Source organism: Corticium candelabrum, chromosome 3, assembly GCF_963422355.1.
Source record: "Corticium candelabrum chromosome 3, ooCorCand1.1, whole genome shotgun sequence".
NCBI lineage: Eukaryota > Metazoa > Porifera > Homoscleromorpha > Homosclerophorida > Plakinidae > Corticium > Corticium candelabrum.
This window is the reverse complement of record NC_085087.1, coordinates 6000918-6070906: the sequence shown is the minus strand read 5'-3', so window position 1 is coordinate 6070906 and position 69989 is coordinate 6000918. Positions and strand designations below refer to the sequence as shown.

Genomic DNA, 69989 nt, shown 5'->3' with positions numbered 1-69989 from the left:
TGAATATGTTGAAAAGATTGCTGAAAATGCGACACCATTTTTTGAAATTGTGAGCACAATTTAATTAACTTTTCAATTAACTTAATTCTACATTAAATTTAATTAATTAATTATATACTACACAGTCAGTAATTATTATTTATACTCATATTTGTATGTTTCTATATAGGTGAAACCATCATACAATTTACCACAGAATGAGGTTGCTAACCTTAATTAGTTTATATAAGTCTGCATGTTTTAGTGATTTAATTGAATTAGTTGTTGTTGTTTAGCTTATGACACGTATATGTATAGTCAGCTGGTGTGTCATTGTCATACTGACCAATTTTAATATTATTGCCTACATACATTTTGTAATAGGTTGAACAACAACAAACAACACCGCAAGAGCAGGTATCTGTCATCCTTTTCTGCATGCACAGAGTTATTCAAGGATGAGAGGAATTAATTTCTTGTCTAGCAAAAGCAACACTATCGTTCTTTTTAAATGGTGTGTCATATTGTTTGCGCAACTAAACTACGTATTATTTTGCTAATGTTTGACAGATTGGACAGCAGGAGCAGGCAGTCTTACCATTTTCAAGACAGGTTTGCATTTCATATTTTGATTTTAGGATTTTTTTAGGAATTTGCACAATAACTTTGAGCTTTAATTAATTTTCTAGTAATATGATATTTTTAAAAGAGAAATAATTGAAAGAGGGATTATTCAAGAGAGGGAAATATTCAAGAGAGAGGATTTCGAGATGGCGTTAGTTCTAGATATCAAATTATTACAGTCTAGGTGTGCTGTATGTTTGCTACTAAATCTTTTGCTTCTTAATGATACAAGGTGTGCCATGGCACAAAACACTAGCAGCTATAGAAGGTGTTTTAGTAATTTCTAGATAAAACTACAACTCTCCACAAGTCTACTATTGCTGAAACTATTGTTTTTTGCTAGATGGATGCTTCTTGAGCTTCCTTCCAACAGTCGGTCAACACACACACACACACACACACACACACACACACACACACACACACACACACACACACACACACACACACACACACACACACACACACACACACACACACACCACACAGGAGCAGCAGACAGTCATACAGTTTCCCTGACAGGTTTGCATTTCCTACTTATGTTTACTTATGTTTAGTTCAGTGTTGCTTAATCTCTAATTTAATAAGATACTATTCTTTACTTAGGAAATACTACATTTTGATTTACCCAGCCAAGTGGTGAGTTTCTTCCCTCTTTAAAATTATTTATAATGCTGATTGATTGTTTATTGATGATAGTCTGACCAGACAATACCACTGCAGCAGGTTTGGATTGTGGTTGTAATTGCTTTGGTACTGTCCTCACTAGTGAATGATCAATTCTTAACTGTTTATATTTTATTTAAATTATTTTATTTTTATTGTTCACTGCTTGTGCTCTAAAGTTACAGTAGATATCTCTAAAGTTAAGGAAGTAGCTACAATACACACGTATACTTGAACATAGCTTTGAAGTTAAATATATTTCAATTGGTTCTTTATTGCATTTATATATTCAATGTAGAGAAACACCCGGGTTGTACTGGAAGAGCTGGAAATCATACAAAACAGTGTTTCCAAGCTAATTGGGATGTTTAAAGGAGCTAATGTATGGCAATTAATTATTAGCTATGTCTAATCGTGCATCTTGTTTCACAGACAGAAGAAATTCAAGAAAGTCTGGAGAACAAAGGTGTTATTTTATATGTACAGACAACTAACTACCTCTTGAATTTTATATATATTATTTATATCCAGTTTTCCTTGGCGACAAAATTTTTGGAGTAAAAGTTCCATATATCAGCCTTTTGGAGTCTGAGCAAAGTGCCTCAAACAGGCAGGCACTGTCAAGAAATCTTTTAGACTGCCTGTTCAACAAGCAGGAGCAAGCAGCTCAAACAGCTTATGGAAGTGCCACGAAAAAGGCAATCGATAGTAATATGCTTAGAGCTATAAGAAGTACGGTGTAGTGTTTGTGACAGTATGACAAACAAAGTATAAGTTCTATTGCAGGTCATTGTTTCAAGAAGTATCCGTCAGATACCGAGAAGGCTGACTGGGTGATTAAAACCATAACAGATAAATGCCATGATCAAAGCAAATGGTTTAAATGACTATTCATTAATGAAACATATTCTATATATTTATCGATTTCTGTTCTATTTTTACTGTATGTATTTATGGTATTGTATGGTTTGTTTTGGTATAATTATATTCTGGTGCTATGTAACATAAAATGGTTATATTCTGAATCATGAGTGCTGCTATATGTATATAGGCTATCCATATTTCGTACTTTATTTCCATAATGTATATGCTATCCTTTATATATATATATATATATATATATATATATATATATATATATATATATACACTTAATTAATATATGACAACCATTCTTTGCATGTTGTGGACCTGTGTATGTTGAATTATATTAATTAATTTGTATAATCAATTGACTTGACAACTTTGCACAAAGATCTAATTTATCTGTGAATATCAATGGAATTGTTCATAGCTATTATAGGTATATCTACACGTTCTTGTATATAAACTAAAAGGTATGACGCTTGCATCACTTTTCTAGCAACTTAATGATATTGACTGTTTTGATAACAGGGGACAATGACATGGTCTTAGACTCTATGCTGTAATCAAGCTTAGTATGTGTGATGTGGAGTGTCAAAGTGCCAGGTATGTATTTGCTGTGTGTGTGTGTGTGTGTGTGTGTGTGTGTGTGTGTGTGTGTGTGTGTGTGTGTGTGTGTGTGTGTGTGTGTGTGTGTGTGTGTGTGTGTGTGTGTGTGTGTGTGTGTGTGTGTGTGTGTGTCTGTGTGTGTGTCTGTGTGTGTGTGTCTGTGTCTGTGTCTGTGTCTGTGTCTGTGTCTGTGTCTGTGTGTGCACGCGCTTGTGCCTGTGTACCTGTGTGTGTTTGTGTCTGTGTCTGTGTCTGTATGTGTGTCTGTGCATCCGTATGTCTATGTATGTAGCCAACAACAAAGTACTTCCAGAGTGCTTTGTTGTTTGCGACAAGTTAACAACTTCCAAAGTAATGTTCGAACATTCCTGATAGCAATTAAGGATCAAATTCATTTTCATTGTGTATTTCTGACTACTTACTGTATGCTCAGTTGGTTGCATTAGGTCAACAGATACGAAATGAAGTAAGCTGTGTTTAGGAAACCTCTTCTTTTCCCATCTTCTTATGGAGAGAACAGCACTGTCCTTAAATAAGGTTGCTCTGTCACCTAGGTGGGGCACGAATGTTGTTGCGTTGGGTTAACAATAAATGCCAATCATACCTAGGCCACCAGTGTTCAGGCTCATGACTAGAGGCTCCTAGTATTACCCTACTCCTACCTCGTTCGCCACTAATCCAGACAGCAAAACTTATATGACGGCTCTTGTTCTCCAAATCACTAATCGGTTATTGAATATCTGAAGCATTTTCTAAAGATATTGCATCACCAAACACCCAATTTTATCCTGATTTAGAGACCCTCTTATGTTCGTGACCGTATATTCATCGGATTTTTCTGCTTATTTCATGGCTAACCTTCATATCTGAATGTCATTCTCTGGTGCGCCACCTTGGGACGTGCTGGATGGCTGAGAGGACTGCACACCAGAAAGATTAGGTACAAAGGTTATGTACAATTGCGTACGATTGTCTGGTAGAGGCGTACTGATGAGGAAATCAATGTAAATTTGTGATGAAGGGCTCGGATACACAGCAAGTAGTGTACCTTTTTGACTCGGAAAGTAAAACTGTCAGGATCCTTTATTATCGCTCTGATGTAAGACGGATACCACAAATCAACGCAATTGATGCCAGTGATGAGCTTGTAACCCTTTGGCACTTTTCGGTATACCTAGCCTGCAAACAAGATATTTACTTTGATAGTGTATGTATGAGTGTGAGCAATTTGACAGAGTTTGATTGGACTCCAAGTGGTGGAGATATGCTGGAATTACGTTTATACAGACAGATGGACCGTTCTCTTAGACTTTAGTTATAGAGGGGTGGCTAAAGATTAATTTATTAGGCTAAGAACTGTGAATTAAATTTGTAATTATGGTAATCTAGTAGTTACGAAGGTGTCAATGTAATATGTAAAAGCATAGTGATGTTCTTACGTAATTTGCATGTCAATCACAATGATCAAACATCGCTTGAAACAGAAATTTTCTATCTGTATCACACAAAGATCTACTCTGAACATGAAGGATTGTGTGCCGAAAATGAAATTAGTTTTATTGCAAATCAAGAAAGTTGCTTTCATGTGTTCAATTACATATACGATTACAGATAACTAGTACCCTTTTATTACTTAAATTATGGTTAAGAGGCATTATCGAGATAAATTACCAAGGAGTCTGAAGGCTTTTGAGAACTTTTTGCCCTGGCTTTTCCTTGGCTAATTATTGAGGGCAAGTCTAAAGACTCCACAGACTTGAGGTAATTTACCTATAAATGTTGTGATTTGTTGTATGATTACTCGAACTGCTGACCATTGCTTTCAGCTCAAGTAATGTGAAACGTGTAGAATATTATGGGAGTGTTTACTGTTTTGTATCAGTTTTTGCAGCTTGGCATGAAAGCCAGGTAGTATAGAACTTGATAACAACAAGCCTCGGTGGTTATTAATTATCAATTTTTCAGGTGTATTAGACAGTGCAGGTCCAGTTAGTTATGTTAGGTAATGTTGTCGACTAACCCATGATAGTTCCAAGAATTCTGCAATTTGGTGAATTACATAATAAGTCACTAGGTCCACGTATGAAAGGAACTTTCTGTAGCCGTAGCATGCTAAACTAAGAGCTTTAGCTAACTAAAAATGCAAACACTGATACCGTATCACAGCAGTAAATGATTGCTGTAATACAGAATGACCCTTTGGCTATACATACGATGGCTCACAAGGGTCAGAATATTGTCTCAGTATTACAGTGTGAACATTGCCAGCCATGGCAGAGATATAGAGGTGGCCTCCTAAATGGAAAACCTTTTCAGGTCTGCAATAAGACACGCGTATGCCAACTGTGTAATCTTCAAACAAATCTAAAAAAATTTCCAAAAATTTCTTACTGGTGCATTTGTATTACTCTATTCGGTCAGCAACACTCTAAAACTGTTTCCTGTAGACTATAGCCAATGCAAAGTTATGCAACGTTTCAACCAATGCATGTTTAGCAACTTGGAACCTTGCTTGACCATGTCTAACATAAATTGGATGTCTAGGATAGTTTTACAATAGCAGATCTCTACTATATAGCCATGCCTGTCTTTATGAATTACAACCATATTCACGTCTTATTTTCTCAAGTTTCAATTCTAGTTGTCTTATTCTATTCCATGTTACCTCTCCTCCAGCAAGAAAACCTATTTTGTTCCTTGAAATCGCTTAACAGCTGTTCAGTTGCACTTCCATAGAAATTGTCATTTATGAATCGTGAACGGTTTCTGCACAGTAAACTCTATACGCTAAATACGTTTATTGTTCATCATCTGCAAAGTTGACTTGTCATGCAATATTACAGTCTGACTATTGAGGTTGTAATGTACCTTCTTTGTTCTTTAGTTTGGAACTCCTTTTCTTGTTTGTGGATTGATCTTTACAGAGGCGGGACATTATCTTTCTTAGGCAGCTGCTAATTGGCTTCACATGCTGGTGCTCCTTTTGAGTACTCGGCCAGGCTCCAGAGGAATACTTTCGCAGGCTCAGAGTTTAATTGATGTATTGCATGGCGCCCATGCAGCTGCTAACAGTTGGGGCGAGTCTTGACATATTGGGGTGTAACCTGAATGAGGCTGCTTCTGACATTTAGGTTTTATGTTAGGTTACGTTTGTACAGTGTATTTGTGTTTGTTTGTTTGTCTGTTTGTTTGTTTGTTTGTTTGTGTGTGTGTGTGTGTGTGTGTGTGTGTGTGTGTGTGTGTGTGTGTGTGTGTGTGTGTGTGTGTGTGTGTGTGTGTGTGTGTGTGTGTGTGTGTGTGTGTGTGTGTGTGTGTGTGTGTGTGTGTGTGTGTGTGTGTGTGTGTGTGTGTGTGTGTGTGTCTGTGTCTGTGTTTGTGTGTACATGTCCTTGTACTATAAGCGTACTTGTGTTCTGTGTCTTTATATTTATGCCTGTATCTGCAAGTGTGAGTGCTTGTAATATCTGCGTGGATGTTTAAAATTGTCAGTGGTATTTATTGTATGGTTGTTTGGTTTAGGTATCAACCATCACACCAATCGTCAAGACAGTTCAGAAGGCCATAGAAACAACCGTAGAAGACATCGGGTCTAGCTAAACAATTTGTAGCCTGTTGTGCGGTGCATGTTTCAAATAGAGCAGTTTTATGCATGTTGACATTGTTAATTGGTTACGCGATCGATGTAAATCTAAGTATACTTCATTATACTACTGTCCGTATCCCGAGTCAATCCCGCGACCATAGTATTCCGACGTAATTTCGAGGTCATCCCGACGCTCACTTCAATTCCGCGTCGGTCCCGATGCTGAAATCCTGAGGTAATCTCGAACGAATTCCGCGCTAGAGGCCTCGGACTTACCTCTGATCAGACGCTAGTAAATTCCGACGCGGATCCGACGTGAAACCGCCTATTTTTCTCTCTTGGGAATTGTTACTGTCGAACTCTTCAATTCGGGCTACACAGAACCGTACACCTCTGCAAGCAAAAGTATTATCCGATCCTCGTCGCCACTTGTTATGTTTCTGGGTCCTTTAGTTCCTTTAGATACTCTATTCAGTATTTCTACACACAACAACGACAAACTCGCAAGTGTCAAGTAATCAAAACAGTCAAATGCTAAATAGGTATAGGCTACGCCCCTTTACTAACAACCAATAGTAAATAGACGTGCAATACACTACAAAATGTAGATCGACTACAAATACAAGTGCACATTGACCTATCATTTAGTTCTTTTTGGCCTTTCCATCCGAATTGAGTTCCCCAAGCCTAGAAGCCAAACTGACTGCTGCTGTCAGTGAACCGACTGACGCTCCCAGCAGTCTACCCTGACTAAAACCAGCCACAGTTGTTGTAAGAATACGCTGAACCTCGTTCCACACTTGAGTAGAATATCCCTGTCCAGTCTTACAGTACGTAGCAAAGTGCTCGCAGTTATTCGACAGAAGTGAGTATTCTGGCCATTTCTGTGTCGTAAATATCTGCCTTGCGTTGGCAACCACATCGTTCGGTGGGAGATATCCATCTTGTGGGTAGCGGAAAATGAAAGTTGCGGTACGCCCTGCAACGAAATCCATGAAAAAATCTAGAGATATCGTAGCCTGACGTTTGTCGTTTCCGAAGAAATGATAGACTTTGCCATCGCTGTAAATTCCGTGGTGCCAAATGCCTCCTTCCTGGGAATGAACTGCCAAGTGATCTCCTTCACGGAGCTTCCTGAAACATTTTGTATACCATTAGCTATAGAGTCGAACGTGCAGTATTCAGCACAAAATCTGTGACGTAAAACTCATATTGTGTTTAACCACATGGTGAGCTTCTAGCACAGTTTCGAAACTAGCTAGAGTGTATGCATGACTTACGTTGGATCCCCCAACTTCTCGCATTTCACTCCGTGTAGGTAGGTTAGAAGACATTCTGGAGAAGAGGCATCGGAAGACATGATGACTAAACCACTGGGGTCGTAGATCGAGGAGCCTAGTAGAAAGTGCGTTCACGAATTAGAGCGACTGTAGTCTCGCGTAGCCAGACCCCTTTCCGCCGCGTCCTCCCCGGCGAAATATCCAGCTATCTATATATATATAATGCCGTGGCCGAGAAGGATCACGGTTTTTTGCAAGGTCGGTTTTTTGTAAGGTCGGTTTTTGCAAGGTCGGTTTTTTGTAAGGTCGGTTTTTGCAAGGTCGGTTTTTTTGTATGGTGGGTTTTTGCAAGGACGGTTTTTTGCAAGGTCGGTTTATTGCACACACGGTGTTTTGCAAGGTGGGTTTTTTTGCAGTGAGAAGCTCCTGCCGTGATACTGTGGCTGTTTGTATTTACGTTGCTAGTCTAGAAAGAACTGCTCTAGCAGTTGTGGGGTGCCAATACGGTCTCGCCCAAACATTTCTCACGCCCCCTCCCCGCAATGTTTTCTTTCTGACGACACTCACGGAGTGACGTTGCAAAAACCGACCTTGCAAAAAACCGACCTTGCAAAAAACCGACCTTGCAAAAAACCGACCTTGCAAAAAACCGACCTTGCGAAAAACCTTGCGTGCAAAAGACCGTGACCCTTCTCGGCCGCGGCATAAAGGAGAGGTGTCTGTCTGTCTGTCTGTCTGTGTGTCCGTCCGTACGAGCGTTTCTCAAAGACGGCGAGTCCGATCTCGGCCGAATTTGGCTCGCGCACGCCGAATTCACTAATCTCGAAAGTGAGACCGTGATCGTCTTCCTGACTTCTCCCACGACGACGCCATTTCCTGCCGATCGCACTCGCTTCCGCTCGCGCGCGAATATCCTGGAACGCCGAATCGTATCTCCGCCGAATTCATACTGCCCGTTCCCGACGTCGGACAGTACGCGCCGAGCGTGTCGTTTATTGCGGGCGACGCCGGGAAACGAAAGATATTTTTGCTGATATTTCGGCCATCTGCAGTGTGACAAACAATAAGCCAATCGCGTGATGACTTCCATATCAAAAACGCTTCAGGCAGTTTCTCGACTGCCTTACAATGTTCGTCAGGAGTGCTCCTGCTCTCACTCATATTTGTTGCTCATTTCCGCATATGGTCCTCGGAATTTGGTATGATAGTCTGTACATCCAGGATAAGAAAGTGTGCATTTACGTAGGCATGTACGTCATCCCAACAAAAGCAAGGTGAAAGTCAAACGTCATCTTACCTTACTACAGACGTAGGAGATTGCATATGAAGGGTTCCAGTCTATGCGTGTCCCTAACACTGGTAAGTAGGGGTATTCTTGTTGGCATAATGATAAGTTTACAGCCGGACACAGCCGGCACAGATTGACTCCAGCCGGCAAAATGCCGCCAAAGCCGGTGCTAGTTAGAACTATGGGCCACTCACAGCCATAACTGCCATTCTTATCAAATTGGTCATGTCAAATGGCAACCTCTCATTTGGTCAGCCAAAGGCATTGTTTGTGGCCGGCCGTTATTTCATGCTCTGTAATTAAGCTACAGGCACATACATGAGCACATACTGTACACGCATAAAAAGGAAGAGGGTAAGAAAGAGGCCGAAAGAGGAAGAAAGAGAGAGAGAGGGAAAGGGAGAGAACAAAAGCAAAACGAAACAGAACAAGTTGAATGAAGGGAGCAAAAGAGGAAGGATGTTTACAAGGCCAATGATTGTCCTCACCATCTGCATGTCGTTTCAACGCATTCTCTCGCTTCAGGAATAATCGTCTCTTCAGATTGTTACTGTAGAATAGCAGTCAGTCTTGTTAGTAGATGGTTAACTGCAAAACAAACTCAATAATCACAACATCAATCTTCCATTCAAATATCAGACCTTCTGATCTCTGTCTGCTGTTGCTAGACTGCTTGTTACTATTGAGGATTCAAAGAGCTTCAACTGGAGCACGTTGAACACGTATGTAGTCAGCAGTATTAAAGAGACATTTTGACCATGAAATCAATGCTGAAAAATCAGCAACCGTAAGTGATGATGCAAGTAAAAGAGAAATGAGGAAATTCTGACTGCAGATTTGTAGGACTTTATTTTCATTAAGAAAACTGCATCAATGTCAACAGCTTCAAAGAGAAATTTTCTACTTCATTGTTTTTCCCTTCTTCCATAAGGCATTTCTTCCAACCATTGTAAGGCTGCAAAAAATCAAGACAAAATTGATTCACACACATGCTGAGTTGACACATTTAGACATACAATGCTGTTTTAGGATGTTTCTCGAGAAACAAATATCTTTGTAAGTCGAAAGATTCAAATAATTTTACGGCCATCCAAACTTCCTTATTCCATCAAATAATATCTCAGGTTACCAACAGCTGAAAACCACAGCAGCTTATAAACATGTGACAATTATGACGTACCAAGTGGCTACAAATTGTTTAGAGCCCCTAATTTGACTCTCTTCGGAGATGGCAGTGGAACAATAATACAGCAACACACGGCCCATAAGACTGCAAAATTATTTCTGGAGGCACCATGACCCAACAGTTACGGAGTCATCTAATCAGCTGGAAGTGCAACACAGTGGCTGCCAGGTACCTATACTCATCTTAATTGAGCAACTAGAAGTTGTCTAATTTTAATTCTAATTTACAAACAAATAAAATTAAACACAACACAACAAAGTCGTATTTCTAAATACCCAATGCCTATACATTAGATGTGTTGACACGGCAATTGCAATTTGTGCTGTTTGTGTATTTCAAATATTCTAAATTTTTCATAAAATAGTACTGTTTTGAACCAAGAGCAAGTGATATGAGTTCACTGGTGTCATCCTTTAGCAAAGTTCAAATCCTGCTGCTGAATCTCATAGGTATAATATAGACCAGTTGCACTCACGTGAGCTAATCTGACCACCCCACACGTAGAGGACAGCTGGGACATTTTTGATAAGTTAGAGGCCTGTTTTTCTCGTCTATCGCAACAGATTGTTAGATTCCGACAACCGACGTCGCTGCAACGCTAAATTGCAGTACGCTGATGGTCTTGACCTTTACAAAGTTTCCCTCAGCGAGTTGTCCGAGGATGTCGACATGTGGCCGCAACGACAACCTGCATCCACACCGGAAGAATTTTTTCTCTGAAAGCAAACTGCTTTGAAATGGGAATGCCGGATTGTTGCCAGTTCCTCCTTCAGTGAAGACAGTGCAACGGCTTCTTTAGCCTGTCAACGTCTTCACTACTAGGTCTGCATGCATGCTATCACTCCAATGCACTACATTGTCATCAGTTTCAATGTCATCTGTAATTTTGGTTGCACGTGCACTGCAATCAAGTGGAGCAACGGTTTCGTCTTCTTCTTCTAATCGCAGTCTCTTTGCATCCCTTTGCTGTACTTGTTCGTACCATTCTGCCGTCAATGAATGCCTTGACGAATATTACAGTTTTTGACTAGGAACCTAATCCAGATTCGTTTGGTCTTCCATTGTGACGAAGTGATCGGAACAGATGTGTGTGTACTTCAAACTGATCTGTTTCAGGTCTTTTCTGTTGATTGCAGTGATCCAAGCCCCTTGTCGCGGTTCCGTCAGTTTTCAAAAATTCTCGCTTTTGACTGTCACTATCGCTGGCAAACAAACGAAACTAATGTCTCTGTCACGATCGGCACGGTTGCCGCAACCCACAACAGCACAGAAGTATTCATTGCATATTAAAGTCCTAAATGTCCTCCAGCACATGCTCACATGAGTAGATTCATGCCTACTGCAACCGGTTTATATACGAAAATCAAGATAAAATTTCCAATGTTTGCTAACTCTCTCACTCATCAATTTTTCACAGCTAGCTCTCCTATAGTAAATTCCTAAATGTGCAGATATACAGTAAGCTGTTTATCTGACATAAAACCGTTGCAGTCTCAATTTCTTGTCCACTACGAAATAAGTAATATTAACACAAGCATACAAAACAATAAAATATGGAATCAAAACTGCTGTTGATCATGAAACAAGGAGTCCATGCACACAGACCATTCTTGTCACAAACACAAAGACATTCCAACACTTGATCACAACTTGCAGCTACTTATAATTAGTATTCAATGTCTAATAAATATTGAATCTATGTCACCTAACTTGACTTATGAAAGATAAGGCCTGTCCACACTAGACCAGAATGGATCGCGATCCGATCGGGATAGCGAGCGTCCACACTGCACTTTGAAAACGATACCTCCGCCTCATTTCGCTATCACGTGACTGATGACCGATGTGTATGTGTGGTTTCTTTGCTTGTAGAAAGCGTTGATACAGCGACGTAAGGTGAGCGAGAACAAAGACGAGTGAGGAGTGTTAGATGTTCCGACTACACGCGTAGCGTACGTGAAGGTAACGCCCACTATTTCTAATTGGATTCAACCGATCGCGATCGGATCGCGATCGAATCCACCTCGCGATGTGGATCGGACGGATCGCGATCCGATCGCGATCGAGTTGCAAGTGTGGACAGCGTTGCGGTTGGATCGCGATCGGATCGCGATCGGATCGCGATCCAGTTGCCAGTGTGGACAGGCCTATAGTCTATTATAGAGCCAAGCAACCACCAGCAAAACTTACCTATAACAATACATACACCAATCAATGCACATTAAACTTCAATCTTGCAACTCGATCGATTGCCTCCTGGAATCACAGAAAAATAAAATTAGACTAATTTTGTATTGGAAAAGATTCATAACTATCATCTGCATGTCATTTACAGTTACACCTGTCAAAGATAAGTTTCCTATAAGACCAAAAACAGATGGCCGAGTGAGTGTACTATACTTCGTGTATATTGTGCTTATATAAACAATGTAGTTAACAAGATGCCACCAAGTATAGTTTCCTAATCACTCTACTTTCCAGAGAGATAAAAGCTCCACAGTAATTTTAAACAACAAAACCTCAAAATGAACAACAAAATTTACATATTCCAGTGAAAACCACAAGCCTGCACCTTGAAAGATCCGAGATGAGTGAAAACTGGAATAGGTCGTCCACGAGCTCTATGGCTTGTTTGTAAGTTTGAACTCAAATTTGAGGTGGATCATAATCATCATAATCTTCAGTGTCACTTGTGTCAATGCCATGTTGTCCAGCGTCAACGACATTTGCCTGCCACCTGCCTGCTATCTGCCTCGCTGAGATTCCTTTCTCAGACAGCTGAATTATCCTTTACCCGGTCACCTAGACTCAGAACTTTTCGGACATCATGCAAGCAAGAATTGATTTGGGATACAAGTGTACAGCACGTGTCGGCAACACCTCTGAGAGGTGACAGTCATGTTGGAATGTGTAATCAAGATGAAATAGATACATTGTGGTCGCTTAGAAGAGGTGTTGGCAGGTGGTCGCTTAGTACAGTAGCTATTGTATGGGACAACGCTCCACGCCAGGCGGATGCGTCTCTAAAGCCAGGTGGTTGCTGAGAGAAGGTGGTCGCTGGTACAGGTTTCACTGTAACAAGTCAAATCAGTTCTTTGAAAGAGATGTGAGAAACGTCAAATAATTATTAATTAAAAAGGGTGAAAGAATACAAGCACAGAGTCAGTGGCCGAGGCGCTTGTTGCGATCTATAATCGCCTGGCAGAAAGGAACAGGTGAACGCGATCAAGACAAGCTTCATTATGCAGGTAACTGTCCTAGCAGACGTTGCACAAGACAGAACGTTAGGCAGATTACGTTGTTGTGTAATTAAAACATGTTTGATTGACTTCTTTCAATTCTCCTGGACGCTAGTTGCTTGCACGCTATAGCATCACTGATCTCTGTCCTGACCTCATCGAAATAGTCTTAACCCAAAGTTACAAGACAGCATCGATATGTGGAATTGTGTTTTGTGTCATAGTCCATTTTCTCGAGGCTATTTCTAGATAGAGTGCTGATTTGCAATATGAGCCGGATCTAGAGCAGATGCTTGTGCGTGCTTGCTTATCTATTCTACGTCTTTAACACGTTTCTGCCACATATGAAGTCATCGTCAAAACCAGCATACATGATTACCAATTATTTAGGAAACGTGTCTACTGCTGCTAATGTCTAAGCCTACATTCAAGCTAGACACATCAACACTGCCGGAAATGCAAGAGAGGTGCCACGCCCAAAGTAATAATACAATATTAGTAAATTATAACATATCAACATGACTGTTTAGTGCAGCCTTAATTGAATGGTTATTGTTCGTTAAGTCTGTTTGTCTGTTGGGGGTGTGGGTATAATGTTGATTAGAGGTCCCGGATTACTATTGGAGTCATGTACTACTGTATTTGAAACACGTTTGTTCTGTCAATTCTGCACACGAACTGCTTGCTAATGTAGATTGTTTGGAAATTCATTTGCCATACGGATATTCTAATCGAGATCTTCACATAGACATAATTAATTTACCATGGCCATATGGTCTAAGACTCAAACAAAGGCTTCCTGTTAGCATGGAACACGTGTCCTCACTCAAGTTTTCAACTGGAGGTGCATTTCCAACAGCTTTAGTGCAAAATGTAGAGCAATCTCTGCTTGTGTAGATGTGTGAATGATGGATGCATGTGCTTAGCTCTGAATTAGTTACTGACGCAGCTAGGCGTCTCGTGGGTGTAAACAGTCGGGGACCTTGGCAGTTATATTGGCAGTGGCATACCTTATCTATGCTTCTCAAAGGTGAGGAGCTAGAGCCCCTTCTAGCCTCTATTACACGACGCCCCTGACCCAAGCTGTACTGACATGGACGTGTCTATCTACGCAGCTCTCTGGAAGAGAACTATAAAAAATTCTTCACATTAAACCTTTGCGTGTTTCTCTTTCTAGATCAACAGCATGAAGGTTGACGCTAATTACTGAAACATGAAGTCCAGTTTATTGTGCTGGCCTCATCTTTTATGAGAGGAGAGCTAGGGTCAAGTTAGCCGAGAGACTCTAGCATCCTAATTTTGTTACAGAGGGCTTTTCTAAGGTCGTGAACACAAGGTCCCTGCATAGCTACTATTCCCTTTTAGTTTGCATGTAGTTTACTGGCAAGACAACTGACCCAGTTTATTTGTTGTAGGTGGAGCTTAGCATTCATGATGTCACAGCTTAGCTCGTACTCTTTACGTAGCACACATTTCTTCGCTACCAAAGCAATCACATGCCTAACCGTAGTGCAGCGCGACAAAGCCTACATTTGAGTTTCCACTTTAACTCGTTTGACGAGGAATAAGTCTTCATACATCTGTCGTTCCAACTCTTAGTGATGGATCCAGTCTTTGACTAAAGGGGTGGTGCAAAGTCGCTCATGCAGAGGATCAACTATCATCAGTCTTCTAGTAGTCTATGGACCAGCCTAGGAAAAGTGCTGTAAAAGCAGAGTTACATTTCCTCCCTCGTCCAACAAAGGTTTATCGCCTTAGATCAAATGAAAATAAGCATAGAAATAGAATTCCGAATGTTGGAACATGAAAAAACGTCACAAATTGTCCAATTTGATGACAGAAAGTGGCCGGTTGCTACGCCTGCGTAGTAACTTCATGACGACACAACATCCGGGTTTTTCCTAACGCGGAAGAGCTGCTGAAGGCAATGGAGAGTGTTTACAAAGACTTTGAAGATCGAGACTTAGCTAGTTTAGATGCAGAATACCAGCAGTGCACTTTAGATGGTTTTACCTTGCCTATGAAGCGCCCTGCGCTAGATTTCAGTGTATGTCTGTGCAATCTGCCAGGTAAATCATGTCCACAAGACCAAGAGTTGATCGAGGTTTCCCTTGTATCTTGGAGGACATTTCTTCACGCAGCAAGTTTACGCGGTGATTCCAGAATGGCTGGTTTGAATGCGAGCGAGCCACGTGGCGTGTTCCACCGTCGATGTTACCAAACCTATACTTCGAAGTTTCATCTGGCTAGAGTTTCTGAGCGAACATTAGGTCAGTCGGATTTAAGTTCTATGAACCCTGCGTTTTGTAGTAGTATTTACAAGCTCTAACGTAGCAGCATCGTGACGGCAGCAGATCTGTCTAGTGACCAGACCTCTGCATCTTTGCCCGCAGCTCCACCCACAAGCAGTAGAAGTACCGCAGCGGCAGTAGCAAGAGGGTTTACGGGGAAATGTCTCTTCTGTAAGGCTGTTGACAAGAAGGTTAGAGACAATACTGGCAAACGCAGCAAGGTAGAAAAGTTAAGTAGATGCATGACTAAGGAAGCTGCCGAAGCAATACATAGATCTGCAGAAATTTACAACGACGAGGACATGCTGCTTTTGACTCATGTCTCTAAAGACTTTGTTGCTTTGGAATTCAGTACCACCGATCCTGCTACTCAGAATACACCCATAAGAAGAAACTGACTGCAGCACAGAAAGTTGCATCAGGTGTAACAGAACAAGGTGACAAGGGCACCATTTATGCGTTAGCATTCACTAGTCTTGCTGAGGTTGTTGAAGAGCGAATCATCCATCAACATAAAGTAATAAGTCTGTCGGGTGTGAGGTTGATGTATGAGCGTACTTTGATGGATTTGGATTCAGATATCCAACCTGGTCAGTACCGTAGTGAAAGGTTAAAGCGTCGTCTCGAGAACCATTTTGGTGACCGGTTAGAGTTTGGGAAGTCTAGCCATCGCAAAATCAAGTCTGGTGGCTTTCTTGTGTATGCTTCTGACATCTCCCGAGCTCGCCTTATAGAGTTTTACGACACGCGTCTTTCTCAAACAGAGGATGAAGATGATTCTTCAGCTGCAGATATTGATATAGATTGGACTGCGCCAAGAGATTCGCAAACAGATGTTGCGGATGCGTTCCACACAGCCGCCTGTCTGAGGAACGTCATGTTAGATATCCCCTCTAGTCCATGGCCACCAGGACCACAAGATTTCGAAATTTCGGACGTCGTTCGTTTGGTTCATGCCGCCTTGTTCAACTTTCTTGCTTGGCTTGTCGTAGGTAAGCACTGACTCCGTAGGTTGATGCTTTCATCTAAGGTCCATTTGTTGAAATTTTTCTAGGTCCTGAAGAGAGTGAAAATGAATTATTATCTGCTTTCTCTTCTCATCTCACTGTTACTTCACCTTACCATAAATGCCGTATATTGTCCATAGCTCAAGATATTATTTTTTGCTCTACAAATGGAAGAGTTAAGCCACCGAAACACCTGTCTTTGCCAGTCACTGTTCATCATTTGACTGGCAGCACTCAGCTTATATAACTACTAAATCGTTTTGGCCATGCTCTTAGCGTATCTCAGCTTCAGCGGCTGGAAACAGCTATTGCACAAAATCAGTTGTCAAGAAACTCCCAACTCCCTTCAAATATCATCCCAAATGTCCCAGGCATGTTTTGTTGGGACAACAATGATATCATGGAAGAGATGCGTACCGAAGCTGGAACCACCCATTGCACTAATGGAATAGTTATACAATGATCTTCTCGCAATTGCGACATAGCCGTACCGTTGCCAAAAGGGCCATCAAAGCCTACTAGGGAGCGTACACTGCACCCTTTGCCTGTGGAGCTTGATCACTACAATGCGGGTCGAAGAAAAGGTCCTACTTCGACTGAGATAGACATCGCGGCACTGGATAGTGCTCAGTGTTTGTCGACTCACATTGCAGAATCAATGTGCCGTGACATGACTTGGATTCTTTGCCGATTAGTAACAGAGGAAGAGATCGAGACCGCGTTCAGTACATCTCAAGAAAGCCAACTGGTGCCTTTATGGACAGATTTCAATATTGCTGTATCTAGAGATGTCCCTTGTCGTTCAGTAGTAGGATATTGTCCTGTAGTAAATGAAGCCCCTACTAAGCTGGACACGGTCTACACAGTAATTCGCAGGTCACTGGCAATGGCAGATGAGTTTGATCAAAATGACGTGATCATTGTTGCTGATTAAGCGATTTACGCAAAGATGAAAGAGATTTGTTGGAATAAGTCAGAAGAACTGAACAGAGTTGTTTTGCGTTTAGGGGCATTTCATCTGTCTTGCACTTCGTGCGCTGTAATTGGCAGGCGTTTTGCTGACGCAGGGCTTCAAGATCTTGTCGTGGAATCTGGAATTTGTGGTTCAAGTGCAGTCAATGCTGCAATTGAAGATAGACAGTATTACCGTGCAGTGCGAATTCACAAGTTGGTTTGTGAAGCACTCCAACGTGCTCGTTGGAAGGAGTTTGAGCGCACGATTTTGAGAGACGATACCGATCTCCTTGACGTTAGGCAGTCAATTATCAACCTTAGAGCAAACTTAAACTATGAAAGCATTCAGGACGTTGAGAAATCACCTATAATATATACACAGTCCTTTTTTCCAGTCTGGATCTGCCACTGATTCTACCGCACCAGTCAATTAGAAGCCAAATAAAAAATGGGCGTGTCTTGGTGGGGGTAGCATCGTGAAGTTTAGCCCCCCATTTCTAGAGGTCATGCTATGCCCCTGCCTAGAAACTGAGATTAACCAGAAACAAGTGGCTCCCCGTCTTCCAAAATCCAAAATCATACCTTGAACTATCTAATCTTCCTGCTCAGGATCACTTTGGAAATCTTGAATAGCACGAGCAATCCCTTCAGTTAGAACTGTTGCTTCATCATGCAAGTTTGTCTGTGTCCACGCTGCTTAATTTCTCATCAGTCAATGTAGATTAATTCTCTATCGAACTTCAAGTTGAGCTGAAGTTGACTGTCAAGATGTGGGTGGTCTGCTCTTCTCACCTTCACTCCCTGAACCCTTTGCATTAGATCATGCAGTGCAAGGACGACTGCTCTAGGTATGTGTTTGTCTAAACATTTTATCTAAAAATGAAACTGCTGTCTGAGCAAGGATTGTTTAAGAGACGTTTTGCCTGTTCTGTTTCTGCCAACAATGACAATCTTGACTTGACTTACTTCGACTGCTCTGGCCTAGTGATAATGCTTGAACAAACAATTCACCTACATCGACTCCCATGTCTGTCACACCACCTACAACCATACATGTGCCATCATTACAATTTGTATACTATAATGTATTGAATAGAAGATCAACTCACAAGGGCAAAAAACGATACTCGGCATTGTTCCATCAATTGCTCCTGCATCAGCCAATGTCTGCTCATTGTGTAGTTGCTTCTCATTTCAAACCAGTAGTAGATCCCATGATGAAGAATCATCTTTGGTTTGCAATTGACGCTTCAAGGTGGCAACAGTATCAGACGATTTTGCTTTCAATTCAACAGCTTCACCAGTTAGTGATTTAGTTGCTAATTTGAGCCATTCACAGTTGTGAGATGCTATAAGAAACAGTGAACTATACTAAACTATACAAGGTGAGAAAGCACATACACACACAAATACATGCACACACAACTAGACAAATGGAAGAGCCCTACTATTCAATCCTCTGTGAGCTACAATAAGTCTCTGGGTTGGTACATGTATGTACTACTGATCTACCTAAACTAGACCTTGGTTAGAGACATCCATGGCCCCAACTAAAAGCCACTGACTATAGCACAGTTCTAACTTGGACACAATAGACACCAACATACCTGTTTCAAGTAGAACATTATTTTTGCTGAACCCAAAAGGACTGTGTTTCCAGAAATGTAACCATTAAACCTGAGTATCCTGGACAATTTCACCCCAAAATATGACTTTCTTTCATGACTTATTTTACAGACCCTGAAATAGGGAATTCAAATTAATCGGCCACAGTGTTTTAACTAGGAATTTTCACCAGCCGGCAATAGTTATGACGTCACAAACAAACTATAACGTCACAAATAGACTATGGTGTCACTTCCATTCTTCACCTGGACCGTACATGACCATGGTTGTTGACATGAATTTCATGAAAACTAAGAAATAACATGAATGGTACAAACCCTGCTGCTACTTGCACCAAAAGGTCCTATAACGAATGCCACTTTCTTAGTGAAATATCCTCTTTGTCAATCCAGTATAAAGCTTTCAACACACACCACAGCACGAGCACACCTGTCATTCAACAGAAGGTTACGTTTTGTGACAGCAGCACCAAACCCACTCGTTCTCTCCATTTGTCTTCACTTCGAATCAGTCTCGATAGCTTCTCGAGGAGCTGCAGATGCCTCATGATCATCTTTCACAGAGTGAAATTTCACTCTCCTACATCCTGTTATCCACCAGGCAGTAGCAAAACGTCTTACACCACTTGACCGTGGCCGTTGCGTCAAGCAGACAGAATAGAACATACGAATGCCATCTGCAGTGTGACAAACAATAAGCCAATCTCGTGATGACTTCCATATCAAAAACGATTCAGGCAGTTTCTCGACTGCATTACAATGTTCATCAGGAGCGCTCCTGCTCTCATTCATATTTGTTGCTCAATTCCTGCATATGGTCCTCGGAATTCGGTATGATAGCCTGTACATCCAGGATAAGAAAGTGTGCATTTACATAGGCATGTACGTCGTCCCAACAAAAGCAAGGTGAAAGTCAAACGTCATCTTACGTTACTACAGACGTAAGAGATTGCATATGAAGGGTTCCAGTCTATGCGCGTCCCTAACACTGGTAAGCAGGGGTATTCTTGTTGGCATAATGATAAGTTTACAGCCAGCCACAGCCAGCACAGATTGGCTCGGCTGGCAAAATGCTGCCAAAGCAGGTGCTAGTTAGAACTATGGGCCACTCACAGCCATAACTGCCATTCTTATCGAATCGGTCAAGTCAAATGGCAACCTCTCATTTGGTCAGCCAAAGGCATTGTTTGTGGTCGGCCGTTATTTCATGCTCTGTAACTAAGATACAGGCACATACATGAGCACATACTGTACACATATGAAAAAGGAAGAGCGTAAGAAAGAGGCCGGAAGAGGAAGAAAGAGAGGGAGAGAGAGGGAAAGGGAGAGAACAAAAGCAAAACGAAACAGAACAAGAGGAAGGAATGGAGCAAAAGAGGAAGAATGTTTACAAGGCCAATGATTGTCCTTACCATCTGCATGTCTTTTCAACACATTCTCTCCCTTCAGGAATAATCGTCTCTTCAGATTGTTACTGTTGAACAGCAGTCAGTCTTGTTAGTAGATGGTTAACTGCAAAACAAACTTAATAATCACAACATCAATCTTCCATTCAAATATCAGACCCTCTGATCTCTGTCTGCTGTTGCTAGGCTGCTTGTTACTATTGAGGATTCAAAAAGCTTCAACTGGAGCACGTTGAGCACGTATGTAGTCAGCAGTATTAAAGAAACTTTTGACCATGAAATCAATGCTGAAAAATCAGCAACCGTAAGTGATGATGCAAGTAAAAGAGAAATGAGGAAATTCTGACTGCAGATTTGCAGGACTTTATTTTCATTACGAAAGCTGCATCAATGTCAACAGCTTCAAAGAGAAATTTTCTACTTCATCGTTTTTCCCTTCTTCCATAAGGCATTTCTTCCAACCATTGTAAGGCTGCAAAAAATCAAGACAAAGTTGATTCACACACATGCTAATTTGACACATTTAGACATACAATGCTGTTTTAGGATGTTTCTCGAGAAACAAATATCTTTGTAAGTCAAAAGATTCAAATAATTTTACGGCCATCCAAACTTCCTTCTTCCATCAAATAATATCTCAGGTTACCAACAGCTGAAAACCACAGCAGCTTATAAACATGTGACAATTATGACGTACCAAGTGGCTACAAATTGTTTAGAGCCCCTAATTTGACTCTCTTCGGAGATGGCAGTGGAACAATAATACAGCAACACACGGTCCATAAGACTGCAAAATTATTTCTGGAGGCACCATGACCCAACAGTTACGGAGTCATCTAATCAGCTGGAAGTGCAACACAGTGGCTGCCAGGGTACCTATACTCATCTTAATTGAGCAATTAGAAGTTGTCTAATTCTAATTTTAATTTACAAACAAATAAAATTAAACACAACACAACAAAGTCGTATTTCTAAATACCCAATGCCTATACATTAGATGTGTTGACACGGCAATTGCAATTTGTGCTGTTTGTGTATTTCAAATATTCTAAATTTTTCATAAAATAGTACTGTTTTGAACCAAGAGCAAGTGATATGAGTTCACTGGTGTCATCCTTTAGCAAAGTTCAAATCCTGCTGCTGAATCTCATAGGTATAATATAGACCAGTTGCACTCACGTGAGCTAATCTGACCACCCCACACGTAGAGGACAGCTGGGACATTTTTGATAAGTTAGAGGCCTGTTTTTCTCGTCTATCGCAACAGATTGTTAGATTCCGACAACCGACGTCGCTGCAACGCTAAATTGCAGTACGCTGATGGTCTTGACCTTTACAAAGTTTCCCTCAGCGAGTTGTCCGAGGATGTCGACATGTGGCCGCAACGACAACCTGCATCCACACCGGAAGAATTTTTTCTCTGAAAGCAAACTGCTTTGAAATGGGAATGCCGGATTGTTGCCAGTTCCTCCTTCAGTGAAGACAGTGCAACGGCTTCTTTAGCCTGTCAACGTCTTCACTACTAGGTCTGCATGCATGCTATCGCTCCAATGCACTACATTGTCATCAGTTTCAAAGTCGTCTGTAATTTCGGTTGCAAGTGCACAGCAATCAAGTGGAGGAACGGTTTCGTCGTCGTCGTCTTCTTCTAATCGCAGTCTCTTTGCATCCCTTTGCTGTACTTGTTCGTACCATTCTGCCGTCAATGAATGCCTTGACGAATATTACAGTGTTTGACTAGGAACCTAATCCAGATTCGTTTGGTCTTCCATTGCGACGAAGTGATCGGAACAGATGTGTGTGTACTTCAAACTGATCTGTTTCAGGTCTTTTCTGTTGATTGCAGTGATCCAAGCCCCTCGTCGTGGTTCCCTCAGTTTTCAAAATTTCTTGCTTTTAACTGCCACTATCGCTGGCAAACAAACAAAAGTAATGTCTCTGTCACGATCGGCACGGTTGCGCAACCCACAACAGCACAGAAGTTTTCATTGCATGTTAAAGTCCTGAATGTCCTCCAGCACGTGCAAACGTGAGTAGGTTCACGCCTACTGCAACCGGTTTCTATACGAAAATCAAGATAAAATTTCCAATGTTTGCTAACTCTCTCACTCATCAATTTTTCGCAGCTAGCTCTCCTATAGTAAATTCCTAAATGTGCAGATATACAGTAAGCTGTTTATATGACATAAAACCGTTGCAGACTCAATTTCCACAAGCATTATTAACACAAGCATACAAACAGTAAAATATGGAATCAAAACTGCTGTTGATCATGAAACAAGGAGTCCATGTACACAAACCATTCTTGTTACAAACACAAAGACATTCCAACACTTGATCAGAACTTGCAGCTACTTATAATTAGTATTCAATGTCTAATAAATATTGAATCTATGTCACCTAACTTGACTTATGAAAGATAGTCTATTATAGAGCCAAGCAACCAACAGCAAAACTTACCTATAACAATACATACACCAATCAATGCACATTAAACTTCAATCTTGCAACTCGATCGATCGCCTCCTGGAATCACAGAAAAATAAAATTAAACTAACTTTGTATTGGAAAAGATTCATAACTACCATCTGCATGTCATTTACAGTTACACCTGTCAAAGATAAGTTTCCTATATGACCAAAAACAGATGGCCGAGTGAGTGTAATATACTTCATGTATATTGTGTTTATATAGACAATGTAGTTTAACAATATGCCAACAAGTATAGTTTCCTAATCACTCTACTTCCCAGAGAGATAAAAGCTCCACAGCAATTCCAAACAACAAAACCCCAAAACGAACAACTAAAATTTACATATTCCATTGGAAACCCCATGACCACAAGCCAGCAACTGAAAAAGACCTATGGACACTTTGCACAGGGTGTGTGGTTATGGCTAAACTGCTCACTGAACCTATAGAAACACTTTAGATGAGTATTTTTCACCACATTCATGCAGATAGAAAAACTAAAACACAACAAGATGGGATGAGAAAACTATCGGAAAACACTTAGAAAAGCTGTAAGCACACTCAGTGTAAATATCTAGGAAAACACGACAAACCTTGCCATCTCATGCATGTTATTGTCGCAACAGTGGATTTTGTAGTAGATAGTGTGCGCTACATCACGTGACTCCTTAGTTATTGTTATAGTTTGCTTGTACATGTAGTAGTTGCGTCTGTGTTATACTTGAGTAATAAGGTATTATACGTTACCCTAATCCACGGCTATGACAGGTTTCGTCCTGCTCTAGGAGATGTAGGAACTTCCATAGCTCTTTGGAAAATAACTCTAATCTATACTGGGTCATCTGTGGTTCTTCCAGCAGCTGCGTCTTCATGACAGACATCAGTCTGACATCATCGACAACTGACCACTTGAATATCAGAACAGCGATATCACCCATTAGTGCTTGCACAGGTAGTCATTGCTTACTGATATTCTCAAAACAGTTGAAGATGCCAATGAACATTGTTCCTCCCGTGCAATCATACGAGCATGCGTCTACAGTCAGACCTCGTTATTCTGACACCAGGATAATCCAATGCAGTCACTTTCAAAGGTATGTACTCGTGAAAGCGATTTACATGGGTCATAATTCAACAATCGTGTTAGTCGACAGAAACTAGAGACATACGTGGTCAAAATAACGAGGTCTGACTGTAGCAGAGACCCAACGCATCTAAATTTGGTTCCAGCGATTTGTCAATTAGGCCAGCCACACTTCCAATCCATTGACAACCACAACCAGCTCCCACCTAGTAACAAGTGTGACCGCCTGGTCAGTCAAATCAGTTCTTTGAAAGAGATGTGAGAAATGCAAAATGACTACTAAAAAGAGGGAAGAAATACAAGGACGGATCTAAAAACGCCTGGGCATTCCTGGGGGAAGAGATTCTCAGTGATATGGGCAGCCAATTTGTATCAGAGTGCATGGGCAATCCCCCCTACACCCCCCATTTGCTCGAAGTTTGATACTCTACTCTAATTAGATACAATTAACGCGCGTCTTCGATGTCGTTTTAGAACATGTCAAGAACGTATTTGTCTGGAAGGTTCTGCACTCTACGCTTGCACTAGGCCAACGTTTGAGGTGTCACTGAACTTGTCTTTTCAGGTACATTGTCTCGCTCTAAGTCTGTTTGTCTGTTCGGTGTGGGTATAATGTTGATTAGAGGTCCCGGATTACTATTGGAGTCCTGTACTACTGTATTTGAAACACGTTTGTTCTGTCAATTCTGCACACGAACTGCTTGCTAATGTAGATTGTTTGGAAATTCATTTGCCATACGGATATTCTAATCGAGATCTTCACATGGACATAATTACTTTACCATGGCCATATGGTCTAAGACTCAAACAAAGGCTTTCAGTTAGCATGGAACACGTGTCCTCACTCAAGTTTTCAACTGGAGGTGCATTTTCAACAGCTTTAGTCCAAAATGTAGAGCAATCTCTGCTTGTGTAGATGTGTGAATGATGGATGCATGTGCTTATCTCTGAATTAGTTACTGAAGCAGCTAGGCGTCCCTGGGTGTAAACAGTGGGGGACCTTGGCAGTTATATTGGCAGTGGCATACCTTATCTATACTTCTCAAAGGTGAGGGGCTAGAGCCCTTTCTAGCCTCTATTACACGACGCCCCTGACCCAAGCTATACCGACATGGGCGTGTCCATCTACGCAGTTCTCTAGAAGAGAACTATAAAAAATTCTTCACATTAAACCTTTGCGTGTTTCTCTTTCTAGATCAACAGCATGAAGGCTGACGCTAATTACTGTCCAGTTTATTGTGCTGACCTCGTCTTCTATGAGAGGAGAGCTAGGGTCAAGTCGGCCGAGAGACTCTAGCATCCTAACTTTGTTACAGAGGGCTTTTCTAAGGCCGTGAACACAAGGTCCTTGCATAGCTACTATTCCCTTTTAGTTTGCATGTAGTTTACTGGCAAGACAACTGACTCAGTTTATTTGTTGTAGGTGGAGTTTAGCATTCATGATGTCACAGCTTAGATCGCACTCCTTACGTAGCACACATTTCTCCACTACCAAAGCAACCGCGTGCCTAAACATAGTGCAGCGAGACAATGCCTACATTTTAAGTTCCCATGTTAACTTGCCTGACGAGGAATAAGTCTTCACACATCTGTCGTTCCAACTCTTAGTGATGGATACAGTCTTTTGACTAAAAGTGGGGTGCAAAGTCACTCATGCAGAGGATCAACTATCATCATTCTTGTAGGATGTTTCAAGCAAACATGTTTCTACTAGACTTGATACTAGGAAAGCATCCGCCTAGTGTGCCCATACTTAGATGTGCCACAGATATTGCCAAGTACTCATCCGTGACATAGAAAGTAGAGGTTGAGTGAGAGCCATTGGTCAGTGTGAGACCCTTTATTCAATCCTTATCTTGCCTCGTGGTCGAACTTGACCATAACCAATGCCTGTGAGTATACTTCGAGTCGGTTGCAACTTTGTGTTAGTCTTCCGGTAAGTGGTGTATGGCAATACATTAGCACTTGCGTATGGCGTGCCATTTGTGTCAAAATTAGACAATGAGATGAGGCGATGAGACAATGAGATGAGGCGATGAGATCATGAGATGAGGCGATGAGACAATGAGATGAGGCGATGAGACGATGAGATGAGGCGATGAGATCATGAGATGAGACAATGAGATCATGCGATGAGACAATGAGATGAGGCGATGAGACAATGAGATGAGGCAATGAGATCATGCGATGAGACAATGAGATGAGGCAATGAGATCATGAGATGAGGCGATGAGACCATGAGATGAGACAATGAGATGAGGCAATGAGATCATGAGATGAGGCGATGAGACCATGCGATGAGACAATGAGATGAGGCAATGAGATCATGCGATGAGACAATGAGATGAGGCGATGAGACAATGAGATGAGGCAATGAGATCATGAGATGAGGCGATGAGACCATGCGATGAGACAATGAGATGAGGCGATGAGACAATGAGATGAGGCGATGAGACTGTAATATGAGACTGTAATATGAGATTGTAATATGAGATTGCAATATGAGACTGCATGTCTCGATATGAGGTACCTCATGCAGCTACTGTATTGGAGACTGGAGATTCAGAATTTTATTTTATCTGCTGCAGAGAATCTAGTTTTTGAAGGTTGTTTACTCGTGTTCTTATCAAGGCTGCATTTTTGAGCTCCACAAAACCAATTGAAGTGCGTACGCTCCCACGTACGTTTCTAAATCTAGACAACGCATGCAGTGTCGAAAGTCTTTGGTAGAGTTACAACATGTCGTTTAGATCTTGTATGCGCTAAACACTCGCTGCAACTCACTCTATTTCTAATGTTGTCAATGTGCCTGCTATGTCAATCATGTCTACCTAATCTGACAAATCTTTCACTTTGATAATGAAAGCAGCACCAAACGGGTTAAAGTTTATAGCCAAATATTTGCATAGCCTAGGCAAGTCCTTACAAGGACCCTGCCCAAGATCTAAACAAGAATTACCAACACTTGATAATTTCATACGGATACCAACCAATGATTTGCCCTAACAACTCGGGCGTATACAGCTCATCGTCTCTACTGTCATTAGTGCCCATTTGCACTGTGTTTACTTACGTCTTTAGGCATGCTTCTGCAGACGTTAGCTACCGACGTGATTTCTTTTCTGGCATCGCTTGCAGATTTTGCCATATGCTGGACATTAGCAGGGAGGGAGATGCTCTCCACAGTACTCGCAAGGCGCCCACACCGGTAATTAATTTCATTGTCATCTTTGTCAAACTGTCTATAAACCTAACCCTGACTCTAACCCTAGCAGTAGGTGGGCCTGAGTTAATTAAGAGTGTTGTTTAGATAGAGCTTTTAATACACTAGTTTAACTAATGCAAACAAGCTAGAACATGCACACATATCTTTCTTACCTGGATCTAAATTGGCTGTTATGGGCAGTCTTGTACCTTTTGCCTTGACTTGCTATCGTTCTACAAGACCTCACAACATGCAACCACAACAAAAGGACACCCACCCAGTCTACGGATGGTCTGCAGTCAATCAAGGATGAAACATACATGACGACATACATACCTTCAGCATCCAGAAATAGATAAATGAGTATTTGGCGAATACCCAGACGCGATTTGTCGAACCATGTCCCATAACGAATGCTACGTTCTCTTCTGTTCCACATTCTGTTCTTTTCGCATTCGTGCACCCAGACTTGTGGTCGACAGTTGTGGATTGGCAAACGTTATGTTGCAGTAACCACACCTCCTCATCAACGCCACCTGTCACACCCTAACCACTATAACTAATTACGCAGTCTAGAGTACTGTTAATTCCATATTTTTTATTTTATGGGGACATGTATACCGTTAACTCTGACCCTATAGAGATAACGCTAACCCTTTCTAGTAAACCTAGAAGCTGTAAATACTTTCCCCGCTCAATTCTTGTGGAGTACAGGTGGCCACACTTGTGTGTGACGCCTGAGCAGTTGTTTTGACGTGTGTGCTATAGGTAAGCTTTGCTGTTGGTTGCTTGGCTCTATAATAGACTATCTTTCATAACTCAAGTTAGGTGACATAATTCAATATTTATTAGACATTGAATACTACTAATAAGTAGCTGCAGGTTCTGATCAAGTGTTAGAATGTGTTTGTTTGTCACAAGAATGGTTAAGTTTTTGTGTGTGGATGGACTCCTTGTTTCATGATGATCAACAGCGTTTTTGATTCCATATTTTATTGTTTTGTATGCTTGTGTTAATATTAGTTATTTTGTAGTGGACAAGAAATTGAGTCTGCAATGCAGATAGACAGCTTACTGTTATTATCTGCAGATTTATGATAGGAGAGCTAGCTGTGAAAAATTGATGATTGAGCGTTAGCTAACATTGGAAATTCTATCTTATTTTTCTCATTGTATTAATTGTCACCTATGAGACCCAGCAGCAGGATTCGAACTTTGCTAAAGAAGGGCACCATGCAATGAACTCATATCACTTGCTCTTACAATTCTACTTTATGAAAATTTTAGAATATTTGAAATACACAAACATCACAAATCGCAATTGTCATGTCAACACATCTAATGTATAAGCATTGGGTATTTAAGAAATACGGCTTTGTTGTGTTGTGTTTAATTTTATTTGTTTGAAATTAGACAACTTCTGGTCGTTTAAGATGAGTATAGTTACTCTGTCAGCAGTTGTGTCGCACTTCCAGCTGATTAGATGACTCCTTAACTGTTGGGTCATGGTGCCTCTAGGAATAACTTTGCGGTCGTATGGACCTTGTGTCACTGTATTATTGTGTTTCACTGTCATCTTTGAAGAGAGTCAATTAGGGGCTCTAAACATTTCGTAGCCGCTTGGTACGTCATAATTGCCACATGTTGTTTTCAGCTGTTGGTAGACTGGGATCTTATTTGATGGAAGCAGGAAGTTGGGATGGAAGTGAAAATTATTTGAAAGAATATTTTGACTTACAAAGATATTCACTGCATGAGAAACATTCTAAAACAGCATTATATGTCTAAATGTTCTATAATGTCAAATCAGCATTTCTGTGAATCAATTTGTCTTGAATTGTGCAGCATTACAATGGTTGGAAGAAATGCCTTATGTAAGAAGGGAAAAACAATGAAGAAGAACATTTTTCTTTGAAGCTGTTGACATTGATGCAGTTTTCTCAATGAAAAATCAGTCCTACAAATCTGCAGTCAGAATTTCCTCATTTCTCTTTACCTGCTTCTCTTACAGTTGTTGATTTTTTAGCATTGATTTCATGGGCAAAATGTCTCTTTAATACTGCTGACTACACACGTACTCAACGTGCTCCAGTTGAAGCTCTTTGAATCCTCAGTACAAGCAGCCTAGCAACAGCAGACAGAGAGAGAAGGTCTGATATTTGAATGGAAGATTGATGTTGTGATTATTGAGTTTGTTTTGCAGTTAACCATATACTAACGAGACTGAGTGCTGTCCAACAACAACAATCTGAAGAGACAATTATTTCTGAAGGGAAAGAATGAGTTGAAGAGACATGCAGATGGTGAGGACAATCATTGGCCTTGTAAACATTCTTCCTCTTTTGCTCTCTTCATTCCTCTTGTTTTTGTTTCGTTTTGCTTTTGTTCTCTCCATCTTCCTCTCCCTTTTCGTTTGTGTACAGTATGTGCTCATGTGTGTGTCTGTAGCTTAATTAATTACAGACCATGAAATAACGGCCGGCCACAAACAATGCCTTTGGTCGACCAAATGAGAGGTTGCTATTTGACATGACCAATTTGATAAGAATGGCAGTTATGGCTGTGAGTGGCCCATAGTTCTAACTAGCACCGGCTTACAGGCTGGAGCCAATCTGTGCCGGTAAACTTATCATTATGCCAACAAGAATATCCCTACTTACCAGTGTTAGGAACGCGACACACATAGACTGGAACCCTTCATATGCAATCTCTTACGGCTGTAGTAACGTAAGATGACGTTTGACTTTCACCCTGCTTTCGTTGGGACGACGTACATGCTTACATAAAGGCACACTTTCTAATCCGGGATTTACAGGCTATCATACCGAATTCTGAGGACCACATCCGGGAATGACCAACAAATATGAGTGAGAGCAGGAGCGCTCCTGACGAACATTGTAACGCAGTCGAGAAACTGCCTGAAGAATTTTCGAAATGGAAGTTGTCATGCAATTGGCTTATCGTTCCTCACACTGCAGATGGCATTCGTATGTTTTGTTCTGTCTGCTTGATGCAACAGCCAAGGTCAAGTGGTGGAGGAGGTTTTTTCTACTGCCTGGTGGATGACAGGATGTAGGAGAGTGAAGTTGCACTCTGTGGAAGATCATGAGGCATCTGCAGCTCATCGAGAAGCTATTGAGACTGATTTGAAGCAAAGACAAGTGGAAAGAACGAGTGGGTTTGGTGCTTCTGTCACAAAACGTAACCTTCTGTTGAACGACAGGTGCGATCACACTGTGGTGTGTGTGTTGAAAGCTTTATACTGGATCGCCAAAGAGGATATTTTACTAAGAAAGTGGAATTCGTTAAAAGATCTTTTGGTGCAAGTTAGTTTTCATGCAATTAATGTCAACAGCCATGGTCCTGTAAGGTCCAGGTGAAGAATGGAAGTGACACCATAGTCTATTTGTGATGTCATAGTGGGTTTGTGACGCCATAATCTGTTTGTGACATCATAACTATTGCCGGCTGGTGAAAATTCCTAGTTAGAACACTGTGGCCGATTAATTTGAATTCCCTATTTCAGGGTCTGTAAAATATAGCCATGAAAGAAAGAGTTATATTTTGGGGTGAAATTGTCTAGGATACTCAGGTTTAATGGTTACATTTCTGGAAACACAGGCCTTTTGGGCTCAGCAAAAATAATGTTCTACTGGAAACAGGTATGTTGGTGTCTATTGTGTCCAAGTTAGAACTGTGCTATAGTCAGTGGCTATTAGTTGGGGCCATGGATGTCTCTAACCAAGCTCTAGTCTTGGCGCAGTGTGTGAAATAACGGCCGGACATCGGACATTTATCGACCAAACGAGGCATTTGATTTGTCCGGTGGCGTAGCATCAGGTGTCTGTTGGGTGTGGGTGTAACCCTTCCGATACCTGTGGTGCCAACACATAACACTAACGCTATCACCTATTACAAGAATTTACTAATAAAACTAATTACCTAGCGCGCGCGTAACTACAGTCGATTACCTGTATTATTCGCAAGTGTAGCCACCTTATACATGCAAAAATTACAATACGTACACAGTTGAAAAGCCTGTTAATTACGCTTTCGAATGATACAATTCTTGTAGCTATTGATGATTGTTTCGATACGTTCATGTCAACTTCCTGTCTATACGTTACACTAATTGAGTCGCCGCTGTCTTCATCATCGAGAAAGTTTTCTGCTTTCTGGTGCGTCACATCGTCGTCTGGAGAGCCAATAAACATATGGAATATTGTAAAACGGTTTGAATGATTGTTCTAGACTGCATTCTCTAACCAAAACATACGGGTACATAGCCATAGCAACAGAGTACGTGCCGTTACTATGGGCATAACTCAAATTCTCCCCAACGGCTAATGGCCAAACCTGAAAAACAGTTACAGAAACTCTTACTGAAAAGATATCGCGAAAAAACGAAACGTTTAGATATCCAAATGATATACCTACAGTGTCGCGCGTCAGCATCTTTACAAACGAAATATCTCACTCGTTCTCCGTCACATCGGCCTCAAATGATGCGTACGAAGCGAAACACACGTAAGAAACGTCTGAATACGTTGTTTTGCCTCCAAAGTCTTGGAAAAATCACAACGAAGAACAAAGTATGGCCAGAGCGCATGGACCGTGTCGGAAAAATTGTGACGAAGCCGCATGTGCTGCTAAAATTTGGCGGTATCCATAGGCACGGCCAAAGGGTGTGTCTAACGGCTAAAATATTTTGATTGGCTACCGAAGCACAGGAAGATGGCTAGAGTCATGTGGTCAGATATGACCATAATGTGACGTCATCAAAACATGCGATATCTGGCGATTTCGATCACATAGACGGCTCAAAGTAGGCTCATTCGAAAGAGAATTTATTAGCGATTCTTTTGAACTATAGTTTGTCAAGCGAAAGCAGGGCTCCATTTCGGAAAGACGGCAAACAGACACCCGGGTACCAAACGGAGGCGGAGTAAAGGCAATTATTAGTAGCACGTGATCGAACTTGACTAAATGTTAAGTATTGACGGGGACTAGAAGGGCTAATGTTGATTAGAGGTCTCGGATTACTATTGGAGTACTGTACTACTGTATTTGGAACACGTTTGTTCTGTCAATTCTGCACACGAACTGCTTGCTAATGTAGATTGTTTGGAAATTCATTTGCCATACGGACATTCTAATCGAGACCTTCACATAGACGTATTACCATATGGTATATACTCAAACAAAGGCTTCCAGTTAGCATGGGACACGTGTCCTCACTCAAGTTGTCAACTGGAGGTGCATTTCCAACAGCTTTAGTGCAAAATGTAAAGCAATCTCTGCTTGTGTAGATGTGTGAACGATAGATGTACGTGCTTAGCTCTGAATTAGTTACTGAAGCAGCTAGGCGTCGAGTGGGTGTAAACAGTGGGGACCCTGGCAAGGGCATACCTTATCTACACCCCTCAAAAATGAGGGGCTAGAGTTCCTTCTAGCCCTTATTACACGACACTCCTGACTCAAGCTGTACCAACATGGGCGTGTCCTTCTACGCAGCTTTCTGGAAGAGAACTATAAAAAAATTCTTCACATTAAACCTTCTGCCTGTTTCTCTTTCTAGATCAACAGCATGAAGGCTGATGCTAATTACTGTCCAGTGTATTGTGCTGGTCTCATCTTCTAAGAGAGCTAAGAGAGCTAGGGTCAAGTCAGCCAAGAGACTCTAGCATCCTGATTTTGTTACAGATGGCTTTTCTAAGGCCGTAAACACAAGATCCCCACATAGGTACTATTTCCTTTTAGTTTGCGTGTAGTTTATTCGCAAGACAACTGACCCAGTTTATTTGTTGTAGGTGGAGCTTAGCATTCATGATGTCGCAGCTTAGCTCGTACTCCTTTCGTAGCACACATTTCTTTGCTACCAAAGCAACCGCATGCATAAACGTAGTGCAGTGCTACAAAGCCTACGTTTTAAGTTCCCACTTTATCTTGCTTGAAGAGAAATAAGTCTTCACACATCTGTCGTTCCAACTCTTAGTGATGGATCCAGTCTTTGACTAAAGGGGTAGTGCAAAGTCGCTCATGCAGAGGATCAACTATCATCAGTCTTCTAGGAAGTTTCAAGCAAATATGTTTCTACTTGTCTTGACACTAGGAAAGCATGTGCCTAGTGCGCCCATATGTAGATTCGCCACGGGTATTGCCAAGTTCTCATCCATGACATAGGAAGTAGAGGTCGACTGAGAGCCTTTGGTCAGTGTGAGACACTTCATTCAATCTTTATCTTGCCTCGTGGTCGAACTTGACCATAACCAATGCCTATGAGTATACGTCGAGTTGGTCGCAACTTTGTGTTAGTCTTCCGGTAAGTGGTGTATGACAATACATTAGCGCTTGCATCCGTATCCAGCTTGAATGTTGTCAATGTGCCTGCTATGTCAATCATGTCCTGACAAACTTTTCACTTTGATAATGAATAGCAGCACCACTCGGGGTAAAGTTCTTAGCCAAATATTTGCATGGCCTAGGCAAGTCCTTACAAGGACCTGCCCAAGATGTAGACAAAAATTTCCAACACTTGATAATTTCGTACGGATACCAACCAATGACTTGCATAGGCCAACAACTCAGGCATATACAGCTCATCATCTCTACTGTCATTAGTGCCTATTTGCACTGTGTTCACTTACGTCTTTGGGCATGCTTCTGCAGACGTTATCTATCGACATGATTTCTTTTCTGGCATCGCTTGCAGATTTTGCCATATGCTGGACAGTGGCAGGGAGGGAGATGCTCTCCACAGTACTTGCAAGGTGCCCACATCGGCGATTAATTTCATTGTCATCTTTGTCGAACTGTCCCTAAACCTAACCCTGACTCTAACCCTAGAACTGGCTGGGCCTGAGTTAATTAAGAGCATTGTTTAAATAGAGGTTTTAATACACTAATTTAACTAATACAAACAAGCTAGAACATGCACACATATCTTTCTTACTTCGATCTAAAGTGGCTGCTATGGCCATTCTTGTACTTTTTGCCTTGACACGGTAACTTGGAGATCTACGTAGAAACCAACATGTACAAAAAAATTTAAAGATTTAATCAAAACATTGAAGAGACAACTCAAGTAGCAGGAATTAATAGCATTTGGCAAGTACTTTTGTGCCATCTGTAGTCTAGTATGTATTTTACAAAATTACAAGACGTGTCTGATGGGCTTTGATCTCTCTACCTGCTTTTTAGTCTCTTCTAGAGTTACAAGGAAGGGTGTTTGATTGGTTCACTTTCTTCCAAAACCTTTTTCTAGCGTCAGCATCTTTGCTTCTGGAAGATTCTGGAAGAGCTAGGGGAGTGTGAGCAGACTTGTGTGATCTATTGAAAAGCTGAGTGTGTGAAACACCTGAATAGTAGTGACCTTTGACCTTGCAAATAATACTGTTTGGTCTGTTTAAACATACTTATTCTCCAAAGAGAGCCACAAAGGTAACAACTCATGCACAATTGGGGCCTCGGAGACTCAGATCTTGTACATTACTATCTACTGTATGTACTTCATCAATACGTGTGCTCTACCACAATATTGCACATGTCATATTATGTGCACAATGTGTACAGTTCGCATCAAAAGTATATTGAAACTTTTTCGGTTTATTTGTACTATTTTTGGAAAGTCTTCTTGTCTTGCTAATTATTAAGAAACCTTGCCAAATTATTCTCAAACAGCTGAAAAGCAGTCACAGAAGCTATTCCATAGTCTGCGCATCCACTTGTAGAACTTTTCCATCATCGAGGAGTCGTGATATTCTGTTACTATATTATACCGCTCCAAGAATAGAACATGAAATAACTCCCGGCCATCATCCCATACTCAATCAAACAGCACCATTGGCCGACGAAATGAGAAGATTGCAAGGCCATTGGACATGACAAAATTTGACTTAATTAATTAAGCTCTAAGTGGCCGATCAATTTGAAATCATTATTTTAGGGTCTGCAAGAAGCCATCTAAGATCTACTAACTTTACATGTTTCTCGCTCTACTGTTTACTGAACTGTCAAGAGACTAACACTGGGCATAAGAAGGAGTTGTCATCAGTTCTTCCACCATGAGAAGAAAACTTCATGACACAGGCAATCGCTACACTTTGCCTACGGAAATTCTGCTGCTAACCGAAGCTCAGAACAACAGACGTGTAGACTGGTATGCTGACAATGCAGCTGATGACTGGAGCAAAAAATCTTGACAGATGCATGAGACCACTAGCTGTACCGCAATACCGTCCATGGGGTGGCGTAAGCTCGCTCGAAACGACTGTTTTGAAACATTCAAGACCAACATTACAACTGTAATTTTCATCGACATTCTGGAAGATAGCCTTCTTGAATTGGCAGATACTCTTTACCTAGACGGCTGGGCGTCTTCAGCTTGACAATGCTCCTACGCATACAGTTTGTCAAACTCAGCGGTGGCTGCAAGACTGCAGCGTCACAGTTCTCGATTGGTCCGCTAAATCACTAGATCTTGCACCAATAGAAAATCTGTAGGCAGTCATCAAGCGACATAGTGAGCTTCATAGGCCTCAACTTGAACACTCAATTCAGGCAGAGTGGCAGTTGCTTACGCATTGTGATCTGTTGCTGTACATCAAACACATGTCTAATATCCGAATCTGCCTTTGTTTAGCTAGCAGAGGGGGGATGCTATGAAAAAATGAAAAGATGACACAAGCTACTGATGCGCACTTGTGTGTTTCCGAAACTCTAGCAAACTTACGAGCATACACAATAGTTCTCTTCTATCTAGAAAATGTAGATGCCAAACACGATGCATTTCTGTTCATGCTACCCATGGCCACGCCTCCAAGTGTAAATAGTCTCAACAGTTTCAATGCAGACTGTAAATACACATGATGCAGGTTACAGTTCTGGAGCGGCAGAAAACTCCTTTGGATTAGGGGTGTGTGTGAAAAATTTGAAACAGACTGCCGTCATTTGATTCTATCTGAATATGGTTGGTTTTTCATTGATATATATATATATATATATATATATATATATATATATATATATATATATATATATATCAAGCAAGTCAATAGCAACACCATCCAATATTATTTCTACTTGCAAGCAACAGGACTTCTAAGGTATTTTCTTTGATCATCATCCAGTATTGGAGGGGCGATGCTTCCCCAATCCTGATATTGGAGGGACAGCCTGCCCATCGTGCCCTCCCAGGTTCTGCCACCACTGCAGTTTATACCTCCGACAATAAAGAAGCACTAGAAGTGCAAACCCTCAGCTGGTATGCAGCTTGAATGTAATTAGCCGCGTCATGACAGAATCCTATGACCTGCATAATAAATAAGTTGCATTATTGATTTGGTTACGTGCTACGCAGTTGCCTCGCAGGTCGTCAAGCTGGTCGTACGTCACATTACTGGCCTCTACTACACTATTCTAGGTGTTTGCCTCGAGTAGCAATTAATAGTTATAACATGGGTTGTAGGGATGTTAGGTGCGCTCATTGGCCCATTGCAGGTGTTATAATAATAATAGTCACCGCCGTGGCTTAGTGGTTAGCGACAATGGCTACCACTCCATGGTTTGGGGTTCAAACCCCAGTGACAACAGTAAATTATGAAACTTGTCTGTCTTTCTCATGTTTCTCTAGCTTTATCCATGAGACTATGACTCGTTTCAGTCGTTGGGGAGTTTCTGTGGTCTGGCGAACAGTCCGTTGACAATGACGTTCGGTGCTTTCCTGGTGGTCATTTATATCGACTAGGCGTGCTGTATCAGGTTCGTGGTCACCGTAATGCCTGTAATCTATATCGAATTGGCTAGTCATTGATCACCATGTGGACTACACAGAAACATGTACCCTGCTGGGCTCATCTACCGTGTTGGTGGGCGCCCAGATGGGGTAAAGACCTCGCTTGCCCATCATGGAGGGGCATAGCGACACATACTTGTGAAGCAGGGTTTGCTTCCGGTATTTGTAATAGACTTTACAAACCAGACTGATCTGGTTGAATACAACAATAATATACTGTAAAACCAGAAAATCATGTGGTACATTATATCGTGCGTTTTGTGCGGTCGAACTGACATTGCACGAATTGCATCCGCATAACATATATCTATTGCGCATGTGTAATTCTTTAGCACCTGGTACCGAACAACATCCATTTCTTCCATGTCGATCTGCGATTTCTTTCAGCGTATTATTCCAAAAGACGAAAAGGGCATATTTGTCCCTATTCCGTGTAATGCAGAGGAAGAAGCCCGCCAATGATGCCGTTGGAGATAAAGATAACGACCTAATTTCTACGGTCAAACAAAGAAAGACAACAAGCCAGCACACGTACAGTGAGGAAGTGAGGCAGCTATTGGAAAGTATACAGCCCACCACGGGCCTGCTGCAGCAGTCAGATACTTCACTAGGCAACTGCGCTGGAACCTGCCTGAGTCGACAGTCTGCAAGTTCCGTGATTTGTACAACATGGAACTGCAACGCCATGAGTGTAGATGGCTGCCAATCGCACAATGTAAAACCATACAATAGAGTTGAAGGAGTGATTTTGGACAAAATCGCACAATATTATGCACTCACGATTATCTGGTTTTACGGTATTTTGTTTCATACCACTACAGGTACAGTGCTCTAGGCCAGACAAGATACATACACTAACAAGTAAAATAGATACAGTCAGACCTCATTATTCCCACACTCGATAATCCGAAACCTGTACTTTCTGACACAGATGTACGTGAAACCAATTTACATGCATCACTTTGTATTGCATTTGGTCTCATTTGTCCGACACTCAGAGTCCGACTGATACAAAAATATCGCTAGCTAATCCTACATACGCATGCGCAATGTCATATTTGCATTGCACATGTCGCACGCATGACTGCCAAGCGGAGACCTGTGGATCTCCCTGGAGACTAGATGCGCCAAATCTGTATTTACAAGCAAGAAAATCGGAAGTCTACCCAAGAAATGATTGTCAAGCATTTCAACTCAAAGTGGGACGTGTCTCTCAGGAGGTCAACAATCAGCAAAGTTTTGAAATCGAAGGAGAAATGGTTGACAATATGAAAGGAGATTAGTTACATGAAACGGGACAGGCAAGGCAACCACTCCGACCTAGAGAGAGCTCTATTTTGTGGTTTGGCGATATGCAAGCCAAGAATGCGATATTCTTTGACGCAATCCTCATAGAGAAACATATTAGTGTTGTATGCGCACAGCAACGTAGAATTGATTTGTATTTTAATTAAGTAACCACATGTCATTATGAGTTTTATCAGCAGATTAAGAGCTTCATTCTTACCTTTCCTTTATTAGTCTGACAACTTAGATAATGAGGTTTGATGTCGGATTATCCGATAATCTGATACCACACCTAAGGTCACAATATAACACGTGAGGTTAACGGTATAACAGACTTCCCAGGATTAACGAACAATAACCATTCAATTAAGGCTGCACTAAACAGTCATGTTGATATGTTATAATTTACTGATATTGTATTATTACTTTGGGCGTGGCACCTCTCTTGCATTTCTGGCAAAGTGTTGATGTGTCTAGCTTGAATGTAGGCTTACAAATTTGGCAGCAGTAGACACGTTTCCTAAATAATTGGTAATCATGTATGCTGGTTTTGACGATGACTACATGTGTGGCAGAAACGTGTAATAGACGTAGAATAGATGAGCAAGCACGCACAAGCGTCTGCTCTATAACAATCTACCACAGTAGACACACTTATAGCCAGTTCACACTAGCGTGTGTAACTGTGCCAGCACGGTGCGCCACAGTTTGGTTTGGCTTCACTTCGCAGTGTGAATGCCGGCTGAACCGAACCAAACCAAACCAAACCAAACCAAACTGTGTTGAGCTGGCTCACCTCAAGCTACCGTGCCACGAAGGTTTGGTTTGGTAATCCAGTGGAAAATCGTCTCTGAGACCTCGATGTTGTACATCTCACTGCGATGGACTGCTGTGATGCCAATTAAAACAGGACAATCGCATCTTGCCTACGATCCATCACAAGAACTATCTGGATGTGCACAGTTAGCTGAATACATGCCCACTTTCTTTGACTACGCACTCTCAGCCTTTGGCAGTGTGAACGCAGGCCAACACAGTTAATTAATAGTTGTTTGACATTTCTCACATCTCTTTCAAAGAACTGATTTGACTTGTTACTAGGTGGGAGGTGGTTGTGGTTGTCAACGGATTGGAAGTGTGGCTGGGTAATTGACAAATTGCTAGAACCAAATTTATATGCATTGGATCTCTGCTAGTCAAACCTCATTATTTGACCACGTATTCCGCTAGTTTCTGTCGACTAACACGATTGTTGAATTAAGACCCATGTAACTGATACAATAGAAATACCCCATCCCCCTTACAGAAATGCCCTCTACTCCACACAGTACCATGTGACACACGGACACACAATCTCATACACACATACAGTAGAAATATCAGTACGCCTGTTTCAGACTCAAACATCTCGAGATGTTGACTTCACTTAGTCTTCGCTGGTGGCTGCAACTCATTCATTTCTGAATAAGTAACAGTTTGATCGGGTCTTTGAATAGTCGACCGTTTGAATGAAGTTTGGTCAAGGTCTGCATAGGTAAGCGGCTGGTTCTATACCAATTCCCATTTTATTATCTCACAAAAATTATTAGCTAATTTTTACAAACCAATTTTTTATTCTGTTTTTCAACTTGAGAATATTCCTCGTCTGAAGTGTCTGCTTTCTGATTTTTCGTTTTCTTTAATTTGTCTGGTAGGGCGTAGGTTTCTGTGGGTGGACCCGGATTGGTTTTGTCCTTTACAGTCTTTGATTTGTTGGCTCCTTGTCCTTGCATGGTACTCTGTTTTGCTCCGGTTGTTACGGCGTACGCCTCGATCTCGTCGGGAGCGGTGGCTGGACCGGTCTCGGCGTATTGGACCGACTCGATGGCCGTGTCGTGTGGTGTGACCCTACTACACTACAGTGATGGTACACGCGATATCATAATTTGATAAATAAATAAACTGACATGTCGACACCAACCCTTGTAGCTTTACGTGTGTGCCGTTGTCAGTAGTTGCTACAAACAACTTGAATGAGCATACAACTGGATTGTGTTCGATAGTGCAACTTACTGCTTTCCTTGGATTTTTTCCAAATAATAAATGCAACAACTGCGATGATAATAATCAAAGCAACAACTGCCACTACGATGACTAGTATTAGCCATGCTACATAAGAGAGAAAGAATACGACGTATGAAATATAACTGCAGCATGATGACATTAACTGTACCTGGTTGATCGTCCTTTGAGGTTTCTTTTGTTGATGTTACGATGCTGCCACCTATACAAACACAAGTCAGTAATACTGGGAGAGAAAGGCACTCGTGCTGTAGTTATTGTGCCACGACAAAAACTGGTAGTACAATGTATTGACATTTTAAAGTGCACAAGAATTTGTCAATAACATTTGCTGTACCACTTCTTGCTGTTGCATGACCCTGAAGCTTGTGGAGTAATACGTACGCTAGTGACTACAACAACACCAGCACACAAGCAGAAATTGAGTGAAACACAAATATTGTGTCGACATACAGTGCAGTATACAAAAGCAAGAAATAATTGGTTAGTATATGTTAGAGTTTATATGTACAGCTTTGTTACAACAAACTAAATCTTGAATATTGATATGCATACTTGTAACCAGACTTGATGTTGCTGGTTGACTTGTTGGTGGTGCTGAAAAAGAAGAAATCATGTCAAGTTGCCATAGAATCCAACAAAGAGAAATTGTAAAGACAAACCACAAGGTCTATATGGGTATTCAATTGTCGTTTTGTTGTTATTAGAAGCAGTACATGTTGTTGATGCAAACACATGTTGCGAGCTGACAAAAACAGTTGAAGTTATAAGACATTCACACAAATCAGTGATGGTAGCTTTGTTTATAATGTTGGTGTCATCAATGTTCCAAACAATGCTTGCAGTAGGAGATAGATGAAATGGAAATGAACAGGTGAGACGTACTGTATCGTTAATAACTTCACAATAAATCTGATAAATAATTATTATCTAAAAGACACAGTACACCACAAGTTACACATTACACAAAATACTCACTAGGTATTGTAATATTTACCAGACATTCTAGTAGTAATGTTTCAATAGTAAGGTTGTGATATTCCCAATATATTTTCAGATGATATTCTGTAGTTATCACCATCACAGTTGAGAGAACTTATTGTCAAAACAGGCATTGAGCTGTCTGCACTAACTATTGAAAACCGATCGAGTCAACAGGTGAAGGTAATCCATTTCTATTTATTTTAATCCGGTTTTCTATTTTGGTAAATGGTTCCAGATACCTCACAAGGGATCTCAGCTTTAGTATTAGCATTGGTGAGAGAACTATTGAAGTTTTCACTAAAAATGCATCAAGTATCGATGGGATCAATAAGGTGTGTGTGTGTGTGTGTGTGTGTGTGTGTGTGTGTGTGTGTGTGTGTGTGTGTGTGTGTGTGTGTGTGTGTGTGTGTGTGTGTGTGTGTGTGTGTTTATGTGTGATTTGCAGCACGTGTACAAATACAACTAATGAGACTACAGCAACCGCAAACATACGATGCACTGCAAGCATTTAGACAAAGCTGTTCCTTCAAGAACATACGCTTTTACAAGCCCACCACTGATCAAGACTAATATAGATCGACTAAAATTAGATACAAGTACACAACGACCTAATATTTAGTTCTTTTTTGCCTATCCATCTGGATTGAGTTCCCCAAGTTTATGACCCAGACGGACTGTTGCTACCAGTGAACCGACTGACGCTCCCGGTAGTCCATGCTCTTTAAAACCAGCCACAGCTGTTGCAAGGATGCGCTGAACTTCATATAACACTTGAGTAGAATATCCCTTTCCAGTCTTACAGTACGTAGCAAAGTGCTCGCGGTTATTCTAGAGAAGTGAGTATTTTGGCCATTTCTTTGTAGTAAATATCTGCCTCGCGTTGGCATCCACATCTTTTGGTGGGAGACATCCATCTTGTGGGTAGCAGAAAATGAAAGTGGCAATACGCCCTGCTACGAGACCCATGAAAGAATCTAGAGATATCGTAGCCTGACGTTTGTCGTTTCCTGTGAAATGATAGACTTTGCCATCGCTGTAAATTCCGTGGTGCCAAATGCCTCCTTTCTGGGAAAGAACTGCCAAGTGATCTCCATCAAAGAGCTTCCTGAAACATTTCGTCCATTAGCTATAGTCAAATGTGCAGTATTCAGCACAAAATCTGTGAGGTAAAAACTCATCGTATTAGTCTATGTCTAAACACATGGTGAGTTTTTCGCCACAGTTTCGAAAGAGTAGGTAGCCAGCTAGTGTAGACATGACTTACGTTGGATCTTCCAACTTCTTGCATTTCACTCCGTGTAGGTGGGTTAGAAGACATGCTGGAGAACAGGCACCGAAAGACATGAAGACTACACCACTGGGTCGTAGATCGAGGAGGCTAGGAACTAATTTGTTTGGGGAACTACCTTGCAATTGGGTTACCCATTTATAAATGCAGACCAATTAACAGACTGGATATTAATTAACACTTCAATGTCTATGAATTGAGTGATCTCGGGTCCCGTTCATACAGTGTATGCCGATGGTTGTCTTTCAGGTGTAAAATAGCTCATTGAACTTACCACAGTCATGTGTTCCTTAGTACCACCCCCACACACGACAAGACTGTCATCACAGATAATATCAGTGTGATACTGTAGTAAGTTTGATGAAAATTTGATGGAATGCCCTGTTAGTGTATACATATTGTACACAGCAGCCAGTCACGTGACCTACCTCCAGCTCGACCTGTGACCATTTCAATAATGCTACTTATTTATTACCCACATCATACGATTTTGTCATAGCGTGACTAATTTACTTCAAGGTGCATACCAGTCGAGGGTTTGGACTTCTAGTGCTTCTTCGTTGTTTCCAGATTTGCTCCGTAACCAAATCCATTAGTCCACGTATTCAATGCTGTTGCAGCTTGCATAAAGCAGTCATCTTTGTTTTCTTATTCTAACATCTTTGTCTTGTTAATGTAAATTCCATTTCACGACAAGCTTCTGTCAACAGTGAAAGTTTTTCAGTAACATCCATGAAGTCATCTTATGTACATTTGCTCTGTACGTGTTCTTAATGTCAGTGATTGTTGTTGTGTTCTTGCTACATCATCTGTATGGTCGTAAAAGCAAGAGTGCAACTTTCTCATCGACAGTCAGTTGTACGTTGAGCTTTTGTCTTCTTAATGGTTTGTGTTCATACCAACCTGTTGATATCCACAGTAATATTCAATCAAAACTGAAAATGAGGCAACCCCGGTGTCTTTAGCCTCGTCCCCAGACTCACGTGAGCCTGGCAGTGTCCGGTTCCGTGAGGCTGAAAGTGTCATACGGGAACTGGACACTGCTAGGCTCACGTGAGTCTGGGGACAAGGCTAGGTGTCTTCACTTCATGAACCACTTTAACAATCAACAGACGAATGTGACCATGTCTGTATACACAGAAATGCAATTTCATGAAGTGGCTGTTGTGTGTCAATGGTGACAATAATATATTTCTTGCATGATAAATTGGTTCCATCTCTTCAATGAGTTGCTTCACTGCACTCGTACTTGCATCTTCACTTAGACTGTCAGGATCAGACACTGAATTCTCACCACAAAAGAACCAATTGCAATCATCATGCTGGTCAGATGGTTGCAAGATGTCCTTCTGAAATGCTTTATTGCAAAACTTTTTAAACAGAAATTGATTCTGTTGCTTAATCATTTCTTTGTCTGCATCATTGACAGGTGTACCAATCAGCAATTGGTGATGCACATTCCTTTGACATGCCAATGTAATCACCAGAGCAAAGGCCTTCAAGATTATGTTCACCTCCTGCCAAAAAGTCATGGATGCCCATAAAGACACATTATCATAGTTTGTCTCTATCAGTGGTTGTCAACTGAAATTGGTTCCGAGTCAGCAGAAAAAACGTAGAATAACTTGGCAGTGTCACCTAAAACAAGGGCGAAGCGTGGCATGGGCTAGACCGGGCCATAGCCCCATCATTTGTAGGTGTGGTCATAAAAATTGTGGACTGTAAATACGGGTGAGGACCAAAGCTATATATAGTATATACACCGTCCTTTTTCCAGTCTGGATCTGCCACTGATTCTACTGCACCAGTCAATTAGAAGCCAAATAAAATGGGCGTGTCCATAAAAGTGAGAGTGTCTTGTAGCATCGTGAAGTTTAGCCCCCCATTTCTAGAGGTCATTCTACGCCCCTGCCTAGAAACTGAGATTAACCAGAAAAAAGTGGTTCATGTCTTCACAAATCCAAAATGGTACCTTGAACTATCAAATCTACCTGCTCAGGATCACTTCGGAAATCTTGAATAGCACAAGCATCCCTTCGGTTCGAACTGTCGCTTCATCATGCAAGTTTGTCTGTGTCCACGCTGCTTTCTCTAGTATCAGTCGCTATACATTCTCTATTGATTGTCAAGTCAAGCTCAAGTTGACTGTCAAGATGTGGGTGATCTGCTCTTCTCACCTTCACTACCTGAACCCTTTGCACTAGGTCATGCAGTGCACGAACGACTGCTCTAGGTATGTCTAATCATTTTTGTCTAAAAATGAAACTTCTGTCTGAGCAAGGATCGTTTAAGAAACGTTTTGCCTGTTCTGTTTCTGCCAACAATGACAGTCTTGACTTGACTTACTTCGACTGCTCTGGCCTAGTGATAATGCTTGAACAAACAATTCACCTACATCGACTCCCATGTCTGTCACACCACCTACAACCATACATGTGCCATCATTACAATTTGTATACTATAATGTATTGAATAGAAGATCAACTCACAAGGGCAAAAAACGATACTCGGCATTGTTCCATCAATTGCTCCTGCATCAGCCAATGTCTGCTCATTGTGTAGTTGCTTCTCATTTCAAACCAGTAGTAGATCCCATGATGAAGAGTCATCTTTGGTTTGCAATTGACGCTTCAAGGTGGCAACAGTATCAGACGATTTTGCTTTCAATTCAACAGCTTCACCAGTTAGTGATTTGGCTGCTAATTTGAGCCATTCACTGTTGTGAGATGCTATAAGAAACAGTAAACTATATTAAACTATATCAAGTGAGAAAGCACAATACACATACACACACAATATAAATACATGCACGCACAACTAGACAAATGGAAGAGCCCTACTATTCAATCCTCTGTGAGCTACAATAAGTTCTGGGTTGGTACTACTGATCTATCAGCCACCTAGACTAGAGCTTGGTTAGAGACATCCATGGCCCCAACTAAAAGCCACTGACTATAGCACAGTTCTAACTTGGACACAATAGACACCAACATACCTGTTTCCAGTAGAACATTATTTTTGCTGAGTCCAAAAGGCCAGTTTCCAGAAATGTAACCATTAAACCTGAGTATCCTGGACAATTTCACCCCAAAGTATGACTTTTTCTTTCATGACTATATTTTACAGACCCTGAAATAAGGAATTCAAATTAATCGGCCACAGTGTTCTAACAAGGCATTTTCACCAGCCGGCAATAGTTATGACATCATAAACAGACTATGACGTCACAACACACTATGACGTCACAAATAGTCCATGGTGTCACTTCCATTGTTCACCACACAGGACCATGGTTGTTGACATCAATTTCATGAAAATAAGAAATAACATGAATGGTACAAAGCCTGCTGCTACTTGCACCAAAAGGTCCTTGAATGCCACTTTCTTAGTGAAATATCCTCTTTGGCGATCCAGTATAAAGCTTTCAACACACACACCACAGTGCGGTCGCATCTGTCATTCATGAGAAGGTTACGTTTTGTGACAGCAGCACCAAACCCACTCGTTCTTTCCATTTGTCTTCGCTTCAAATCAGTCTCAATAGCTTCTCGATGAGCTGCACATGCCTCATGATCTTTCACAGAGTGCAACTTCACTCTCCTACATCCTGTTATCCACCAGGCAATAGCAAAACGTCCTCCACCACTTGACCTTGGCCGCTGCGTCAAGCAGACAGAACAGAACATACGAATGCCGTCTGCAGTGTGACGAACAATAAGCCAATCTCATGACAACTTCCATTTTGAAAACAATTCAGGCAGTTTCTCGACTGTGTTACAATGTTCGTCAGGAGCGCTCCTGCTCTCACTTATATTTGTTGGTCATTCCCAAATTATGGTCCTCGAAATTTGGTATGATAGCCTGTATATCTCGGATTAGAAAGTGTGCATTTACATAGGCATGTATATCGTACCAACAAAAGCAGGGTGAAAGTGAAACGTCATCTTACATTACTACAGACGTAGGAGATTGCATATGAAGGGTTCCAGTCTATGCACGTCCCTTACACTGGTAAGTAGGGATATTCTTGTTGGCATAACGATAAGTTTACAGCCAGCCACAGCCGGCACAGATTGGCTCCAGCCGGCAAAGCCGGTCCTAGTTAGAACTATGGGCCACTCACAGCCATAACTGCCATTCTTATCAAATTGGTCATGTCAATGGCAACCTCTTATTTGGTCGACCAAAGGCATTGTTTGTAGCCAGCCGTTATTTCACAGCCTGTAATTAAGCTACAGACACACACGAGCACATACTGTACACACACGAAAAGGGAGAGGGTAAGAAAGAGGCCTGAAGAGGAAGAAAGAGAGGGAGAGGAAGAGCGAGAGAACAAAAGCAAAACGAAACGAACAAGAGGAATGAAGGGAGCAAAAGAGGAAGAATGTTTACAAGGCCAATCATTGTCCTCACCATCTGCATGTCTCTTCAACTCATTCTTTCCCTTCAGGAATAATTGTCTCTTCAGATTGTTGCTGTTGGACAGCACTCAGTCTCGTTAGTAGATGGTTAACTGCAAAACAAACTCAATAATCACAACATCAATCTTCTATTCAAATATCAGACCTTCTGATCTCTATCTGCTGTTGCTAAACTGCTTGTTAATATTGAGGATTCAAAGACCTTCAAATGGAGCACGTTGAGCACGTGTGTAGTCAGCAGTATTAAAGAGACATTTTGATCATGAAATCAATGCTGAAAAATCAGCAACTGTAAGAGATGCAGGTAAAAGAGAAATGAGGAAATTCTGACTGCAGATTTGTAGGACTGATTTTCATTGAGAAAACTGCATCAATGTCAACAGCTTCAAAGAGAAATTTTCTACTTCATCGTTTTTCCCTTCTTCCATAAGGCATTTCTTCCAACCATTGTAAGGCTGCAAAAAAATCAAGACAAAATTGATTCACACACATGCTGATTTGACACATTTAGACATACAATGCTGTTTTAGGATGTTTCTCAAGAAATACATATCTTTGTAAGTCAAAAGATTCAAATAATTTACGTCCATCCAACCTTCCCGCTTCCATCAAATAATACCTCAGTTTACCAACAGCTGAAAACAACAGCAGCTTAATAAACATGTGACAATTATGACGTACCAAGTGGCTACAAAATGTTTAGAGTCCCTAATTTGACTCTCTTCAGAGATGACAGTGGAACAATAATACAGCAACACATGGTCCACAAGACTGCAAAATTATTTCTAGAGGCACCAAGACCCAACAGTTACGGAGTCATCTAATCAGCTGGAAGTGCGACACAACCGCTGCCAGCTGGGACATTTTCGATAAGTTAGAGACCTGGTTTCTCGGTTATCGCGACAGATTGTTAGATTGTTAGATTCCGACAACCGACGCCGCTACAATATGCTAAATTGCAGTATGCTCATGGTCGAGACCTTTACGAAATTTCCCTCAGCGAGTTGTCAGAGGACGTTGACGTGTGGCCGCAGCGACAACCTGCATCCTTGCTGGAAGAATTTCTCTCCGAAAGCAAACTGTTTTGAAATCGGAATGCCAGATTGTTGCCAGTTCCTCCTGAAGAGAGTGCAACGGCTTCTTTAGCCTGTCAACATCTTCACTACTAGGTTTGCAAGCATGCTATCGCTCCAATGCACTACATTGTCATCAGTTTCAATGCCGTCTGTAATTTCAGTTGCACATGCACTGCAATTAAGTGGAGGGATGATTTCGTCGTCTTCTTCTAATCATAGTCTCTTTGCATCCCTTTGATGTACTCGTTTGTACCGTTCTGTCGTCAATGAATGCCTTGATGAATATCGCAGTTTTTGACTAGGAACCTAATCCGGATTCGTTTGGTCTTCTGTTGTGACAAAGTGAAGGGAACAGACGTGTGTGTAATTCAAACTGATCAGTTTCAGGTCTTTCTGTTGATTGCAGTGATCCAAGCCCCTCGTTGCGGTTCCGTCAGTTTTCGAAATTTCTCACTTCTAACCGTCACTATCGCTGGCAAACAAACGAAACTAATGTCTCTGTCAAAATCAGCACGGTTGCCATAACCCACAACAGCACAGAAGTTTTCATTGCATAATAAAGTCCTGACTGTCCTCCAGCATGTGCACACGTGAGTAGGTTCACGCCTACTGCAACTGGTTTATATACAGAAATCAAGATGGAATTTCCAATGTTAGTTAACTCTCTCACTCATCAATTTTTCACAGCTAGCTCTCCTATAGTAAATTCCTAAAAATGTGCAGATATACAGTAAGCTGTTTATCTGACATAAAACCATTGCAGTCTCAATTTCTTGTCCACTACAAAATAATTAATATTAACACAAGCATACAAAACAATAAAATATGAAATCAAAACTACTGTTGATCATGATACAAGAAGTCCATGCACACAAATCATTCTTGTCACAAACACAAAGACATTCCAACACTTGATCAGAACTTGCAGCTACTTATAATTAGTATTCAATGTCTAATAAATATTGAATCTATGTCACCTAACTTGACTTATGAAAGATAGTCTATTATAGAGCCAAGCAACCAACAGCAAAACTTACCTATAATAATACATACACCAATCAATGCACATTAAACTTCAATCTTGCAACTCGATCGATTGCCTCCTGGAATCACAGAAAAATAAAATTAGACTAATTTTGTATTGGAAAAGTTCATAACTATCATCTGCATGTCATTTACAGTTACACCTGTCAAAGATAAGATTCCTGTAAGACCAAAAACAGATGGCTGAGTGAGTGTAATATACTTCATGTATATTGTGTTTATATAAACAATGTAGTTTAACAAGATACCACCAAGTATAGTTTCCTAATCACTCTACTTTCCAGTAGAGATAAAAGCTCCACAGTAATTTCAAACAACAAAACCCGAAATGAACACCTAAAATTTACATATTCCATTGGAAACCTCATGACCACAAGCCAGCACCTGAAAAAGACCTATGGACACTTCGCACAGGGTGTGTAGTTATGGCTAAACTGCTCACTGATACTACAGAAACACTTTAGATGAGTATTTTTCACCAAATTCATGCAGATAGAAAACTAAAACACAACAAGATGGGATGAGAAAACTATCGGAAAACACGTAGAGAAAGCTCTACGCACACTCAGTGTAAATATCTAGGAAAACACACAGACCTTGCCACCTCATGCATGTTATCATCACAGCAGTGGGTTTGTCCTGCTCTAGGAGATGTAGGAACTTCCATAGCTCCTTAGAAAATAACTCTTATCTATACTGGGTCATCTGTGGTTCTTCGCGATATCACCCACTAGTGCTTGCACAAGAAATTATTACTTACTGATATTCTCAAACATTTGAAGATGCCAATGAAAATTGTCCCTCCTGTGTAATCATATGAGCATGCGTCTACAGTCGGATCTCGTTATTCCAACACCCGGATAATCCAACACAGTCACTTTCAAAGGTACGTATTCGAGAAAGCGATTTACATGGGTCCTAATTCAACAATCGTGTTAGTCAACGAAAACTAGCGACATACGTGGTCAAATTAACGAGGTCTGTGTAGCAGAGATCCAATGCATCTAAATTTGGTTTCAATGATTTGTCAATTAGGCCAGCCACACTTCCAAGCATTGACAACCACAACTACCTCCCACCTTGTAACAAGTACGACCACTTGGTCAGTCAAATCGGTTCTTTGACAGAGATGTGAGCAATGCCAAACGACTACTAAAAAGGTGAAGAAATACAAGGTCAGGATTTGCTCAATGTTCGATACTCTACTCTAATCAGATACAAGCCACACCCAATGCTTGCAAAATTTGGTCACAAAGTTTGGTTAAAAAGGCAGCGATCTCATAGCCTGACAATAAACAGAGTTCAAAAGCATGCAGTGAATAAAATCAGGTTGTTTTAGAGAGAGAACGTGGTCTACACACCTATATCTATACGGAAGTGGCACAATGAGAGTTACGAGCAGACTCGCTGTCCTGGCCTAGACTTCCGGTGGGACAAAGTCGGTCCTGCGACTGATTTCTCGATGAATAGACAAGTTAAAACGAGAGGTGAACGAGATCAAGACAAGCTTCATTATACAGGTAACCGTCATCTAACCCTAGCAGACATTGTATGAGACAAGACATTAGGCAAATTACGTCGTCATCGTGTAATCCAAACATGTTTGCTTCCAATTCTCCTGGATGCTAGTTGCTTGCTTGCACGCTACAGCGTCCCTTATCTCTGTCCTAACCTCATGGAAATAGTCGCTTTGGGTTAACGACTAAACAAACACGGTGCTTCACTGTTCGCCCCACACGCTCGTAAATTGACGTAAAATACCAAGAAGCGTAAATTTTTCCTAATTTACAATCCTAAGTCGTATTTTCGTCTGTAGTGTAGTTTTGCGCATGCACTTTGAGGCGTAAATTACAAAGATCGTAAATTACGAAAAATAACGTGTCTTCATATTTTACACCTATTTACATGCTATTTACGTCGATATACGAGCATGCAGGCCAGTAGTGCGACTCAACCCAAAGTTACAAGACAAAGTAGCATCGATATGTGAAAGTGTTGTGAGTGTCATAGTCCATTTCTCGAGGCTAGAGCTGAGCCGGATCTAGTAAGTGTGTCTACTGCGGTAGATTGTTATAGTCTGATATGTTGCTAGGCAACTGTTCCTGCTCATAATTAGATTCTATAGAGCAGATGCTTGTGCGTGCTTGCTTATCTATTCTACGTCTATTACACGTTTCTGCCACACATGTAGTCATCGTCTAAACCAGCATACATGATTACCAATAATTTAGGAAACGTGTCTACTGCTGCTAAATGTGTAAACCTACATTCAAGCTAGACACATCAACACTTTGCCTGAAATGCAAGAGAGGTGCCACGCCCAAAGCAATAATACAATATCAGTAAATTATAACATATCAACGTGACTGTTTAGTGCAGCCTTAATTGAATGGTTATTGTTCGTTAATCCTGGGTAGTCATGTTATATTGTGACCTTAGGTGTTGTATTGCTGATCTATGACTATCTATTTTTACTTGTTAGTACAGTAGAGCCTCGCTAATCCGAACCTCGTTAATCCGAACCCTCGCTAATCCGAATGTCCCTAACTGCTTGACCTCGAGTTTCCAGAGAGCATTTAGAATTCCGAGGCCTTGTGCAAACGTCCTTTCATATCCGGGAAATAACAAACATCTGATCATATCCGGGTACACGTTCTCATGTCGTCAGACAAAGATATAACAAAGAAGACAAAACGGGCTCACAAGACTCTAACAATAGAGCAGAAGGTAGCAATACTGGATGAACTGGGAAGTGCCTCCTATTCTGTGCTGTGTGAACGATATGGAATCGGTCGAAGCACCATTAGCGATATCAAGAGGAAAGAGTCTGAACTGAGGCAATACGAAAGGAAGCTAACCGAAATGGGAACGAGTCGACTTGCCAAAACAATGAAGCTTTCTACTTACGAGGAGCTGGAGAGGGCTGTTTTCATGTGGTTTCGGCAGACGCGCGAGAAAGGCATTCCTGTATCAGGCCCACTACTACAAGCAAAGGCCTTGCAGCTTCACGAGAAATTAAAGGAGTCTTCTCAAGAAGAGGATTTCGGCAACTTTGTTGCCTCGTCTGGTTGGCTTTGGAGATTTTGTAAGCGTCATTGCATTAGACAGCTGGCCTTACAAGGAGAAAAGCTGTCTGCCGATAAACCAGCTGCTGATCAGTTTGTGTTACGTTTCCAAGCTTTTGTCAAGGATAGTGATTACAGCACTGAACAAATATTCAACTGTGACGAGTCAGGTTTGTACCATAAGCTGCTGCCTCAGAAAACGCTTGCTGGTCACTTTGAGAGGTCTGCTGATGGGCGCAAGACTCAAAAGGACCGTGTTACCATCAGTGCCTGCTCAAACGCGTCTGGTAGCATAAAACTACCCTTGGTCTTGATAGGTAAATCCAAGAATCCTCGTTGTTTCAAAAACGTCAATCGTGATCACTTGCCAGTGAGTTACTACAACCAGTCTAATGCTTGGGTGAACACAGGAATATTTTCTGACTGGTTCCATCATAAGTTTGTTCCTGTAGTGCAGGAAACGTTAAGGGAAAAGGGTTTGGATGATAAAGCTGTCCTTCTGCTTGACAACTGTTCTGCTCATCCGAATGAAGAAGACCTGATATCAGCAGATGGCAAAGTGATCGCAAAGTTCCTTCCACCGAATGTCACTTCGTTAATTCAACCCATGGATCAAGGTGTGCTAGTATCCATTAAACGCCGATACAGGAAAAAGATGCTTCAAGATCTTATTCTTCAAAATGATAGAGGTGTGTCAATCATTGACTTTGTTTGTGGAATCAACATGATGGAAATTTCTGATAAAGTTTCCGCTAGTTGGGATGAAATTACACCTAGAACAATTCGATTGTCTTGGAGAAAGATTCTACCCATTTATCCTGACGAAGGCAGTCAGGAACCTGCTGGCATCACAGAATCAGGAGAGTCATTTGAAGAGCCTTCTTCTAATTTGACCCCTCTCTTCTCTGCTTTGGGTTATGAAATGACTTCAACAGAAATTGAGGAGTGGTTAATGGTAGACAATTTGGATCCTGGTTACACTCATTTGGATGATGATGAAATTGTCACTGAAGTCTTGGCTCACGGTCGTGATGAAGAGACTGCTGCAGATGAAGATGAAATGCAAAGTTCTGATCATGATGCAAGCACAAACCAGTCTGGCATCTCTCATGGCAGTGCATTTCAAATGCTCTCTGATTGTTTGACATGGTTTCGGGAACAGACAGAAGCAACTCAATACAGCTTGAGTGTTCTTCGGAGCCTACGTGACCTTGCAGCTAAAAAGAGACTAAGCACTCTTGAACAGACGCGGGTGACGGACTACTTTGAGAAATGAGTTGCTTTTGCTTGTTGTTGGGTTACCTACTTAGTTAGTTGCGTTGCAAGAATTCTTGTCCCTGCGTAGGCATGTAATTGTTGACATATGTATGCGCAAACGGTCTGGATTGTCAAGGCTATGTCTGGGTCTCCAAGGCTTCGTATTCTGATAATCCGAACAAATTCAGTGATCCGAACAGGTAAGAACGGAGTCTGGTACAGAGCTATTCGGATTAGCGAGGCTCTACTGTACATGTATCTTGTCTGCCTATAGCACTGTACCTGTAGTGGTATGACACAAAATATATTATTATGTGTCGTTATGCCCCTCCATAATGGGCAAGTGGGGTCTTTACCCCCATCTGGGCACCCACCAACCCGGCAGGTGAGCCCAGCAGGGTACATGTTTCTGTGTAGTCCACACGGCGATCAATGACTAGCCAATTTGATATAGATTGCAGGCATTACGGACAGCACGCCTAGTGGATATCAATGACCACCAGGAAAGCACTAAACGTCATTGTCAACGGACAGTTCGCCAGACCACAAAAACTCCCCAACGACTGAAACAAGTCATAGTCTCATGGATAAAGCTAGAGAAACATGAGAAAGAAAGACAGACAAGTTTCATAATTTACTGTCGTCACTGGGGTTTGAAGCCCCAAACCATGGAGTGGTAGCCATTTATGCCGCAATTTGATACCGATGAGCGCACCTAACAATCCCTACAATATCGGGATTGGGGAAGCATTGTCCCTCCAATACTAGATGATGATCAAAGAAAATACCTTAGAAGTCTTGTTGCTTGCAAGTAGAAATAATAGTGGATGGTGTTGCAATTGACAAACCAACCATATTCAGATAAAATCAAATGGCAGCAGTCTGTTTCAAAATTTTCACGTCCCCTAATCCAAAGGAGCTTTCTGACGCCCCTGAACTGTAACCTGCATGTGTATTTACAGTCCGCATTGAAAGTATTGAGACTATTTACACTTGGAGGCATGGCCATGGGTAGCGTCATCTGACTTGGTCTTACTACGCCGATTAGCCAAACGATTTCTGGACTGTGGAGACTCGACAGCACTAGAGGTTACACAAGCAGTAGCACTTGTGTGTGACGAGCTACAGCACATGTATGGTTTTCGGTTTGGTCACAATGCTCACACCTCTCATAAACCCAACCCAAACTAAAGGATTCGTAAGTATTTCTAGGAATGGTTGGAATGGGCAAATCAGTGCACCCCAAGGTCACTGCTACAGTCAAATCTACATATCTAGATAAAGACACTCGAATTTACCTATTGTTTGGGTGCTAAAGGCACAACGGAAGCAACTTGAAAGTGGAGCCACCTAGCGCGCGTTAGAGGGTGTGGCTTAGCGCACGCTAGGGGTGGTCTGGCTTCGATTCGACGCTCGATGGCAACAAAGTAGACAACGCCGTGATACATCCATGAGTAGTGAGCATGCAAACAGTGTGCTGTCACAGAGTTCGAGGAATATAGTCCAGGTAACGAAAGAGAAGTTGTAGGAGACTTCAAAACAGTCACCAAATTAGTAGAGCCGCAATCCAGATAACCAAATGTATTATTTTATTTAATCAGCTCTACCTTTAGACTGGAAATATGCGGCAATCGTTCGCTGGCTGAAGTTGAGTTTTCAAAAAGTGGGGCGGCCATGCTGCTGCCGCATCTCTATACATATGCAAAAGTTAATTAAAAATCACGGAAGTCGATCAAGGTGAAACGTACACGACATGTTTCAACAACGACATGCATTCAATGTATGGCAACAAATCACAAAGCATGAGCAACTGCCACTCCGCCTGGATTAAGTGTTCAAGTTGAGGCCGTCTACTGTCTGTTCCCCATAAGTGTGAACTTTGAAAATTATCAATATCTCCACTGTTTTTGGGCTTTTGCAATGATCTTGGTATCGTTAAAAACCGCTAGGTCGGGCATTTCTGTTTATCAAATTATCTAAACCGTTCCTACAACCAAATGAAAGGATATTACTTTTGCATACCAAAGACAAATGGGTGGAGCAATGGTTATTATCCAATATCTTATAAGACCAACGGATCAGCAACTGGAACTATTAAGATAATTGGTGTAACATGGTCCAACTGGAGCAGCTCTTAAGTGCTCTCATGAGCACACCTGGTGTGACCTCTACTTCATTACTCACTTCGAGTTCACACTTACGGGAAATAGACAGTAGGTAAAGAGTATCTGCCGATTCAAGAAGGCTCTTCCAAAATGTCGATGAAAATTACGGTTGTCATGTTGGTCTTAAACGTTTTCAAAACAGTCATTTCGCATGAGCTTATCCCACCTCATGTGTAGAGACATGGACGGTATTGCAGTACAGCTAAAAAGTGGTCTCAACATATCAAGATTTCTTGCTCCAGTCATCAGCTGCATTGTCAGGGCAACAGTCTACACGTCTTTTGTTCTGAGCTTCGGTTAGCAGCAGAATTTCCCTAGGCAAAGAGTAATGATAGCCTGCGTCATGAAGTTTTCTTCTCATGGTGGAAGAACTGATAGCAACTCCTTCTTGTGCCCAGTGTCCAGTCTCTTGACAGTTCGGTAAACAGTAGAGCAAGAAACATGTAAAAGTTGGCAGATCTTAAGTCAAATTTTGTCACGTCAAATGGCCGTGCAATCTTGTCATTTCGTCGGCCAATGGCGTTGTTTGGTTGGGTGTTGGATGATGGCCGACAGTTATTTCATGTTCTGTTCTTGGTACCATAGTGGTAGTATAGTAACAGAATATCACGACTCATTTGATGATGGAAAAGTTCTCTAAGTGGATGCGCAGACTATGGAATAGCTTCTGTGACTGCTTTTCAGCTGTTAGAAAATAATTTAGCACGGTTTCTTAATAAATAGCAAGACAAGAAGACTTTCCAAAAATAGTACAAATAAACCAAAAATGTTTCAATATAGTTTGATGCAGACTGTACACACTGTGCACATAATATGACGTGTGCAATATATAGTGGCAAAGAACATTTATCGATGAAGTACAGTAGATAGTAATGTAAATGATCTGAGTCTCCAAGGCCCCAATTGTGCACGTGTTCAGCTGTTACCTTTGTGGCTCTCTTTGGAGAGTAGGTGTGTTTAACTTAAACAGTCTAAACAGTATCATTTGCAAGGTCAAAGGTCACTATTTCAGGTGTCTCACGTATTCAGTTTTTCAAAAGGTCACACGAGTCTGATCACACTCCCCTATAGCTCTTCCAGAATCTTCCAGTAGCAAAGATGCTGACGCTAGAACCTGGAAAAGGTTAGGAAAGATTTGGAAAGAGAGTGAACCAATCAACACATTTCCCACTCTAGAGGAGATTAGAAGCAGGTATAGAGATCAAAGCCCAACAGACACGTCTTGTAATTTTGTAAAATACATACTAGACTACAGATGGCACAAAGTACTTGACAAACGCTTGTTAATTCCTGCTACTTGAGCTGTCTCTTCAATGTTTTCATTAAATATTAAAATTTTTTTTGTACATGCTGGTTTCTATGTAGATCTCCAAGTTACCAAGTCAAGGCAAAAGGTACAAGAATGCCCATAACAGCCAATTTAGATCGAGGTAAGAAAGATATGTGTGCATATTCTAGCTTGTTTGCATTAGTTAAACTAGAGTATTAAAAGCTCTATGTAAACAACACTCTTAATTAACTCAGGCCCACCTACTGCTAGGGTTAGAGTCAGGGTTAGGTTTATGGACAGTTCGACAAAGATGACAATAAAATTAATTGCTGGTGTGGGCACCTTGCAAGTACTGTGGAGAGCATCTCCCTCCCTTCCAATATGGCAAAATCTGCAAGCGATGCCAGAAAAGAAATCATGTCGGTAGCTAACGTCTGCAGAAGCATGCCTAAAGATGTAAGTAAACACAGTGCAAAGGGCACTAATGACAGTAGAGACGATGAGCTGTATATGCCCGAGCTGTTAGGGCAAACCATTGGTTGGTATCCGTATGAAATTATCAAGTGTTGGTAATTCTTGTTTAGATCTTGGGCAGGTCCTTGTAAGGACTTGCCTAGGCTATGCAAATATTTGGCTATAAACTTTAACCCGTTTGGTGCTGCTTTCATTATCAAAGTGAAAGATTTGTCAGATTAGGTAGCCTTGATTGATGTAGCAGGCACATTGACAACATTCAAGCTGGACACAAACGCAAGTGCTAATGTATTGCCATACACCACTTACCGAAAGACTAACACAACGTTGCAACGGACTCGAAGTATACTTACTCGCAGGCATTGGTTATGGTCAAGTTCGACCACGAGGCAAGATAAGGATTGAATAAAGGGTCTCACACTGACCAAAGACTCTCAGTCAACCTCTACTTTCTATGTCACGGATGAGTACTTGCCAATATCTGTGGCACATCTAAGTATGGGCGCACTAGGCGGATGCTTTCCTAGTGTCAAGTCTAGTAGAAACATGTTTGCTTGAAACATCCTACAAGAATGATGATAGTTGATCCTCTGCATGAGTGACTTTGCACCCCACTTTTAGTCAAAAGACTGTATCCATCACTAAGAGTTGGAACGACAGATGTGTGAAGACTTATTCCTCGTCAGGCAAGTTACCGTGGGAACTTAAATGTAGGCTTTGTTGCGCTGCACTATGTTTAGGCACGCGGTTGCTTTGGTAGTGAAGAAATGTGTGCTACGTAAGGAGTGCGATCTAAGCTGTGACATCATGAATGCTAAGCTCCACCTACAACAAATAAACTGGGTCAGATGTCTTGCCAGTAAACTACATGCAAACTAAAAGGGAATAGTAGCTATGCAGGGACCTTGTGTTCACGGCCTTAGAAAAGCCCTCTGTAACAAAGTTAGGATGCTAGAGTCTCTCGGCTGACTTGACTCTAGCTCTCCTCTCATAGAAGATGAGGCTAGCACAATAAACTGGACAGTAATTAGCGTCAGCCTTCATGCTGTTGATGTAGAAAGAGAGACACGCAGAGGTTTAATGTGAAGAATTTTCTATAGTTCTCTTCCAGAGAGCTGCGTAGATGGACACTCCCATGTCTGTACAGCTTGGGTCAGGGGCGTCGTGTAATAGAGGCTAGAAGGGGTCTAGCCCCCTCACCTTTGAGAAGCATAGATAAGGTATGCCACTGCCAATACAACTGCCAAGGTCCCCTGTTTGCACCCACGAGACGCCTAGCTGCTTCAGTAACTAATTCAGATCTAATCACATGCATCCATCATTCACACATCTACACAGGCAGAGATTGCTCTACATTAGAATATTGATCTCGATTAGAATATGTTTGCAAACGAATTTCCAAACAATCTGCATTACTAAGCAGTTTGCGTGCAGAATAGACAGAACAAACGTGTTCCAAATACAGTAGTACAGTACGTATTTCAATAGTAATGCGGCACCTCTAATCAACATACCAACACCCAACAAACAAACAAAGACCTAGAGAGGGACAATGTACCTGAAAAGATAAGTTCAGTGACACCTCAAACGTTGGCCTAATGCAGCGTAGAGTGCGGAACCTTCCAGACAAAAATTTTCTTGACATGTTCTAAAACGACATCGAAGGCGGTCTATTGCTCTAACTGTCCATAATGCTGGTACAGAGCAATCACGCAACTTACACAGGGACAACAAGCAGCTACGATCTTGGACTGCAAGAACTGCATAATAAACATGTTGACGTCTGGAATGCAGACCAACGCGCAGGCTCGGAAAAGCTAAATTCTCGTGTGCGGGCTCTGGTTACCTTCAGAGCCTGTTGTGGAGCCTCTATCCGTTGCATAGACTTTTTCTACGTTGAAGGATTTATTTTTTCCAAATTTTGACGTTCGCTTAGGCAGGTGGTCTGGGTACACGAGGCCAACGTACGCGCAGGTAGACTAGCTACTTGTACACTACAGTGTACTTGCCATTCTCGCCACTGAGTTTCTGACGCAGACTTTCAATCAGTTACAAGAGCACGATTTAGATACGGGATTGCCAACTGCAACGTCACGTGACGAGCAATCGACAGTCCATCATTACGTAAGCGCAAGCACCGAAATGCAGTCGAAAAAGGAAACGGATACAAGATGAAAGTGATGAGGAAGTGGGAGGGTGGGAGTTTCGCTAACGTGGCGAAATCAAAAGACCCCACCCTACCATTCCAATCATTCAACATCTTGGCAATGACATCATAGACACGCCACCTGGCAGCGGCTGACAATACAAAGCAGGATGACCTCACCAGGATGTGTCATGGCAAACCACAACAATTGATCAACATTAATTAACTATTGAAGATACCAAAACCCCAGCATCAACTTCAACAGTCCGTCTACTCACTAATCATTCTAGTACAATCATCCAGCACAGTTGTTTAGAAACTATGAAAAGCCAGCTCCCAGAAGAAACAATAGAAACACCCTCCCTTACATATATGCCCTCTACTCCACACAGTACCACGTGACACACGGACACACAACCTCACATACACACATACACTAGAAATATCAGTATGCCTGTTTCAGACTCTGACATCTCGAGATGTCGACTTCACTTAGTCTTCGCTGATGGCTGCAACTCATTCATTTCCGAATAAGTAACAGATTGATTGGGTCTTTGAGTAGTCGACTGTTTGAATGAAGTTTGGTCAAGATCCGCATAGGTAAGCGGCTGGTTCTATACCAATTCCCATTTTATTATCTCACAAAACTTATTAGCTAATTTTTACAAACCGATTTCTTATTTTGTTTTTCGACTTGAGAATATTCCTCGCCCGCAGTGTCTGCTTTCTGATTTTTCGTTTTCTTCGATTTGTCTGGTAGAGCGTAGGTTTCTGTGGGTGGACCCGGATTGGTTTTGTCCTTTGCGGTCTTTGATTTGTTGGCTCCTTGTCCTTGCATGGTACTCTGTTTTGCTCCGGTTGTTACGGCATACGCCTCGATCTCGTCGGGAGCGGTGGCTGGACCAGTCTCGGCGTATTGGACCGACTCGACGGCCGTGTCGTGTGGTGTGACCCTACTACAGTGATGATACACGGTATCATAATTTGATAAATAAATAAATTGACATGTTGACACAAACCCTTGTAGCTTTACGTGTGTGCCGTTGTCAGTAGTTGCTACAAACACTTGCATGAGTATACAACTGGATTGTGTTTGATAGTGCAACTTACTGCTTTCCTTGGATTTCTTCCAAATAATAAACGCAACAACTGCAATGATGATAATAATCACAGCAACAACTACCACTACGATGACTGGTATTAGCCATGCTACATAAGAGAGAGAGAATATGTCATATGAAATACAACTGCACTATGATGACTGTGCACCTGGTTGATCGTCCTTTGAGGTTTCTTTTCCTGATGTTACAGGAGTGGTGGTGCTACCTACAAACACAAGTCAGTAATACTGGGAGAGAAAGGGTCTAGTGTTGTAGCTATCGTGTCATGACAAAAACTGGTAGTACAATGTATTGACATTGTAAAGTGTACAAAAATTTGCCAATAACATTTGCTGTACCACTACTTGTTGACTTCGAATCTCGTGAAGTTATGGGTGAGCTAGTGACTAAAACAACACCAACACAAGAAAGAAATTGAGTAAGACAAAAATCACTGCTTTAACATACAATGGAATAAACATTAGTCGCAACAGCCATAGTAAACAGCAGCTGCAACCTAGCTTATACGTTGTTCTCTTTGAAAGAAGTAGCTGCAGTGGCAACAATAGCACTCAACTCACAAGCCTTATAATTACAGAGCCGGCAAGATTAGGATTAGGGCTAGGGTTTAGTCATAGTGTCAAGGTCTAATAATGTTACTGCTGCCACTCCACAAAAACCTGATTGCACAGTGACGTTACTGGCATTTTAGGATGTCATTTTTTAAATAAGCATTGCTGCTACACACTAAAATAAAACAGTCAATGTTCATACCTGAAGTAGGAATTGATGTGACTGGTGGACTTGGCGTAGATTCTAACAAAACAAAAGAAGAGTAGACCATGTTGTTGCGTAATTGTATCAAAAACTTTAGAACAAATCACTACGTTTGAATGGATATTGAGTCACCATGTCGTCGTTATATGAAGCAGTACATGATGTTGATGCAGACACATGTTGCAAGCTGACAAAGACAGTTGAAGTTACTCGACATGCACAAACATCGATGTTAGATGTTTTATTAATAATGTTGTTCTTGCTGATGTTCCACACAATGTTTGTTGTAGGAAATCTAGCAAGTGAAAACGAACAAGTCAAGCGTGTTGTATTGCCAATAACTTGACAATCTGATGAGTCGTCATTATCTAGATCTACAGCATACCACAAGTCAAATATCTGAGAACATCAAAACAGATGTTGAATATATGTACCAAGCACATGAGAATCGTTCCACTGATAAGGTAGTGATGTTCCCAGTATATTTTCAGATGATATTCTGTAATTATTGCCAGCATCAAGTGTACAATTGACAGGATCGATTGTTAGAATAGGCATCAAGCTATCTGCACGATGTATAGAAAATTGAGATGAATCATCAGGGACACTTGTTCCAGCACTATTCAGCTCAATCTTAGTGGATGGTATAGGAGTTCCAGACACTTCACAAGGAATTTCTGCTTTCGAACTATTCACAGAGGTGCATAAATGTGGCTTACAAGAGATGGTAGGAAGACCTACAGTCAAACAACTATTAAATATTGACGAATTAGCATGTTTCTCTTACTTCCGAGTAAAACTTTAATCTTGCCACTGCCAGCTTCTGGATCATTAGTAAATCTAATATCAAATTGACATTGTATTGTAGACATATTAAGATTTTCAGACACTTGGTCGATAGTGAGCTCCGTGTAGTTTTTGAGCGCAGACAAAAAAGTGAAACCAGGGAGAGAGTCAATAGCTGACACAACTGAATTAACGGTTGAATTACTAAATTGGATATTCCAAAAGGGTCCGGTTAGACGATGAGCATTCATGCCGCGGTATGTGCAATTCATGGTAACGCTGCTGTTCACCAGAGCATAACAATCCACAAGTTCAGTGCTTTTACTGGGTGGAAGGTCATCTACAATCAGACATAAAAAGAACGACTGTAGCTGCATGTGAACACGTTACAGTTATCTACTGTCCAGTACCTACCGCACTTGAGACTGTTGCCTAGAGAACGTTTCAAGAACGTCAACCACAAGAGCTGGACTACAAGCATGACACGGACGGACATTATCCTTCTTCTAGCGCGAGTGTCAATAAAAGTTCCCGTACGCAGTATTTTCAGCCACGCAATCCAATGACTCTACTAAAAGGTGTTAGTAGTACGTGTCATTGTGTTGTTTTGTTCGACGTTCCTGAATTTTTTGGAAACACGAGTCTTAGATGCGGTAGGTGCATGTCTACATGCAAATGTGACACTGTCTACGTAGCGTATGCAAGTGTCTAGATCCATGCAGTACATTCAGACTGCCTAGACAAGAGCACTCATTATATGTGTGATTGTAGATGACTTTCCACCCAGTACAAGCACTGAACTTGTGCATTGTTATGCTCTGGTAGCCTCGACACTACTATGGTCCGACCGCGCGAGGAAAGCAACGGTACTGTATCACGTCGACTTGAACACCTTAAATGACCAGGCTATAGCTCATCATTTGTAGGCGTGGTCATGAAAATTGTGGACTGTGATTATGTATGAGTACCAAATTTAAATCTTTATACGGTATAGTATATACACCACCAATTTTTCCAGTCTGGATCTGCAACTACCGTATCAGTCAACTTTAGAGCCAACAAAGTGGGCGTGTCTATAAAACTGGGCGTGTCTATAAAAGTGGGCGTGCCCGTAGCATTGTGACGTTCCCAATTTCTAGAAGTCACGCTTATACGCTCCTGGTAGATTAGCTAAAGAAAAAAGCAGTTGCAATGTAATCAAACAGACAAATATTAGAGACAAACCACATACCAAAACATCATTTAGTTAGGCATGCTATTCTTTGAAAATTATGCATGACTACTACAAAGTAAATGATGTTTTGGTATGTGGTTTGTCTCTAATATTTGTCTGTTTGATTACATTGCACCTGCTTTTTTCTTTAGCTAATCTACCAGGAGCGTATAAGCTTGACTTCTACAGTGGCGTCGGAAGCAATTAAAAAGGGGTGCGGCCTAACGCGCGTTAGAAGGCGTAATCATTTAGCGTGCGCTACCATACGAAGGTGTGGTCCTAGTTGTACACGTATGCATATTCAGAGCCTCTGGTCGCACCGACTCGCAGCTCCTAGGGCCCTGCAGCCCTACTTATCACGTATCCAGTTGACCCATTCTCGTCGTCACAGCTTAGCCACGCCTTCCACACAGCCAATCAGAGTCTCTGAAAGGCCACGTGGCGGTGATCACGTGCATATAACGGACGCGCCTGTGCGCTGTACAGCAAGCAATCTAGCGCACGTTCGCTCGCATTCATGCTGTCTCGTAAGAATGCTAGAAATATATTACTTATTTAATCGGCACAACTAACAACGGAAGTTACCGGCAATGAGCTGCTGGCGGAAAGCCACTTTTTGCAAAGTGGGGCGGCCATGGCCGCCCCAGCCGCTACGCTTCCGACGCCACTGCTTCTAGAAATTGGGAACGTCACAATGCTACGGGCACGCCCACTTTTATAGACACGCCCACTTTTATAGACACGCCCACTTTGTTGGCTCTAAAGTTGACTGATACGGTAGTTGCAGATCCAGACTGGAAAAACTGGTGGTGTATATACTATACCGTATAAAGATTTAAATTTGGTACTCATACATAATCACAGTCCACAATTTTCATGACCACGCCTACAAATGATGGGCTATAGCCTAGTCTAGCCCATGCCACGCTAGGCCCCGAATCCACTAGCATCATCAAGTCTTGTTTTAGGTGTGCTTACCAATATTCAAAATTGACTTTATTGTAGTAATGCAATTGTAAATGTTGATGATCTAGCGTTTGTACCGGTGGTTGGATTTGTAGATTGCTCTGTGTATGTTGATAAACTAAAAGTTGTGTTTTACTTAATGTGTTGTGTTGTTGTAGCCACTAGCTTGACCAATAATCCGTATGGTCTTGGGTCTACTGGTGAGGTGGCAAATGTTTTTTCAATCGCTTGTGTAGTTTCTGTAGTAATTTGGTTGTGTGTGTGTGTGTGTGTGTGTGTGTGTGTGTGTGTGTGTGTGTGTGTGTGTGTGTGTGTGTGTGTGTGTGTGTGTGTGTATGTGTGTGTGTGCGTGTGCGTGCGTGCGTGCGTGCGTGTGTTATCCTAGCAAGTGAAATAGTCTTAAATTTTCAAGAGTTTCAATGTTGACGGTATCAATATGGTTGGAATATAGTGTTCTCTCATGCAGTTTGTATTGTGCAATGCTTTACCGCCAAAAACTTCAGTAGCAAGAACTTTGAAAAAGTCTTAGAGGCTTTCAACTTTTATGCATACTTCGATCTACACATTACTTTTGCAATGCTCTTGTTTGTATGCGACAATTTTTTTCTCAGTGCTGTCTAACCAGCTAATAGCAGGTCTCTGACAGCACAATTAGGAAATAGTAAAGTAGGGCGTGGGTTATAGTGTGCATTTTCTTGTCAATCATTATCATATTTAATTAATTAAAGTATATTTAGTATTACTAAAAAATGATATCTGCAACGATTTGTCGGTTCTTGTTCGTATTTGTATCTAGATTTGCCAGACGTGGTCTGGATTGTTTCACAAAATCGATTTGTATCTTCTGAGATTGGTTGTCAGTTTGCATCGATACAACCGACATCTGACGGTGCTACTACAGACATCACTGGATACTTTGTACGACTCATGATCGCTAACGTTCACAAGCAGAGCGAACTGAAATTGTCGCTGATCATGATCGGCAACAACAATCTATTTCTCGACGAATTATAAAAACACAGCATATACAGTTGAGATAAGAGCAAGCAATAGACACGGATTGGGTCCAACTTCAAGCATTTGTGTCTTTCAAACTACACCGTGTACGGGAATTAATAATACCGGATACGGGACCTGCGGTACCATTTACGGGACTTTTTGGTTAGATGCGGGACATGGAATGATAATAGATGTCTGTAAAACAAACAAAAAAGCGACTTGCCGTGTTCTTTTATCTCACGGTTCCTATACAACTAAAATCTAGACATCGATTTGTTGGACAGTTGGCGTTGTCTTAGTGTAATTGTGTCAATTAGAAACCGTGGTGTTCTTCACGTACCACGTTGTTTAGTTAATTTATTTCCCATTGTATTTGCTGCAATTTTTTTAGAGTATCCGTCTATTATTTATGAGGCGATGTGCATTACTCATTTAGTCAAGAATTCAGCACTGACTCTAGAATAGTCTTCTGTTTCTTGAGCAACATGCATGCAATGACATTAATTGTAGGTTGTTTCAATGTTGCGTCAAACGATTTCGACAAATTATCTGTGTCAAAGTTTAATAGGACAATCGCAATAATAATGTGCGCTAGTGACGTGCAGAGATCACGTCACATGATAAAAATTGAATACAGAAAACTAAGCTTTCCAGTAAAACTTTAGATGGTCTTTCATAATCAATTCATAACGATAATCACGTATACTTAATTAAAATGTCGTCTTTGTACAACAAGAATGTATTCATTAGATTGATTCACGAATTGTCTAGAGATTCACAGTGATGCAGCAAAGCGAAAAGGTGGGATTCTCGTCTTGCGGCCCGGCGTCTTTGATTGACTTGTAGGAAATTGTGGTTGTTTGTAGATACTATAGTGAGTTTAATTTATATGGGAACTCTAGTAAAGCAGTCACCTGACTTGTTATCACAAGTATTCCTTGTTAGTTTTTACCCGAGGCCCGGATTTCCGGGTGGAGGGTATAGTAGTCGTTCGATGACCCGACGACCCAACGACCCGACGACCCGACGCCCGTATATATAGTTGGTTAGCGCAGATGCAAATGAATCTATTCCGACCAATAGACGAGAAGTGGTGTCATTACTGACCAATAGACGAACGTGATGTCATCATGAGGCTTCACCTCTTTGTTTGGTAGCTGCTAACGAGAATTCGGCCATCGGGCGTCCGTCCTGTAGTACATGGTGTTTAGTCATTTGCTCTAGGGGTTTAGCACATAGAAACAAGGCCTATAGTTTACATTCGCACGTGTATGTTTCCCCAACAACAACCAGGAGCGAGGGTGTGTAGCTGTACCTGACTTGTAACATTTTTCTTGTTCCACAGTCATACTGGTTCTGAGGTCCGCCAGCTTGAATTTTGGGTTAGTGAGGTCCTGTTAATCTTTTTACTGGGATTCTTTCGTTCGAACGGGACTGGGAAGAATCTTTCGTCCCAATGGGATTTTTATGTTTTCCGTCTTCGGTTGAGACGTTGAACTTTCTGAATGCAATACATACATACATACACATTTCGCTCACTTTTACACAGTCTGCAAAGTCTAGTCGTTTTCAGAAACGACGTAGAACGCCTATGAACCCAAGACAAGTTTGCCTTGGTAAAATTTCGACGCTAGGCGTTATCTAATAAACCTAAAAATTGTCTGCGCTGTTATGGAAACCTCTTAAAATGCTTTTGAGAGTCAGAAAAGCAAATCAAAGTTTGACGGCCCTGTCAACCAGACCGTACTCGCGCATCTTGACGGGTAGATTCGACTCTTTCATGTTCACGTCTTACGTCTGCCGATGCTGAAAATGCAATGGCACTACTTTTCACAATAGAAGCAACCCATTCAGTACTTTCAAACAGCTCTGGATCGGTCGGAAATGTCGATATCCCGTTCAGACGAATTCGTTCGAACGGGATTTTGCTATCTAGCGTGATCTTTTGCGCGTGAAACACGACAAAACGTTAGACGCTAAACGTATCAAATCCCGGCATTGCTGTCACGATGGCCATTGAAGCTTGGAGACGTCAAGAAACGCAATGTAAGATTCTGTTGTTCTTGTCGACCAGACCGTACTCGCGCCTTTTGACGACTCATTTGCCATTTCATGTTCACGTCTTACGTCTGCCGATGCTGAAAATGCAATGGCACTTCTTTTCACAATAGAAGCAACCCATTCAGTACTTTCAAACAGCTCTGGATCGGTTGGAAATGTCGAAATCCCGTTCAGACGAATTCGTTCGAACGGGATTTTGCTATCTAGCGTGATCTTTTGCGCGTAAAACACGACAAAACATTAGACGCTAAACGCATCAAATCACGGCATTGCTGTCACGATGGCCATTGAAAGTTGTGGACGTCAGGAAAAATCAAAGCCAGTTTCTCTGTCCTTGTCGAACAGACCGTACTCGCGCCCTATGTCGTCCATTTAGTATCAGGGAGACTGAGTGCTCAGCGGTATACTACGTACAAAGAATAAAGACACACTTAACCTACATAGCTAAAGAGTGAATGGAACAAGTATAAAAACACTTTGAGAAAATGATGTGTTTCTAGGGATGAGAGTGCACTTTTAACTTAATTAGTTAACTTACAGATTGTTCATTGCTCATTTCTTACGTCACAATCTTTTTGCGCTTTCGTCACTTGCAGCAGTTGTGTGCATCTCGACTTTTATATTTACGCTGAAGTCAAGTGTGACACTACTCTGGTATGCAATTAGAGATGTAGGAGATGATGATGGCATGAACGAAATAAGTGTACGTACCAAACACTACCTAGTAGACCCATGCATCTGATCACTTTCTCTACTTGTATTATTAGACGTTCTCTAGTTATAGTTTACAATCTAAAATAGTTAGGCTATGGTCGACTTTAGATCGATGTAAATGTAAGTTCAGAAACGCACATCCAAATCATTATTTTGAAGAGAAATATGAATTGATGTAAATATATTTGCTATTCTTTCTTATCTAGAGATAAAACTGAAATTAATTTAAAACTTTTGCAACAGCACGTTTCACTTATCTGAAACCATCTAAGCATAAAATACTTAATTTTTGTTCATTTCAATTTTTTATGAAATTCGTCAGTAACCCATCTACGGCGATGATGATAAGTCAGTATGTGGTAAATAGCGTGCATGGATTTGTTCTCGTATCTCCAGTCCCCTGTTTCTCCCATCCACTGCATAAAGTCATCGATTTCATGGCTCTTGCACGGCTGCACTTCGTTTTGGAAATACCAAGTTTTCAGAAATTTTTTGACTTTATTTTGAATAGCCTTTGAGAACTTGGCTCCTACCAGGAAGTGTTCTGCTTCTTGGATTCCTTTTCTCATGTCGTGCAAACTGAGCCATCTTCCAGATTTTCGGGAGCTCCGGACAGGACACGCTTTCAGCAATGCTCTAATATACCCGTTCTGTTCCAGGTATTGCAATGTCCCGTCTATTTCATCAACAGTACATTCGATAACTGTAGAAACATGAACATGTATTTAAAGCAAAAAAGAGCCAGGCTACAGCAGATACCTTCAGTTGCTTCACTAATATCTGATTCATCACTGGAATTGTTTATTTTCTGTGTATGAAATGAAAAAGACCGTGAATACAAAATTTCGACATTAATATACATATATGCGAGATTGCTGCATAATGTTTACAGAGACGAATTGGGTTAGGCATGCTTAGAATATGATGCACAGGAAAAAATTTACCTGTTCTCTTTTCCGTTTTGCAGACGATCTAATATCATAATCACGCTTTATCAGTTTCCTTTTTTGGACTTTCTGTTTAACAACAACAAGGAACATTTCTGATCAGGTATGGAACACAGAAACACAGTACACGATGTATGAACCTTCGGAGAATAGCTGCTGATAAACAATAATACACATTTAGTGCTCAAATATGCTACTTGTAGATCACGCTCCTGTACCTTGATCTGTCAGGATCTGTTGTGCCTTCAATAGAAAAGGGTACTTTTCCTGGCTTGAACGATACCTTGCATAAGCAGATTAGTAATAATCATATATCCAAATAGATGCAGCGTGTATCTGAATATATTTAATTGCAGTGTTGATACCGTTATAGAGTCATTAGCTGTAAGGTGTTCGCCTGGTGAATAACGTTTACTTTTCGTATCTGATTTCTAAAATCATACAAAATTACAATTTAGTAACAGTTAAAAATCGTGTCTTTCAAACCGTGCATTTCTCAATTAAATCAATTACTTGATGAATTGTTGTTTCTGTCTCTATAGTGCAGTCACTAGAATGTGTATCCTCATCATGGTCGTTTTCAAGTAGTTCATCTTTCTGTTCTCTCCTGGATACAGTACATGTATTGTATCAGTAACTTGTATTTTGTTAGATCTATAAATTGTACGCGTACCTTTCAACTGCCCCTGTCAGAACAATTCGATGCAATAGCTACGTCCTCATGTCATTGGGA

General features: G+C 41.3%; 4 protein-coding genes and 7 long non-coding RNA genes across 18 annotated transcripts in view; 4 read left to right on the top strand and 7 right to left on the bottom strand.

Annotated features, from left to right (window-relative positions):
- The first annotated feature begins 1207 nt into the window (after positions 1 to 1207).
- Positions 1208 to 2369, top strand: LOC134177521 (uncharacterized). Its single transcript, XR_009969533.1, has 5 exons — positions 1208 to 1242; positions 1303 to 1329; positions 1568 to 1735; positions 1801 to 2001; positions 2056 to 2369. It is a non-coding gene; the product is annotated as an uncharacterized LOC134177521 (long non-coding RNA).
- A 62-nt stretch (positions 2370 to 2431) lies between these two features.
- On the top strand, positions 2432 to 6414 carry LOC134177544 (uncharacterized). Of its 2 annotated transcripts, none has more exons than XR_009969540.1 (3): positions 2432 to 2606; positions 2665 to 2708; positions 6262 to 6414. It is a non-coding gene; the product is annotated as an uncharacterized LOC134177544 (long non-coding RNA). The 2 variants fall into 2 exon arrangements; XR_009969541.1 differs by having other exon boundaries at positions 2665 to 2739.
- A 226-nt stretch (positions 6415 to 6640) lies between these two features.
- LOC134177311 (uncharacterized) lies at positions 6641 to 7863 on the bottom strand. The gene is made up of 2 exons (XM_062644088.1): positions 7606 to 7863; positions 6641 to 7459 (listed from the first exon to the last, which is right to left on the bottom strand). Exons 1-2 carry the CDS (start codon positions 7683 to 7685, stop codon positions 6970 to 6972), a joined length of 570 nt encoding a protein of 189 aa, XP_062500072.1. The 5' UTR covers positions 7686 to 7863; the 3' UTR covers positions 6641 to 6969.
- A 10198-nt stretch (positions 7864 to 18061) lies between these two features.
- LOC134177335 (uncharacterized) lies at positions 18062 to 27811 on the bottom strand. 2 transcript variants are annotated; one of them, XR_009969478.1, is made up of 8 exons: positions 27699 to 27811; positions 27536 to 27595; positions 23062 to 23127; positions 20949 to 21073; positions 20761 to 20888; positions 20608 to 20707; positions 18680 to 18919; positions 18062 to 18611 (listed from the first exon to the last, which is right to left on the bottom strand). It is a non-coding gene; the product is annotated as an uncharacterized LOC134177335 (long non-coding RNA). The 2 variants fall into 2 exon arrangements; XR_009969477.1 differs by having other exon boundaries at positions 27536 to 27644; positions 27699 to 27804.
- A 3527-nt stretch (positions 27812 to 31338) lies between these two features.
- LOC134177458 (uncharacterized) lies at positions 31339 to 39381 on the bottom strand. Of its 2 annotated transcripts, XR_009969520.1 has the most exons (5): positions 39239 to 39381; positions 38663 to 38734; positions 34315 to 34379; positions 31629 to 31718; positions 31339 to 31557 (listed from the first exon to the last, which is right to left on the bottom strand). It is a non-coding gene; the product is annotated as an uncharacterized LOC134177458 (long non-coding RNA). The 2 variants fall into 2 exon arrangements; XR_009969519.1 differs by having other exon boundaries at positions 31339 to 31718.
- A 286-nt stretch (positions 39382 to 39667) lies between these two features.
- LOC134176957 (uncharacterized) lies at positions 39668 to 59195 on the bottom strand. 4 transcript variants are annotated; one of them, XM_062643652.1, is made up of 14 exons: positions 47714 to 47831; positions 47528 to 47651; positions 47342 to 47470; positions 47189 to 47288; positions 45265 to 45504; positions 45122 to 45196; positions 41501 to 42592; positions 41166 to 41433; positions 41059 to 41100; positions 40655 to 40705; positions 40495 to 40590; positions 40403 to 40439; positions 40047 to 40337; positions 39668 to 39990 (listed from the first exon to the last, which is right to left on the bottom strand). In XM_062643652.1, exons 7-13 carry the CDS (start codon positions 41582 to 41584, stop codon positions 40238 to 40240), a joined length of 678 nt encoding a protein of 225 aa, XP_062499636.1. In that variant the 5' UTR covers positions 41585 to 42592; positions 45122 to 45196; positions 45265 to 45504; positions 47189 to 47288; positions 47342 to 47470; positions 47528 to 47651; positions 47714 to 47831; the 3' UTR covers positions 39668 to 39990; positions 40047 to 40237. The 4 variants fall into 4 exon arrangements, 2 of the variants coding, with proteins under 2 accessions (XP_062499636.1, XP_062499635.1); XR_009969406.1 differs by lacking the exons at positions 41501 to 42592; positions 47714 to 47831 and adding exons at positions 49310 to 49375; positions 59106 to 59195 and having other exon boundaries at positions 40047 to 40332; positions 40389 to 40439; positions 40655 to 41100; positions 41166 to 41248; XR_009969407.1 differs by lacking the exons at positions 41501 to 42592; positions 47714 to 47831 and adding exons at positions 49310 to 49375; positions 50077 to 50132 and having other exon boundaries at positions 40047 to 40332; positions 40389 to 40439; positions 40655 to 41100; positions 41166 to 41248.
- On the top strand, positions 50402 to 57406 carry LOC134176656 (uncharacterized). Its single transcript, XR_009969319.1, has 3 exons — positions 50402 to 50491; positions 50656 to 50836; positions 57169 to 57406. It is a non-coding gene; the product is annotated as an uncharacterized LOC134176656 (long non-coding RNA).
- Positions 51800 to 53785, top strand: LOC134177169 (jerky protein homolog-like). Its single transcript, XM_062643920.1, has one exon. It carries the CDS (start codon positions 51975 to 51977, stop codon positions 53655 to 53657), a length of 1683 nt encoding a protein of 560 aa, XP_062499904.1. The 5' UTR covers positions 51800 to 51974; the 3' UTR covers positions 53658 to 53785.
- Positions 59196 to 59901: 706 nt separating the features above from the next.
- LOC134176939 (mucin-17-like) lies at positions 59902 to 62850 on the bottom strand. Of its 2 annotated transcripts, none has more exons than XM_062643627.1 (11): positions 62771 to 62850; positions 62358 to 62696; positions 62005 to 62307; positions 61681 to 61944; positions 61568 to 61609; positions 61153 to 61200; positions 60963 to 61019; positions 60804 to 60902; positions 60713 to 60749; positions 60364 to 60649; positions 59902 to 60307 (listed from the first exon to the last, which is right to left on the bottom strand). In XM_062643627.1, the coding sequence occupies exons 1-11, from the start codon at positions 62835 to 62837 to the stop codon at positions 60182 to 60184; spliced, it is 1668 nt and encodes a 555-aa protein (XP_062499611.1). In that variant the 5' UTR covers positions 62838 to 62850; the 3' UTR covers positions 59902 to 60181. The 2 variants fall into 2 exon arrangements, with proteins under 2 accessions (XP_062499611.1, XP_062499612.1); XM_062643628.1 differs by having other exon boundaries at positions 60364 to 60646.
- Positions 62851 to 69431: 6581 nt separating this feature from the next.
- Positions 69432 to 69865, bottom strand: LOC134177377 (uncharacterized). Its single transcript, XR_009969487.1, has 3 exons — positions 69770 to 69865; positions 69622 to 69687; positions 69432 to 69539 (listed from the first exon to the last, which is right to left on the bottom strand). It is a non-coding gene; the product is annotated as an uncharacterized LOC134177377 (long non-coding RNA).
- Positions 69866 to 69949: 84 nt separating this feature from the next.
- LOC134176698 (uncharacterized) overlaps positions 69950 to 69989 on the bottom strand; it is a 305-nt gene continuing 265 nt past the window's right edge. The window contains exon 3 of the long non-coding RNA XR_009969337.1: positions 69950 to 69989. This exon is cut by the window's right edge and continues 5 nt beyond it. This is a non-coding gene — a long non-coding RNA (uncharacterized LOC134176698).

What these genes read in the sequence shown, in the direction of transcription:
- LOC134177311 (XM_062644088.1), bottom strand. Translation starts at nt 7,685, where the DNA reads ATGTCTTCCGATGCCTCTTCTCCAGAATGTCTTCTAACCTACCTACAC. An exon ending in GAGAAGTTGGGGGATCCAAC is followed by an intron (nt 7,460 to 7,605) that starts GTAAGTCATGCA and finishes AAAATGTTTCAG; the next exon opens with GAAGCTCCGTGAAGGAGATC.
- LOC134176957 (XM_062643651.1), bottom strand. Translation starts at nt 41,584, where the DNA reads ATGGTGATAACTACAGAATATCATCTGAAAATATATTGGGAATATCAC. An exon ending in ATACCCATATAGACCTTGTG is followed by an intron (nt 41,101 to 41,165) that starts GTTTGTCTTTAC and finishes CTTCTTTTTCAG; the next exon opens with CACCACCAACAAGTCAACCA. An exon ending in GAAAAAATCCAAGGAAAGCA is followed by an intron (nt 40,440 to 40,494) that starts GTAAGTTGCACT and finishes AGTTGTTTGTAG; the next exon opens with CAACTACTGACAACGGCACA.
- LOC134177169 (XM_062643920.1), top strand. Translation starts at nt 51,975, where the DNA reads ATGTCGTCAGACAAAGATATAACAAAGAAGACAAAACGGGCTCACAAG.
- LOC134176939 (XM_062643627.1), bottom strand. Translation starts at nt 62,837, where the DNA reads ATGCTTGTAGTCCAGCTCTTGTGGTTGACGTTCTTGAAACGTTCTCTA. An exon ending in AGGCAACAGTCTCAAGTGCG is followed by an intron (nt 62,697 to 62,770) that starts GTAGGTACTGGA and finishes GTCTGATTGTAG; the next exon opens with ATGACCTTCCACCCAGTAAA. An exon ending in GAACGATTCTCATGTGCTTG is followed by an intron (nt 61,945 to 62,004) that starts GTACATATATTC and finishes GGTATGCTGTAG; the next exon opens with ATCTAGATAATGACGACTCA.